The sequence below is a fragment of the Scardinius erythrophthalmus genome, assembly GCF_964197995.2.
Source record: "Scardinius erythrophthalmus genome assembly, chromosome: 20".
Taxonomy (NCBI): domain Eukaryota; kingdom Metazoa; phylum Chordata; class Actinopteri; order Cypriniformes; family Leuciscidae; genus Scardinius; species Scardinius erythrophthalmus.
The window spans coordinates 25,435,457-25,495,333 of NC_138240.1; the positions used below are offsets into that span (position 1 = coordinate 25,435,457).

At 36.9% G+C, this 59,877-nt stretch overlaps 2 protein-coding genes across 4 annotated transcripts; both read left to right on the top strand.

Moving 5' to 3' along the window:
• Positions 1 to 2,163: 2,163 nt before the first annotated feature.
• Positions 2,164 to 14,429, top strand: ren (renin; the record flags this gene model as incomplete). Its single annotated transcript, XM_081348513.1, has 9 exons — positions 2,164 to 2,231; positions 5,085 to 5,235; positions 5,318 to 5,441; positions 5,572 to 5,690; positions 6,018 to 6,214; positions 7,206 to 7,328; positions 7,754 to 7,898; positions 8,704 to 8,802; positions 14,193 to 14,429. The coding sequence occupies 9 exons, from the start codon at positions 2,164 to 2,166 to the stop codon at positions 14,352 to 14,354; spliced, it is 1,188 nt and encodes a 395-aa protein (XP_081204639.1). The 3' UTR covers positions 14,355 to 14,429.
• A 9,707-nt stretch (positions 14,430 to 24,136) lies between these two features.
• On the top strand, positions 24,137 to 39,576 carry csf1b (colony stimulating factor 1b (macrophage)). 3 transcript variants are annotated; one of them, XM_081348742.1, is made up of 10 exons: positions 24,137 to 24,238; positions 24,392 to 24,506; positions 25,744 to 25,857; positions 25,977 to 26,039; positions 28,710 to 28,880; positions 33,803 to 33,989; positions 34,276 to 34,412; positions 37,252 to 37,298; positions 37,422 to 37,462; positions 38,426 to 38,856. In XM_081348742.1, the coding sequence occupies exons 2-10, from the start codon at positions 24,459 to 24,461 to the stop codon at positions 38,476 to 38,478; spliced, it is 861 nt and encodes a 286-aa protein (XP_081204868.1). In that variant the 5' UTR covers positions 24,137 to 24,238; positions 24,392 to 24,458; the 3' UTR covers positions 38,479 to 38,856. The 3 variants fall into 3 exon arrangements, with proteins under 3 accessions (XP_081204868.1, XP_081204869.1, XP_081204867.1); XM_081348743.1 differs by lacking the exon at positions 25,977 to 26,039; XM_081348741.1 differs by having other exon boundaries at positions 24,202 to 24,506; positions 38,426 to 39,576.
• The last annotated feature ends 20,301 nt before the right edge of the window (positions 39,577 to 59,877 follow it).

A 59,877-nucleotide genomic window follows, 5' to 3' on the forward strand; every position in this document is an offset into this window, starting at 1 on the left:
TCCAGATAGCACTCCTGCTGTGTTCTTTATCAACCAAAGCCGGTCGCGGGGACGCCGCACTCGCCATCTTTCCATTCACTTCACTTTTGCTATTTAACCAGAATGAGACGAGTGCGCGCGTGGTGTTTGTCAACACGCCTTTGGAGAGAAGTGAAAGTGACAGCTCGGCTAGTATCGGTGTATCGATACTTCTGGAAATTAGTATTGGTACCATTCAGATATTTCAGTATCGATATTTATCGAAATATTGATATTTTTGACAACACTACTAGAAAATAGATACTAGTAGGTTTTAAGGATTAAATGTTAAAACGGCTTGCCATAAACTTGTTGTAGCTATTCTGAGCAAAGGCAATAAGAAAACACAATAACATTTGCAGTTTTCCCCAAAGGATGAATCATCCCTTTTGTTGATCAGTAGCTACTTCAACCTAGTCACAAAATAGGTTTTGATGAAAAATAAATATAAAAGAATTGATAATATCAGTGGTTGTTGCCCTCTGTGTGTCTCTTTTCCAGTACACCAATTCGACATCTAGTGGTTGAAGATGGTAAGTGCAACCAGATATTCACTCACTACATAGCCAGCATGAGCCAAGTGTGTGTCTCTGCAGGTTGGAGTAATGGAAAGTTAGGGGAAAGTCACTTAATTTATTTTCTGATATAAATATAGATGTAGTTTCAGTTGTGTCAATTGCTGTATGGCAGCTGCTATGCAAGTTTTAGCTCTGACTCTGACTGAGGCCAAATAATGTAGCCTAAGTGGAATTCTGCCAGGGGTAACTAACATTGTTTTATGTCTAACTTATGTTTTAGCCACTGCGGGGATTCATAAGGCATCTGTTGGGCAGCTGCTAGCCTAAATAAGATGCCAATTTTCATGGTTGGTGCTCCTCCCCAACTATACTGAATGTCATACTGCGAGCAGGCTAGCTTATCTTCTTTAGCGAGGACTAAACCTGCTAGTCCTTCTAAAGCGACTAACTAACCAACAAAAACAGCTCCACATCAATGAAACACCTTAAAATATTGAGCCTATAGGAAAGATAAACAGCAGAATTGAGGAAGATGTTAAAGATGACGTCTATGTGTGGAGCTTCCCATGAGGAAATTTCAGGGAAAGAGACTGGGCTTTGCCCATTACTGTGGGAAACCCAGTTCTAGGCTTCCACACTGCCCCTAAGTTTAAAGGTCAAGGGTCATCCAGTAGCTGCCCTTACAAACAAGCCAAGGACGTCAGTACCATGCATGGCAGAGATGTGGTCATTGATGTAAATGTAAGACCACACAAATAGGAATAAAAATAAAATAGTACTTTTATTGACAGTAAAGACATTCACATTGTTACAACATATTTCTATTTCAAATAACTGCTGTTCTTTTGAACTTTCTATTCATCAGAGAATTTTGAAAAAGGTTTTTCCCAAACATTTTAAGCAACTGAATTTCTGAAGGATCATGTGACACTGAAAGACTGAGGTAATGATGCATGAAATACAATTAAAATATTAAAATAAAATATTACACAATTGTAATGATATTACACAATATTAATGTGTGTGTTTATATATATATATATATATATATATATATATATATATTAACATTATGAATATACAGTGTGTCGTATATATTACATATGTGTCACGTAAGGTTGCAGGAATGCAGACTATATTAAAGATTATATTATATGTTTAAGATTATATTATATATGACAAATATTTGATAGATGTGTGGTTCTATATAAATATGAGAATTTATAATGATCTCATATTCTTTAACGATATGCACAATTTGTTTGTGAACATAGTTTTCCCATACATCCAGAATGTTTAGGCCCACACAAGGATGATTTAATTAATTGAAGTGGTCTTAAATCACTGTGTGAGATGTTTTCCCCTGGACCGAGAGGTCACTCTGTTCAGGGAGCATTTATCAGAAGGGAGGGGGTGAGAGGTGAGAGAAAGCTAGAGGTTTGTGTCAAGGTCAGAGCAGAGTGCAGGAGAAAAACATATAAAAACACTGGAAGAAGGAAAGTCTCTCAAATAAAGCACTGCTAAAGAGGAGAGAGGTTTTTTAAAGGAGTCTGGGCATTAGACGTGTGGGGCATAGTTACACGGTTCGGTTATTAGCTAGTTAAAGTGATTGGATCCATCTGTAAGAATGAACGTGCACTTCTTGACTCTACTAGTTCTGTCACTCTCAGCAACCAACGCACAGGCCTTATGGAGGTAAGTGAACACACTCCTCCTCAGTGGAGAAGCACTTCCTTCGTGACAATATTTGCAGTTCCTTTTCTGTAACATACAAGCTTCTGTAAACCAAAATGGATACTTAATAATGCTTTACTAAAACAAAACAGAAGAAAACCATAAAGCCACATTGCAAAAAAAATGGCCCAAGGGATATCTGTTAAATATATATTTGAAATATATATTTTGAAATTGACAACAAGTAGATAATGTTAATATATTCAGATTTATTCAGACACTTTATTAGGTACACCTTGCTAGTATTGGGTCTGGTCCCGCTTTTGCCTTCAGAACTGCCTGAATTGAGAGAACCTTGTTATAAAAATGTTTTTCTAGTGTTATAATTAATTTATGAAAACATTATATCTGAATGTTCTTTAAACATTCAAACCTTAGTTAAATGTTTTAAAAATGTTTTTATTGGTTATAAGCACTTTAAGGGAACATTCCATTTGATAATTTTGCAAAAATTATGGGAATGTTAGTTTTTAAATGTTCTGAAACAAGTTGTAACATTTAAAAAATGTTAGACGAACATGCATCTAAAACATTTCAGAATTAATGTTGTATAAATAAGTGTTTGTGCTAACGTTTTGAGAACATTAGCAATTAAAGACCAGATAACCTTTAACAATCATTCTATTAGGACTTAACTTTGAGAGAACCTTGCCAGAACATTAGCCAAACTTCTGAGAATGTTCCCTGTTAGCTGGGATGGTGCTATAGGGGATCGTCGGAAAAATTCAAAGAAAAAGAAAAACCCTGTCAACTTAATTCAAAGTAAATTTTTGTCCATTGTAATATTTAAATACTTTGCTTTGGCTTTAATACAAGCCACTCAGACACTTTATTAGGTACACCTTGCTAGTATCGGGGCTGGTCCCGCATTTGCCTTCAGAACTGCTTGAATTCTTCATGCCATAGATTCAACAAGGGACAGAAGGTTCCTCAGAGATTTTAGTCCATATTGACATGATAACATCACACAGTTGCTGCAGATTTGTCGGCTGCACATTCATGATGCAAATCTCCTATTCCAGCACATCCCAATGGTGCTCTGTTGGATTGAGATCTGGTGACTGGAGGCCGTTTGAGTTTAGTGAACTCATTGTTATGTTCAAGAAACCAGTTTGAGATGATTTGAGCATTGTTACATGGTGCATTATCCTGCTGGAAGTAGGCATCAGAAGATGGTACACTGTGGTCATAAAGGCATGGACATGGTCAGCAACAATTCTCAGGTTGTCTGTGGCCTTTAAATGATGCTCAATTGGAACTAAAAGGCCCAAAGTGTGCTGAGAAAATATTCCCCACAACATTACTCCATCAGCATCCTTAACTGCTGAAACAAGGCAGATGGATCCACGCTTTCATGTTGTTTACATCAAATTCTGACCCTAAAATCTGAATATTGCAACAGAAATCAGACCAGGCAACGTTTTTCTAATATTCTTGTCCAATTTTAGTGAGCCCGAGCTAATTGCAGCCTGGTGTGTTCTTCCGCTGCTATAGCACATCTGCGTGTTGTGCGTTCAGAGATTCTATCTGCAGACCTCGTTTCTAACAAGTGGTTATCCTCACTGGATATTTTATCTTTTTCGGACCATTCTCTGTAAACCCTAGAGATGATTGTGCATGAAAATCCCATCAGCTGCAACAACCATGCCACATTCAAAGTCACTTAAATCACCTTTCTTCCCCGTTCTGATGCTCAGTTTGACGGCTTGACCATGTCTACATGCCTAAATGTATTGAGTTGCTGCTATCTAACTGGCTGTTTAGAAATGTGCTTTAACAAGTAGTTAAACATGCCTAATAAAGTGGCTGGTGACGTTATACAAATGGGAAAAATATATGAGGAAATGTAAAATTTATCAAAAATATACTTATTTAAATATATATTTTAAAAGCTGTATTCATTTTGAAATATTATGAAATATGTGACCCTGGACCACAAAACCAGTCACATGGGTCAATTTTTTTTTTTTAATTGAGATTTATACATCATCTGAAAGCTGAATGAATAGGCTGAGATACAACTATTTGAAAATCTGGAATCTGAGGATGCAAAAAAATTTAAACATTGAGAAAATCGCCTTTAAAGTTGTCCATTTATGTTCGCTATTGTGCTGCATTCACTCACAAAAATAAATTGTTTATATATTTAAGGTAGGAAATTTACTAAATATCTTCATGGAACATGATCTTTACTTAATATCCTAATGATTTTTTGCATAAAAGAAAAATCGTAAATTTTGACCCATACAATGTATTATATATAAATGTAATATATATATAAATGGTTTATATATTTAAGGTAGGAAATTTACAAAATATCTTCATGGAACATGATCTTTACTTAATATCCCAATGATTTTTTGCATAAAAGAAAAATCGTAAATTTTGACCCATACAATGTATTATATATAAATGTAATATATATAAATGGTTTATATATTTAAGGTAGGAAATTTACAAAATATCTTCATGGAACATAATCTTTACTTAATATCCCAATGATTTTTTGCATAAAAGAAAAATCGTTAATTTTGACCCATACAATGTATTGTTGGCTATTGCCACAAATATACCCGTGCTACTTGTGACTGGTTTTGTGATCCAGGGTCAAATATGAATTATATATGAAAATATCTGTCTTTGCCTTATGGGGAGTATCTTTTTTACTTAAATTTAAATTATATAAATGCCTGTTTCATCTTAAAATCTGATAAAATGCACTACTATATGTCCTGTTGTTGCTGTTATATCAGTTGTAAGAAAATATTAATAATAATAAATGTAACACAAGACACTTCTCTCTTCACTACTTAGGGTAAAACTGAAGAAAATGCCATCCATACGAGAAACCATCAAGGAGATGGGTGTCACAACAGCTCAAGTGTTTTCTGAGATTATGCCGAAATATGATGAACCATCACCCACTAACGGCACAGCTCCAACACCTCTGATCAACTACTTAGATGTAATGCAGAGTTAAAAATGGAAATGATCCACAATTTTGAGCATGTTCATATTTATAATTGCATTTGTCTCTTGTATTTCAGACTCAATACTTTGGTGAGATTAGTATTGGTTCACCGGCTCAGATGTTCAATGTTGTGTTTGACACGGGTTCTGCCAACCTCTGGGTTCCCTCACATAGTTGTTCTCCGTTATACACAGCCTGCTGTGAGTGATTTGCTAAAAGCAATCATATACATCGAAAATCTTAAACGTCATTGTATTATCTACATGTACCTGTACAATGAAAAGCAAAAGACCTGCATTTTTTGTCTTCCTTTCTCCATATGTCTCTTAGTCACACACAACAGGTACGATGCTTCAAAATCCCTCACGCATATTTACAACGGCACAGGATTCTCCATCCAGTACGCTTCTGGAAACGTCCGGGGATTTCTGAGCGAGGACGTGGTTGTAGTGAGTAACAAAAAGCCATTCATTATGAATTGGGAATGTTAAAAAATGAGTTTAAAGGGAATATCTTGATGAAAATAGCAAAGGTTCGTGAGATAAGATGAAATATGTTTAGCCATCCAGGTTACCAGAAAGTCAGGCACAGCAAAAGATCAATGGTTAACCAAGTCCAGATGCTTGTGCCAAAATTTTATCTGCCATCAAGGCAAAATACTGAGTGACTTTAAAACAAATTGACTGTGATAATACAATCAGTATGGAAAACCAAAACTGTAATTTGCTCACAGTTCTTGATGGAGCTGTTTGACCCTTGACCTCTAACGTCTTTAGGTGGGTGGTATCCCAGTGGTGCAGGTTTTTGCAGAGGCCACAGCTCTTCCTGCGATCCCCTTCATCTTTGCCAAGTTTGACGGAGTGTTAGGGATGGGCTATCCAGATGCAGCCATTGATGGAATTACACCTGTGTTTGATCGCATCATGTCTCAACATGTTCTAAAAAAGGATGTTTTCTCTGTGTACTACAGCAGGTGAGCATCATCACTTTGCAAAGGGGGACAAATACATTTCATGATTAAATGCCTTGTCATTTTTATTGCCACAAGGACCAAGTACATGAAAAATAAGAATCGCCTAATTGTAATATATATTAAATAATAGATCCATTATTGTGTTAAATGTGGAAAACAGAAAAAAAGAAATATTGGGAACACTTTAGAATATGGTTCTTTAGTTAACATTAGTTAATGTATTAACTAACATTAACAATGAGCAATGCATTTGTTACTGTATTAGTTAATCTTTGTTAATATTAGTTAATACAAATTCACAGATTTTTCATCAATGTTAGTTCACAGTGCATTAACTAATGTTAACAAATCTAACCTTTGATTTTAATAATGTATTAGTAAATGTTGAAATTAACATTAACTAATGCTGTAGAAGTATTGTTCATTCTTAGTTCATGTTAACTAAGGTAGTAAACTAATGTTAACTATTGAACCTTATTGTAAAGTGTTCACAAAATATTTGATTTGATTCATCAGAATGCATTACACAAAAAACATGATTAAAAAAAATCTGAATCGGTATTTAGATATATTTACAGACCGTTTATTGCAGCTCAGAGTTGGCATGAATGCATTTACACTGCAACAATCGCATAAATAATGCCATGATATTATGGGTTTTAAATGGGTATTAAAGTGGTGGTTCCCTCAAAAATGTTAATTCTGTCATCATTTACTCTCCTTCATGTTACTTCAAATCTGTATGACTTTCTTTGTTCTGTGTAACATTATAGGCGATAATTTGAGAAATGTCTCTGTATTTTTTTATACAATGGGAAGTCAATGGTAACCAAAACAGTTTGGTTACCAGCATTTTTCAGAATATTCAAAAGAAAGAAAGTCATACTGTCACTGTACATTGTAGAGTGTAATCATTTTAGTGTATCTAAATAATAGGCTATAGTTGCAAGCCTGTCTGTTACTAGTGCATATCTGTGTATGTATCTATAAGGGACCCAACACACATCCCTGGTGGAGAGCTGGTGCTGGGGGGCACAGACCCGAATTACCACACTGGATCATTCCATTATATGAAAACCAAAGAGGAAGGCAAGTGGGAGGTCATCATGAAGGGGTAAGAATATTATCATCATCAATTTTAAAGAACAATGATGATTTCTTGCTATGTAGCTCTTTCTGCCATTCTACATCTGCTTTACATCACAGTTTTCACAAATACTCCTGGTTGTAATAGATATCCTATATCAGATTTCCGGTAGCCATCCGTTTTTAATTTTGAACAGAACCTCAAACCATTTCCAGAGAGGTAATCGATCCTTGCCCTGTGTCCTTTAAAGGAATAGCCGACCCAAAAATTCAATCATACACCCAACCGTTTGTCGTTTTTCATCCTTGGAACTTGTATAACTTGTGCATTATATTTAAAGCCAATAATAACACATAATAATAGATTTAAGCCTTCCAAAGGTGAGTAAACTACCTAATTGCACAGGTAAATTTGAGGGTAAAATGATTTTTTGGTTAATTCCCACTCTGCAGAGTGTCTGTGGGGGCAGATATGCTGTTTTGCATGGACGGCTGTTCTGCTGTGATTGATACAGGCTCCTCCTACATCACAGGCCCCGCCTCCTCCATTTCCATTCTGATGAAAACAATCGGGGCCGTTGAACTGGCAGAAGGAGGGGTACGTTCTTTCAACCTTTCGGACATTCCTTAAAAAGCTGTCTTTATTTAAAAGCGTACATATAATCTGTTAATAATAAGAAAATGGGTTTGAGAGATTAAGCCACTAAAAGAGGGAATTATTTTGTCTGAACCAAAAATATGAATCCACTGCTTAGCAATAGAAACTACGAAAGCTGACGAAGCCAAAATTTAAGCCTTGAAAAAAATATTAGGAAATCTCAGCAGTAGTGGCAAACCTTCAAACTTCTCTACAACTATAAAAAAAAAGAAAAATGTGTTCTAGTTTTACACAAACAAAGAGCACATTATGCATGATGGACCTTATAAAACATTCAGCAGTGGCAATTGGTTATAAAACTCTGGATCTAACAAAAAAATCTAGTGCAGATATATGAAACATGGCATCCCATATACATCTATACAAAAGCTCTTATGAAACAGTACTTTTATGGCCAATGCAGGATGAGTTGAGCATTAAAACCTGTTTCTTATTGTTCCATTTCCTTTTCCTGTTGCACAACTCCATGGGAACAGCTGCTTTGGTCTATCATGTTGGCTGTGCCTCATAGATTATATCTAAAGAGCAAATGGAATGATTGAAAGTGGCAGGTGTGGCTAATGATATTTAGTGCGTGATTCTTTCCTTTCAAGTGTTAAGTTTAGTGTCATATCAGTTTTGCACAATGGTGCAGCATGTTGTCTTTGTGTGGTTTTAAAGTCTTTCTTTAAAGTCTTCTCTCTCTCTCTCTCTCTCTCTCTCTCTCTCTCTCTCTCTCTCTCTCTCTCTCTCTCTCTCTTTACAGTATACCGTGAGCTGTAATCTGGTCAAGTTGCTGCCCACTGTGGCTTTTCATCTTGGTGGTCAGGAATATTCTCTCACAGATGAGGATTACATTCTCTGGGTGAGGACTTTATAAAATATGTATTTATTTCACATTTGGTGGTGCTAATCTTAGAATAACAGTCACATCAGTAGCCTGACAAAGCTTATTTATTTTATCACTCCTGGAGGGTGTCTTTAAATTCACTTGACCTGATGTTACTTTCTCTCAGTAACCTCCTGATATTGTTCCGTTTTGCTATGTAATATTAGTCATGGCTATATGGGTAAGTGTACCCATTAAGCCCATGTACCCTTTAAGCCCACTTTCAACTCTGAAGTCAAATAATAAAAAGAGAAAATAATATTTTATTTTGCTCATTATTTTAACCAATCCAGTGATTTGTTACTTCCCTGGCATTTTTTATTGCATACCAATCACATTTGGCAATGTTGAGTTAGCCCCACCCATGTGCATACTTTCTCAGGGGACCTCACACAAGTGGCCCTAGCCCGACAGTGGAAACGCGGCTATTATGTCACCCCAAAACTTTTGTGTTTCAAGACCCTTCAGAAATCAACACATTTCTGCAATTTTCAGCCATTTCTTTGGTAACTACATTGATATTATGTCAAATAAGAGATAAATGTATTGTTTTTTGTGTATGAACAAATAGTACTTTATAATTTTATATAATTTTCCTTTAAATGGAAAGATGAGTTTTATTAGCTTGCGTTCAAAGCTAATCTCTAGGTCAAACCATTAGCCTTACAGAAAGAATTAAGCATGTGAACGGCAAACAATAAATGTTTTGTGATTAATTTTACATTAATGTACAAATAAATACAGCATAAATTGTTTTGTAGAGCTTTTTTTTAAAGATGGGCTTAAATGGTACAGTGCCACAAAACACATGCAAACGATAGCCAACACAAGCTAACCTTGAATAAAAAAAACGTAACATTTCTCAATTCTCAATTCATAATTCGGAAGCCAAGCTGAGTTAAGGCTTGAGATTCTGAGCATGGAGAGGTCCTAGAGGGACCCTACATCCCCCACAGTCCTGAGCCTCTGGGACCGTCCGGCTCCGATATACCGCCACTTCCTGTCCAGCTTTGACCTGGCAAAACTCGGGACCCAAGCCGATTTGGGGCTTCGGACTTCGGGCATGGAGGGGTCACCCAGTGGGCCCCTATGCCGGGAGTATTGAGCCCTAACTCGGCTTTCTTACCGAGATATGGTCACTTCCTATGGAACTTTGATCGGGCATAACTCCAGAGTCAAGCTGACCTAAGGCTACATACTCGCGGTGTGGGGGACCCACTAGGAGACTCCTCGAAACCCCAGAGTCTAGAGCTCCAACCCGGCTTCCTTCCCGAGATACACCCGGTTAAACTTCCACCTTTGACCAGGCATAACTCGGGAGCCAAGCCGACTTAAGGTTCCAGGCTCCCGGTGTGTGGGGCCCACTAGGAGGCCCCCAGAAGCTCAGAGTATGGAGCCCCAACTCGGCTTGGCTCCCGAGATACACCCAGTCAAACTTCCAGCTTGACTCCAGCTACAACAGACCACCGGCCACTAACACGACCCATCCAACCCAGGGTTCTAATCAAACATTAGTAAAAGGAATTTTTTTATTACTTCCCTGTCACTGAATAAATATATTGATGTTTTACTTCTTTAAAATCAATTCATTTTTATATTTTGTGAATCAATGATGATTTGGGCTTATTTGGAACACATGCGGGCTTAAATGGTGCCAAAGTACTAATTAAGCCCATGCTAGACTTAACTTACCCTTATTCCTTTTGCGGGAAGTCTTAAGCCAGGTTTTACATTTTTGTACCAGATTTTGGCCACGATTTGGTCACGAAATGTTAAGAATCCTAAAAGACTCCTCTGAATCTAGGCCAAAATCTGAAGTCCTTGAAAAACTACAGTACAGGCCAAAAGTTTGGAAACATTACTATTTTTAATGTTTTTGAAAGAAGTTTCTTCTGCTCATCAAGCCTGCATCTATTTAATTTAAAATGCAGAAAAAAATAATAATATTGTGATATATTATTACAATTGAAAATAATTGGTTTTCAATATATTATACTTTAAATTATCATTTATTTCTGTGATGCAAAGCTGAATTTTCAGGATCATTACTCCAGTCTTCAGTGTCACATGTGACATCCAGTCAATCACATGATCCTTTAGAAATCATTCTAATATTCTGATTTATTATGAGTGTTGGAAACAGTTCTGCTGCCTAATATATTTGATGAATAAAAGGTTAAAAGAACTGCATTTATTCAAAATAAAAAATAAAACATTTCTTCTATCACTATCACTTTTTATCAATTTAACACATCCTTGCTGAATAAAAGTATTGATTTATTTCAAAAAAAGAAAGAAAAAAAATGACTTACCCCAAATTACTGACCAGTAGTGTATATTGTTGTTACAAAAGATTTCTATTTTTAAAACATCTGCTTCTTTTTTTTTTTTTTTTTTTTTTTTTTTTTTACTTTTTATTCGTCAAAGTATCCTAAAAAAGTATCACAGGTTATATTAAGCAGCAGAACTGTTTCCAACTTTGATAATGAATCATCATATTAGAATGATTTCTAAAGGATCATGTGATAGACTGGAGTAATGATCCTGAAAATTCATCACAGAAATAAATGATAATTTAAAGTATAATAAATTGAAAACCAATTATTTTAAATTGTAATAATATATCACAATATTACATTTTTTTCTGTATTTTTGATCAAATAAATGCAGGCTTGATGAGCAGAAGAAACTTCTTTCAAAAACATTAAAAATAGTAATGTTTCCAAGCTTTTGGCCTGTAGTGTACGTATAGTTTGACATGTTGACATGTTTGACATGTTCGAAGATGTCAGAAGATTTTACGTACAGTGTGGCTTCTCCTATAATATGACAACCATCAAATCAAACACCAATAGTAGCGCAGAACCTGATGAGAACAACAAACCACCACTTGCTCTACACACATCGTCTTCGGTATATTTTATTTTTTTTTAGACAAGCAATGATCAAAATTAACATTAGAGATTGTTTTTGTTTGCTAGCCACCATTTCAGTCCCGCATGTGATGCAGCTCATAGTCACCGAACTTCCCTCTAAGGCAAGTAATTTCACTCGGCAGCCATCTTTATAACGCCTCTCGGGCAGCTATTTCAGTCATGCAAAATCATCAAATATCAAATTCATCAAACTTCATGGGAGTGGGCAGCGCTAAAGAGCTATTTTGGCATGTGTTGCTTGTTTGGCTCTCTGATTGGTGGAATTTTGTGTACAGCATAATGAGTAATGTAGTTTTTCACCAGAATTTTCTCAGTTAAACATGATTATTTCAAAAATAAGTTAATGCAATGCTGGCTGATGGCTTCAGCAGAAGAAAATATCATTGATTAACAACCTCGTAGCTCACAGTAGGGCTGTCTTTAAAGGTTTATAAGTTATCAATTTCCCTATGGAGAAAATTAATGGAGCTTTTACTTCCGGAACCCGACAGTTGTGCTCTATAGCAACCGGAGCTTCTAAAGGCACCTGCAGTGATGACAGTAAATTACTTTACTAATCGACGATTGGCTCTTTAATTTGGAAGGCGGGATTTATTCCGTCATATTGCATGTTGCACTTTCTCCCATTCATAGTACTATGAGTGCGCCATCTATATAAACTACACCACGGTGAATTCAACATGAATTCAACACCACCACCACTAAACTTTTTTGATCTTTATTTAAAGTCTACAAGTTGGAAAGTTTGAGATAGAATAGTTTGCAAAGAGTATAAACACAACGAGGCTATAAAAGCGTTGAGTAACCATAACATTCCTAAGTAAGAAATTACAGTACTTTATGCCTCACTAGGAATAACAGTCATGGCTAGTTTTCTGCAATGGGGCAGTCGCAATGAAATATGTGGATGACAAATGTGGGCGCAGCCTTCAAAATAAAACAGTGTAAAAGTACACATGTAATTATAGGCTAGAGATTAAAGGGTTAATTCACCAAAAATGTTAAATTCTGTCATCATTTACTCACCCTCAAAATTTCTTTCTTTCAGCGCAATATGGGTAACCAAACATTTGATAGGCCCCAATGACTTCCATAGTAGGAAAAAAAAAGATTTGAGTATTCTTTTGACACACGGTTAAATAACTCATCAGGTCCTTTGTTTGCCCTCATGTACTTAAAGGAGTAGTTCGCTTTAAAATGAAAATAACCCCATGATTAACCCAGCTCCAGGAGGATAAACGAAGGCCTTCTGAGGATAATCTGTGCGGTTTTGTCGTAAAAATATACATATTTAAAACTTTATAAATGAAAATAACTGGCTTCCGGCAACGGTTGACGCGCGTTCACGGGAGATGGATGCCGACGTAGGATTTTCAAGTTTTAAATATGTATATTTTTACGACAAAACCGCACGGATTACCCTCAGAAGGCCTTCGTTTATCCCCCTGGAGCCGGATGGATTACTTTTGTGAAGGATGCATGCACATGTTCGGGACTTGAAGGAGGTGGACCCCATGGCTTCACATTATAACCACTGAAAGCCAAAAACCAAAAATGAAATGAACATACGGATTTCGACTTAAGTGTAAAGCGCAACTTTTGCCGAGTTCACACTGCACGAGTAGTCAGGTCACTCTTCTTTTCACACTGCACGAGTCAGCACGAATATCTGGGGCAACATTCAGTTGCTGCTGTGTGCACACTGCACGATGGATCGGCGACAGGGGGTTTCACACTGCATGACTTTGCAAGAGAAAGAATCGCTGACAACCTATGTCTTGTCCACAAACTACGTTTCACAACAAAACGCACGCAAGAAGTGATAAGGAAATAATGCAAGATCACAAGACTAAAAGCGCGAGATGAAAGAGAAGACAGAAATCCATACATGTTTAGAACAACTTGAGGGTGAGTAAATAATGACAGAATTTTCATTTTTGGGTAAACTATCCCTTTAAGTAGTGCATCTCTTTACCACATTACTGTGTAAATGTGGTGTTGACTTGTGCAATGACATTTTTTTAAACTCCCTAACCTCACATGATTGACACCCAAGTAGAGGCCAAGTTACTGTTGTGGTATTTTTCACAATTTCTCTAAGATAATGTTTTACTGGGGGCACAGCAGAAAACGAGTCAAGAGATGCCCTACATTTACTTGAGCTTTGACTGACGTGTTGTTTTCATTGGAAATACAATTGCTGACTCTACTACGCTGTCAATCTGGCATTTCATTTAGCACTGAAGTCTGGGATCTATTCCACTAAGTGCAATGACTTTTTTCATTAAATTCAAAATGCCTCATGTTGTATTTGCATGTGGTTTTCCAGATGGCTTCGATAGTGCAGCATCTGTTTCGAGATTCATCAATCTATGTTACAGCTATATGAACTCGCATTAGCTTTTCTAATGTCTCTTTTTCTTCTTACAGCAGTCAGAGTTCGGGGAGGACATCTGCACTGTGACGTTCAAAGCGTTGGATGTGCCGCCCCCTACTGGTCCCATTTGGATACTGGGTGCAAACTTCATAGCTCGATACTATACAGAGTTTGATCGGGGAAACAATCGCATTGGCTTTGCTCGAGCGGTCTGACAAACTTGGGTTTTCTACTATCCTAAAATCGTATTGCTATCACATGTACACAACACATAGGGTATTTGATCTGTCACATGAATAGCAGGTAGCTAAGTCATAGATTCCCTTGGGAAAAAGTAGTAGAATTTAGCATACTTTTAAAATAAGTACTTATTATGGAAATAATATAATTTAAAAGAATATCCTTAAGTACGAACTGAATGCAATGTTTTGCGGACTTACACTTGCTAGTTCATTTACAATTAAATTCAAATTAATTTAATTGGTTGAACTTAAATGTATTTTGTTGACGCACAAGTAGGATTTAACTAGATATTTATATGTAATTTCATAATTGTCTTTGAAAAATGATTAAAGTGTACTGCTGAATATACTGACAAGCATTTATGGTAAACTAAAATTTCTATTGACATTAGTATGTCATGTATTTAATTATATTTGTAATTACATTTTTTATAATGAAGTTGCATTTATGACATTTAAAATATATCAACTTTAAATGTAATGTCAAATAACAGACTAGTTAAAATCTGAATTAAGTATTTTACATATGCTTTAGTATGTTAATCAACACACCTTGTGATTAATAAAACATAATGATTTAAATTGTACTTCAAGGTAAAACTTTTACATTGACATTATTACAAAGTGCACTTTTTAAGTGTACTTAAAGTGTTTTACGAAATATAGTCATGAAAGTGTACTTTAAGTACACTTAAGTGGCCTTTTATTTTGTTTTTGTTTTACTTTTAAGGTTTGAAGTACACTACAAGTGCACATTCAATACAATTAAGCACACTTCTTTTTCCACAAGGGTTCACAAGGTCAGAGGCCAGGGTTGATATTGCTAAAACTCATTCTAAAGTCTGACTTCAATAGGAATTTATCATCCCACAATCCACAAGTGAGTTAAGATAGGAGGCTGTTCTTCGATCAGCAAATGTGTTGTCCTTTATCAGAAGTGTTTTGCAACACCAGAACGGATGGGTTTGTTATGTTTTTTTTTTTTTTTTACTCAGACAGAGGGAAAAAAAAATAGGCAATGCTGAATTCTCTTAAGCAACACTTTGTGGGTTTCATTGACCATGGCATATGGTTTTAGTTTTAGCTGAATGTGTATTAATAGCTTAACTCAAAAAGACACACCCTTTGGACTTCTGCACCAAATAAAAGTTATTAAAAAACAATTATAGTTATATAAAATATATTTATAGTTGCATAAAACAAATAATCTGTGTATGATATGTTAACAAAATATCCAAGCAATCCACTTGCATTCAGATTTTCCATTACTACAATCACCTTGTACAAGATAATATATTGTTATTGATTTAATGTAATTATCAAAAGATGCAGTATGAACTGGTTTCACATGTTAATATTAGTGTTCTACAATGTGTGAATAATGTGAACACTCAATAAACCAAAAACAACTGGAGTGTTTTTAGTTGGCAACACTTCTTTCACCTCTCAGAACTTCACAATCCAAAACACACATATGAGGCGCATATGAGGCAAACCAAAGGTCAGGATGGATGGAAATAAATGCGTAATATCTCTTAAAATGTTTAGGCCTATCCCTTTTGACCATCCTTATTCTTTGTCCCGTTATGCACTCTGGAAGCTGTTACAAAACCGCATGAACAGACCAATGAACAGCCATGCAACATCTTCCTTACTCTGGGGGCGTACATCCAAATAAACACCGACTGAAGACATTCCCTGGTTCTTATTTTTTTATGTTTTTGTCTCTCTGTCCCAGTCTGTGCGTGTGTAGAAACTTGCTTGTCTTGCAGCGTTTCTATTGAGAAAGGTTGTGAAATGGAATGCGAGATGTGATCTCCTGCTGTTACAGTCACGCTGAAGACGCCTTCCTCAGCAGGAGCTACAGATTTTATCACTATCTTTTTCTCTTTTTCTCTTTCTCTCTCCCTCCATTCCTGCCACACATTCTTTAGCTGGTTTGAAGTGTTTATCATCACTGCTGTTTAGTTTTGAAAGAGCTTTAACAGATGTTCACATCACACTGTATATTTTATTGGATTAAATTTTACATTTAAAAATTGGTTTCAAAATGCTGGGAATATTGCTTTCATTGGTTATCAATTTCAGTTTTCTCCTCAATGTCACTTTTCATCCTGCTAGTCTTTCATAATATCACTTTACCTAACAAAAGACAGTTATGACATTAAAAGTGACATCGTTTTGGCATCCTGTTAGTCTTTCATAATATCACTTTTCCTTACAAAAGCAGTTACTCGATGACATTATCCTCCAGGTAGTGGCATTTTTGGTGGGAAAACAACAGCACAGTTTAATGAATTCTGGGATGTTTTGTGGTATTAGACTATTTTTACTTTAAAAGTGTGATGAAATAACTCTCTCTTTCATTGAGCTATACAACCATGTAAAAGTTGGGGGTAAGTAGGATAGAAAAAAAATCAATTCTTTTAATCCTCGAATTTATCTGAAATAACATTTAACGAACAGTTGTTAAGTTAGTTTGTTTTCATGGACTTTCAGTTGGTTTTCATGTGTTCTTTGTCTTTGTTTCCTGGCAGTCATCAGTTGTCATGGACATTCATCAGATTATCTTACCTGTTGGTTATCTCCTCATCATCACTGTGTTTTAAGTTCCTCCTTTTCCTCTGTTTGTTATCCGGTTATGTGTTGCTCCTGCCTGTTTGCCTGTCTGCCTGGCTATTTGAATTATTATTATTAAAACATTGTGTTGGAAATATATTCGTCTTCATATGCCTTCCTGCAACCACCTGTGACAGTTATAAAAAGGTTTCTGTCTTAAATAAATGCTTGATCTTTATTTTCATCAAAGAATCCTGATTTCTAAAAAATTATCCTGAAAATCTAAAAAGAATCCTAATAAAAAAAATAAAAAAAAATTAAGCATCACAACTGTTTTCAACAATGATCATAATAACAAATGTTTTTGATCAGCAAATCATCATATAATGATTTCTGAAGGATCATGTGACACTGAAGACTGGAGTAATATTGAAAATGCAGCTTTGCCATCACAGGAATAAATTACTTTTTAAAATATAGTAAAATAGAAAACAGCTATTTTAAATTGTAACAAAATTTCACAATACTACTGTTTTACTATATTTTGATCAAATAAATGCAGCCTTTGTGAGCGTAACATTAAAAAATGAGCTTTTACTCAAAGTTTAGTTTAGTTTAGTTTAGTTTATTTCTATAGCACATTTAAAAACAACGTGAGTTGGCCAAAGTGCTTTCCATTAACCCTCAAGAGGTCAATGGAATTAACCACACAGAGGTCTCAGGTGTGATCCAAATTTTTTTTTTAAACAATATTCCATAAATAGCAAAAAATACAAAACAACATTAAACACCACACCAAACCAAAATACAGTTAAAATGCAAGACAACAGTAAAACAAGATAAACTCAACTGCTAGCTCAACCATAAGCCTGGGCAAGTAAATGCGCCCTTGCTTTAAAAACACCCAATGTACAACATCTAATATCAGAAGGCAGGTTATTCCAGAGACGGGGTGTAGCAACTGTGAACAGAACAGTGTGCTCCCTTTAAGTCAGTCACTACAAGTTAGTAATGGTTGACGAAATGGAGGTTTCGCTAGAGAGCGAAACCCCGGTCGTTCCGCATCGCTGACCCATCGTGGGTACGCCTGTAGTTCCAATGACCCCGCTGGTTCAGGACTCCACATATGCCCTCTTGGGACCCTGCATCCCTTCGAGCCATTGCACTCAGTCGAGCTAAAGTATCTCTCTCTGAAGATGCCGCTCCTGGTTGCTTTGACCTCCATCAAGAGGGTAGGGGACCTGCAGGCATTTTCGGTTGACGAAGCGTGCCTGGAATTCAGGCCGGCTAACTGTCATGTGATCTTGAGACCCCGGCCTGGATATGTGCCCAAGGTTCCCACCACTCCCTTCAGGGATCAGGTGGTGAACCCGCAAGCGCTGCCCCCAGCCTTGGCACTGCTCTGTCCAGTACGCGCCCTCCGTACTTACGTAGACAGAACGCGGTGTTTCAGGACCTCAGACCAGCTCTTTGTCTGTTACGGTGGGAAGCTGAAGGGAAAGGCTCTCTCCAAGCAGAGGTTGTCTCACTGGATAGAGCCAGTGTCCTCTTGTGTATTCACTTACAGTAGCCAGTAAGTAGGACCTGCTCAGTGTTATCGCTTGTTGCGCCATTCCACTCCACGGATAGCCTGGGTTTCCCCATGTTGCCTTGAGCGCAGCGCGATTTTATTCACGCTGCTAGGCAGCCTGGATACCATGGACCAGATTTTCCCCTCAAAAAGGGAACCAATCACAGAACGGGGTGGGAGCAGCAAGATGATGACGACGTCTATGCGACACACCGAAGCAGTTTATATCTATGGATCCAACATGGCATCAGACACGAAGTCACCTTTCGATGCAGCATTAGATAGTGTTCTAAGTAGTTTAGAACGCAAGTTTATTTCGTCTTCTTCCTCGTCGAATTTCTGTCGCTCTACATACGTCATCTGGTATAATTGAAACGATTGGCTATGAGCTACGTACAGGCGCATTTGATAGACATTCGTAGCGCCCAAAAAACGGCTCTGGGCATTCGTAAACCACGCCTCAAATACGAGAAAATTAACATGTGGTTCCCAGACCACGTCTCAATGAGACAAGGTCTGACGTTAGCCAGGCTACTCCACGGACTGGATACGTGCGCTATTTTACTCAGATGAGTTCTCCATAGACCCTGAGTTCCTCCTGCACTGTTGATACCATCACCAGAGTGCATGCCCGGTTGGTCAGCACTGGTGATTGGTTAGGTGCCTCCATGTGCATGGTTCCCCAGTTGGGCAACCCCCACATGTGTATTTCCACGGCCAGTCTCCTCAGAGCACGTGTCTTTCCCTCAGCAAGACCCCTCTTGGTTGAAGACACCTCAAGGTTGAAACATTCCACCCTGTGGGCTGGACAACTCCATATGCATCTCGTACATGGGTCACATGTGTATTTTAAGTTCTACCTGCGGGTAGGTGCTGTTACATATTCCATCTGGGATATGCTACCCAGTGTACCTTGGTATTCTTGCATTAGCCTGGCCCTTCATTCGTGCTAGCCTCACGACAAGGAGCTGGGGCTTGCGCAGGACACTGGAAAACAGTGGCAGATTAGATTAGGACCCCCATTTCGTCAGTCTCTGATGTAACTCGTAGCGACTGACTGAAAGGGAACGTCTCGGTTATGTATGTAACCCTCAGTTCCCTGAAATTACGTCCACATGCCACTTCCGCTGTACTGCTGAAACGGCCGGGGCGCACAGTCTCGGCTCCTCAGCAGGTAACATAATGCGAGATTGCACTCTCGGCTCCTTTTTATACCCACGTATATCCTTTTATACTACCATCCGCAGACCGATGGTATTTTCATACCATTAGCTCGTTTTCTAATACTCGAAGAGGATGGGGCTCTCTAGGAAAACCCCCATTTCGTCAGTCACTGACATAACGTCTCCGTTCCCTCCTTCAGGGAACGAGGGTTACATACAACTGAGACGTTCTATTTACAGGTCAAAAATTTGATTGACATAGCCTTCTGTTTGTTTCACAGCTCATTTTGACATATTTTAATAACTACAGATATGGCAGTAAAATACAGCAAAGTAATACACATGACATCTGAAAAAAAAGGACAAAAGTGGCTTGTACTTTACAAGCACAACATCATTTCCCCCAGACAGTAAGATTGAAACTTAACTAGGTGAAAACCTTGCTGTGAGGTGAGATACAGGACGAAACCAAAGCATAAATTATTTGCTTTGATAAGCATTTTTCAAGAAACACAAAAGCAGACACTAAAGAGCAATAAAGATAAGAGTCATCTGAAGACAACTCTGATGAAATTTGCCCTAGTGTCACCGAACAGGCAGACACTAAGAATTCATCCACAACATCCTTCCATTGTTCCAGTATTAGTCCTTCCAAAAAAATAAAACCAAAGGTCTCATCTGAGCTATCATAACCTGCATGTATTGACTACACAGCTAAATTTAAAAGAAGCTCACTGATATCTTCCAAATTAGATGGTAGATATGCTGTTTAGTCCATGCATGTGACATCCCCAAAGGCATATTCCATTTTCAAAGGCACATTCCGGGAAAATATCAAGGATAAGTTTATCCAAATCATTTTGAAATGTAATAATACATAACATTTACATTCCCTTCCCCTTGAGGCAGCTCCATTCATGAAAGGGTTAGATAGTAGATCTAACCTCACAGTCAGTCTACTGGCTTTCGTTCAAGGTCAGATATCTCATCATCAGTTTGTTGGTCATATCCTCAGTTTAAGTATTATTGAATAAAGACAGTAACTCTTCAATAGTTGTGAAGTAGTAAGCTGTACACACTACCTGTTATATACTTGTGTATTTCTTCATTTAAAACATTCTTGAAAATGAGCCAAAAGTTCAGTCAAAAATGTGCCTTTTGTTAGCAAACTGATAACTTCAGTGCCCAAGATCAGTTGTCCTTAGATCAAGCACACATGCAAGACATATGATCAGCTCGTCTCATGCTCAGAAGTGCTTAACACAGCATTATGTGTCCTTCTCATTTGCAAAACTGGAATTAAATACTGCTATAAAAAAATGTTTCAACTATTATATATAATATATAATACTATATAATTGAATATATTTAAATAATATATATTTATAAATTTAGAAATAATATATAAATAATATGTATTTATTTAATATATATTTTACTATATATTTAATATATAATACTTTTCATTTGAAATAAATTCACCATTATTTTGAATTACTAACTATTCAAAAGTTTGGAATCAGCTATTTAAAAAAAAAAAAATGTATTCAGGAAGGATGCATTAAATTGATCAAAAGTGGCCGTCAAGACATGTGACACTGAAGACTGGAGTAATGGCAGCTGAAAACTCAGCTTTGCCACTACAAGCATAAATTACATTTTAAAATATATTAATATAGAAAAAAATTACAGTTACACTATTACAGTTAGTTTATTCTGATAATATTTCATTTTTTTCTGTTTTTAATGTATTTTTGATCTAATAAATGCAGCCTTGGTGAGTAAGACTTCTTTCAAAAACATTAGAGTTTAGTTTTGTTTAATAAAGACTTTATTGTGATGAGCAAGGCCAGGGCCGAGTGCTGTGGGATCGAAGCAAGGCCGGTCACACCGACCTCGAGTCCCACGGAGGAGCTCGGGAAGGATAAAAGGATGAGTGATGACAGTGAAGGACAAGAGAGGACAATGCCTACTTTATGTTGTTTATGTTTTGTTTTCATTTATGAGGCAATCATCCGTGAGGGTATTAAATTATCATACTAAACAACTAGTCCCCCTGTCTCCTTATGGTCCTCAAGGAAAGTTCAAAGAATTTTTGGATCTGGTTCTCGCAAAGAGTGGCTCCTTGTCCATAGTGGGTGAGGTGGAGGAGAAATTTACCAGCCACTCGACCATCCTGCACACCCCCGACCCAAGACCCAACCATCCTCATACTGCGCACTCCACAGAATACGAGACAGAGCTCACCGCAGACCCAGATCCTGAGCCCAAGCATATGCCAGGTGCAATATTTGTCCCAAAGTTATTTGCTGAGTGAACAGGTATGAAAGATGGCTCCAACTTCCAGAGTGTCAATGGAGATCAATGACATAGAGTGGAGCCCCGCCCTTACGCCCACCACTGAGGAAGGGTTGCTTGATCTAGTCCTTAAAGGAATAGATGATGACATTGACTATCCAAGTTCTAAATGCCTCCAGTCTACACTGGTCCCATACAGACCCTTGTCTCCTTTGTCACCACTGGTTCCATCTAGCTCCCAAGCTCCGTTGTTGCCGTTGGATTCGCCCAGCTCCTAAGCTCCTTCATCACTGCTGGCTCTGCACAGCTCCCAAGTTCTTTCATTGCCACTGGTCCCGCCCAGCCTCCTACTTCCTCCTCTTCGGCAGATTCCATCCAGGTTCTCAGCCCGCCTCCACTGGCTCCTTTCAGCTCCTCTGCACCTCCTTTGGTGGCTCCACCCAGCTATTCGGATCCACCTTTGGTCTGTCTCAAACTTCGCCTTGGTGTAAGGATCCCCTAGGTCCACCTCCGGCCTCAGAGCCCTAGACTCCACGTCCTAGACGCGGCCTGTTGACCCATTGTTTCCTCTTTGGCTTCACTGTTCCTTGGCTCTACCATAGTTTGTGATTCCTCAGGCTCCATCGGGCTCCCTCATCTCTCTGTCTCCACCTTGGTTTGTCATCACCCTTCCATCAGACTTCTGGGCCTCCAGCTATGCCTTGTCCCTCCAACCCTTGAGCTCCATTTACTCCCTCCAGCTTCACCGTTGTCCTCACTCCCACCAGCTCGGTCTGCCAAGCCCTGGATGCATTTAACTAGCATTTAGCTAGCTCCTTTCAGCTCCTCTGCACCTCCTTTGGTGGCTCCACCCAGCTATTCGAATCCACCTTTGGTCTGTCTCAAACTTTGCCTTGGTGTAAGGATCCCCAGGACCACCCCAGGCCTCAGAGCCCTAGACTTCACGTCCTAGACTCTACCTCGGCCTGTTGACACATTGTTTCCTCTTTGGATTCACTGTTCCTTGGCTCTACCATAGTTTGTGATTCCTCAGGCTCCGTCAGGCTCCCTCATCTCTCTGTCTCCACCTTGGTTTGTCATCGCCCTTCCATCAGACTTCTGGGCCTCCAGCTACGCCTTGTCCCTCCACCCCTTGAGCTCCATTGGGCTCCCTCCAGCTTCACCGTTGTCCTCGCTCCCACCAGCTCGGTCTGCCAAGCCCTGGATCCTTTTGGCTAGCATTTAGCTAGCTTAGCTTTGTTTCTATGGTTACTTATTGATTATTTGATTATGTTCTCCTGTTCATCATCTAGTGTCCTCTGTATGTATCAAGCATATATACTCCCTGTGGTTCAGTTAGTCTTTGTTGACTCTCGTGTGGTTTTGCTCCATCGTTCTGTTCCACTGTTGTCTTCGCTTCCATCATCTCGGACTGCTAAGCCCTGGATCAATTTTGCTAGTTAGTTCCTATGGTTACTATATATATATATATATATATATATATATATATATATATATATATATATATATATATATATATATATATGTTTCAGTTACTCTTTGTTGGTTCTCATTTGCATTATGTGTGGTTTGTGTTGTTCTTTTTGTTCTCCAAGATCTCCTGAATGTTTAGTTTTGTTTAATAAAGTATTTATATTTTGGAAAACTCCTTTTGTCTTCATCGTGTGTGTTGGCAATGACAGCATGACAGAACATAAATTCTTAAACCATATTTGCAGTCAACAGTTGTTCTTTCATGTCTCATGGAGCCCTGGAAATACCAGAATTTGTGATTGACACCTTGTTCTTTAATCTTGTCCAAGCCTGTGGTGAACATCATCTTTCCCCCTCTCTTGAGAGCAGTGACTTTTGCTCTGACAGTTAACATGTTAAGATGTCTCTCAGCACGCTTCAGAAGGTTCAAATCTATCCCAGAAACACGGAGAACATCTGAGCATCAGCATACCAAAAGAAGAAAAAAAAATGGTGTGAAAACAGACCACAAACAGGTAGATGGGTGAGTCATAGCAGGGTTTGTGGGAAGGATAGAGAAAGATCCTGAGGCTGAAATCAAATAATTAATTGTGTCACATTTAAAACACAGACATGCCAAGTATTTAAATTTGAAAAGACACGTGAGCAGGAAACCTTGCTTTCATAAAGCCATTATGAAACATGAGAACGCAAGAAAAAAAAGAGGACGAGAGAGGTATGGGCATGAAAAGGCGGAGAAGAAGTTAATGAAAAAGACAAGGAGGGGGTGAAGGGAAGGGAAAGAGAGAGTTGCTGTGAGAAAATTCACTAGACACAAGTTGTTTAATCTTTGTACCCTGCTTAACAAGAATGTGCATTAAATTCAATGTCTGAGTCAGAGTGCTTTAATTTATATGGTGGATCGATTCCTTTATGAGCTTTTCTGTCATTCTGCTTCAACTCTTCAGCAAAAAAATCACCTGGATCTGCTCAAATGCATCTAATTGAGGATTGTAATCTTCTCCTGCTGGATTCATGAGCCAGATGAACAACCCTACACCACTTCACTTCTACACAACTAAGGTAGGCTTGAAGGTCTTCAGTGGACCTCATGTGGTCTTTCTAAAAGCTGGAAACACCTCTCTTACTGATTTGATTTTGAATATGCGAAAGACAAGCAGCAATGTTATCATTTTCTGGAGTGCATTAGACCTTGTTAAGACGATTCAGGGGGGATGAAGTGGTAGTATTTATGCACTTCTTTACTCCAGGATGTCTAACATATTCTTAAAGATGCTTCTTTTGTAGAAATGTTCACATTCATTCATTTACGTCACACATCCACTGATATGGTACATCTGCTTGTGCTGCATTGTCAATAGAGATTCAGTTTACCTTCAATGCAACACACAAAAACAAAAAAATTGAACAATTGAGTTATTTTTACAGCCGTCTGCATTGTGAGTGAATTTGTGTGTGTGTAGATTTTTACTGTCAAAATCAATCAATAGCTCAAGATAAGTTCCTTTTTTGTTGTCTATTAATTGGCAGAAACGTGACTGGACTGTGGTTAAATCAATCTCTGCAGATGAATCTTGATAAGGATTGAACACAAGTTATTGTTTAGTGTATGATGGCTGTTAAAATTATGATATTCACTGCCTCAAATAAAAATAACTTTCAAAAGAAACTTTTAAAAAAATGGAGCAGATGCAGAAATGTCAAAAGCATCAGGATCCAGTGCCAACAGAGAGAAGGACAGAAAGAAAGAAAGAAAGAAAGAAAGAAAGAAAGAAAGAAAGAAAGAAAGAAAGAAAGAAAGAAAGAAAGAAAGAAAGAAAGAAAGAAAGAAAGAAAGAAAGAAAGAAAGAAAGAAAGAAAGAAAGAAAAACATTTTTAGTAAGGGAAGACAGCGGCCAGTCACATGGCAAAAAAGACACATTTTTAATTTTGATTTTCCACCAATGAGCTCAACTTGCAAGAAAAAGCTTTCATATGTACATGAAATATGTTTTGTTTTATTTTAAAATATTTTAAAATGTAATTTATTACTGTGATACAACGCTGAATTTTCAGCATCATTACCCCAGTCTTCAGTGTCACATGATTCTTCAGAAATCATTATAATATGCTGATTTGCTGCTTTGATATTGGTTTCAATGTTGAAAACAGTTGTGTAGATTTTTTTAGGATTCTTTGATACATTGAAAGTTCAAAAGAAAAGCATTTATTTGAGACTAGAAATAGAATCTTTTGTAACATTATAAATGTCTTTACAGTCACTTTTGATCACTTTAGTTTTCTTTGCTTGTCACTATAGGGGAAGAATGTGTGTGTTCTCATGCTACTGTGTGTTCCCCTCTCCATGATGGACATCCCTGGTCCTTGCAAACATGCCATAACCATGGACCACCTGCTTCAACTAAAACAACTGGTGAGGAATCACATCTCAATAAAGCTTCAAGGGGTCATCCTTTGATATTTTTTAAATGTGGCAGCTCAAAGCCTAGCAATGTCTCCAGACTTTTCGTCTCATGTCTTTTTACTCTTCAGATCAGTAACCAGTTGCGGACTGGCTGTTCAATCACATATTCATTCATTGAGAGAAGACACCTGGTGAGAGCGTCTTTAAAACACTGTCTTGCTCTACTTTTAAAACAATGTTTAAAAACAGGTTTGTGCTCTTTCCATAATACAAGATTCTATTCCAAAATCTTCTGTTTCGAATCTGCCCTTGGAAATGCAGAAAAGTTGGAGGTGTGTTTTAGATTAGATGCTCACTCCAAGATGTCATCACTCATAGATGAGATTTCCATTGTGGCATCCATGACATGGTTGAATTCAGCATGCATTTTGATTTAGATCTTTGATGTATCTGTTGGTTGTATGTAACAGTATTTTTATTCTGTAGACAGTCCAAACTTCTGAACTTTAGTTTAGTTTCTTAAATCTGAAGCATATTCAATAGGACCATATTACAGTAATCAGTGTTGAGGGTAGCGCGTAAAGTTAAAGTTCAATGTTCAAATGTTGTAGACCTACTTTATATTAAGTGTCTTTGTAACATTTAAATGAATCATTTGATACAAAGCTCTTATTGTGTTATCTCATACAGATTTTTACTTCTACTATTTACTTATTTGTACTTCTATTTAAAAAGTACCTGCATTTAAAGGAGAACTCCGGTCAATTTTAACATTGAGCTCATTTTTTTGTACATTTGGAGTGCTGTCAATACAGAGAACAACGACAAAAATCGGTGTTGCCTACACCGAGTTATTCTATTTTTAAAATTTGCACCCTGTTGACTTCAATGGGGCAAGTACTAAACCTGCTTTTAGCCTCTTAACATCCTTGATGTGTCATTACAAGTGCACAGAAAATGTGAGTGATTCCTTCAGAGTGAACACGAGTGAATCTGACTGCAGTAGATGTGAAAGAAATGTATAAAAATGATGTTATTTAAGCCAGCGCAAATACCTGTGTTTACATCCTGTTTTCGGTTGAAGTCCAAAGTAGTCGATTGCCGAGTTCACGCGCATAGGTTTAATTACCTATGATCACGCGCGTGAACTCGACAATCGACTACTTTGGGCTTCCACCAAAAACAGGATGTGAACACAGGTATTTGCGCTGGCTTAAATAACATCATTTTTATACATATCGCAGGTTTAATTGTACCGAACAATTTTGTTGTTGTTGATGTAAGTACAAAAGCTGCACCCCAGTTCAGAGGCCGCATCCTTCCATTTGTCAAACTAATATTAACAAATGGAAACTTATTGTAAAGTTTTACCCATATTCAGACGCAGATTGTCTGTGAAGACAGATGGGGCAGGGTCCCACTAAAATATTTATCCAAACATAGACCTCTATACACACTAAATGAATAATAAATTGTAAATGTGGTCAGCATTCTGCAACAAATATTTTTCGGATTTTCTAGACTATTATGAAGGGGTCATGAAATGCATTGTTTTATTGTTTTTTAATGTTTCCTGGGGTGTACTTATAATATTCCTGGGGTGCACATAGAAAATTAAGTACATTTAGAAATAAAAGGCATTTTTCCTACCCTGTGTTTAGCCCTCTGATTTTGAAGGGGCTTTTGAATCTTTGCATATGAGATAAGTATTACATGTGGAAATCTCTCAAAAACTTTTTGCGCATTTTTACTATTACAGCTCTCAAGATTAACTAATTGAGAAAGGTGTTGATTATAGCATTATATTTAGATCTATAGCATTTAGATCTTGGCATGAAATGTTGCAGTGATCCTTATTATAGCTGATCACAGACATCTTGAGAGCATGAATGGAATGTCATCTCATCATTGCAACTCATCATTGCAACTCAATTTCGGCACTCTATCGAATGCTTTCTTCATAACTAACTGTGCAAACCATGGTGCAAAAATTATTTAAATAAGAGATTCATTGATTATAAAAGGAGTTTTGGTGCGAATCCAGAACTCAGTCACTGATAAACTCGTGCTGATTGATTCATAGCTCAAGCGATTGTAAAGGGAGCATTCTTTCATCGCTTTCTATGTATAATTTAATCACAGTTTAAATAACAGATCTTTTCATCCTACTAAGAGAGACAATGTGAAGTTGACCTTTTAGTCACTGGTTTGATTTACTGATACATAGACAAAGAACATCTGACTGTACATGAATCATTACATATCAGAAATCACTAGACATAGATCAGGCATCAGAATTAACATGGTTACTTACATGTTGTGGCAATACCGTCGAGTTCATATTGTAAAAGTCTGTTTGCGAAGCCTGCTCCAAAATTGAGACTGATTTACCAAAGAATCCACAGTAAAATGGACTGAACAAATAAATAATGCTCAACTGAGACATTCACAATGTTGAAAATAAATGACCACATTACTAGCATTAGGATCCTTAGGAAGGTAATGTTGGTTTTAGTTCCAGTGATCCTGCATCACTCTTCTCTCCTCGTCATCTCACTAACACGCCAGTGGGCGAGGCCAAAGGTGCAGTGATGAAGTAGGTGTTGATCTTCTTCTGCAGAGCGTGCTCATGTGAATAGCCTTTATTCAGTAGTTCTGTTGTGTCATGTGTCATGGCCAGGAACCGCTACTGATAACAGAAAATTATCCACAATGTACATGTTGATTTCTCCAGCAAAACCAAAGCCAGCTGCCTTATCTCTTTTGAAAGCAAAGTTAAGTACACATGCTAATGTGCCAGATTTTATTCTCCAGTTGTCGCCAAACCTGTTTCTTACTCACTCTCCTGCTTTGTTTTTTAGAGCGTTGTGTGTTATGTGAAGGCCACTTTGCCAAGGGTGCTTGAACTGTTCAACGTCCACTTCAAATACGTGCGGGGCTCAGGAAGTGCTCAAGCAGTGGTCTCCATACAGAACCTCATTCTCAACATCTACTCCCAACACTGCATACCTTTACTGAATGAAGAACTGGAGGTGTTTGCACTCACACTCACATATCTTGATATCAGGGTCACAACATCTTAACAAGGTTCTCTAGGCTACTTAATTGAGTTAATAATTGTCAAGAAACAATAATAATAATTTAAAAAAACTCTTAAAAATAAAGGTTCTTTATTGGCATTGATTGTTCCATTAAGAACCTTTAACATGGAATCCTTCCACTGCACAAAAGGTTTATGATAGTGGTAAAAGGTTCTTTGGATTATTAAAATGTTCTGCAAAAAAAAAAAAAAAAAACTTTTAGAAACTTTATTTTTATGATGTAGTTAACATATTACACATCTCTCTGGAATACTCCATTCTGATTGGTTCATCGCTGCATTCAGAGGTCTGATATTTTCTACTACTCGCCATACATCAGTCACCCATCTGGTAACTGAAACCGGCGCTACTTTAAACTGGCGTCTCTCACTTCATACAAATGCAATGATTGGCGTGTAAATTACTCTTTTTTATATATTACTGCGCTACTTAGTTGCAGTGTTCGTCTTGCTCAAATATCAGCATGCTTGCAAATTTGATATGAAATAGTTATTGAACTATTGTCTAAAAATAAATTAACTTACAATTTAGGTTCAGATGAAAATAGTCCCAAGCAAAGCCTCATTACTTTTTGAAGGAATTAGATGAGTCAATGATTCAATGACCCATTTGTTCCTAAATGAATCAACCGTTTTGAAAGAATCGGTTGAGTGATTGATTCAATGACTCACTTATTAAGACAGTGACTTGCCACCAACATGGTTACATGTACAGTATATAAGTATCATTTAATATTTCTTATTAAAAATGGTATATTTAAAACAATCTCATAACATTATGTATGCAATTGTAATTGCAGTGTAGATACATTCATGCCACCTCTGATTTGCATTAAAGGGTTAGTTCACCAAAAAATTAAAATTCTGTCATTTCCGTCACCCTCATGTCATTCCAAACCTGTAAGACCTTCGTACATCTTCGGAATACAAATTAAGATATTTTTGATCAAATCCGAGAGCTTTCTGATCCCTCCATAGACAGCATGTGACTCCAGTGGTTCAAATGTAATGTTATGAAGCGACGAGAATGCTTTTTGTGCGAAAAAACAAACAAACAAAAATAACGACTTTATTCAACAATTTCTTCTCTTCTGTGTCAGATCTGTCTCCTACTCAATTCGCGTAGTAAACGCAGTACAGCACTTCCATTTTCTACGCCAGAATGCCGCCTCACTATTAGCCGATGCTGGTCACGTGAGCACCACAACACACACGTGTGATCCTGACCCATGAGCCGGCCAATAGTGAGGCGGCGTTGTGACGTAGAACCCGGAAGCACTGCACTGTGTACAGTACACTATGTCAACAGCGTAGGAGAATGACGTGGAAGAGATTGTTGAATAAAGTCGTTATTTTGGGGTGGTTTTGCGCACAAAAAGTATTCTCGTTGCTTTATAACATTGCATTTGAACCATTGGAGTCACATGGAGTATTTTATGATGTCTTTACTACCTTTCTGGGCCTTGAAAGTTGCAATGACGTTACTGTCTATGGAGGGATCAGAAAGCTCTCGGATTTCATAAAAAATATCTTAATTTGTGTTCCAAAGGTGAACTAAGGTCTTACAGGTTTGGAACAGCATGAGGGTTAGTAATTAATGACAGAATTTTCATTTTTGGGTGAACTAATCACTCTCTATTTTCCTTTACCTAACAAATGTTATAAAATAAGGCTATTGTTCATTGCATTACCAATTGTTAACGTATATAATCTTTGTGTAAAGTGTTATCCACTTTTTACAGCATTTAAAAAGTATGGTTTCTGTGCAACTTTTTAACGCATGGAATCCAACATTAAAAATCTATTGGTAGACTATAGAAATTAACATTTACCAAGCAAGATTAATTAATGATAAAAAGAAAAATTGGGGTTACACTTTATTTTAAGGTATCCGGGGTTAGGATTGATGTTTGGTTTAGGGTTAGTTGCATGTAATTATGCATAATTCATAGTTATTACTACAGTAACTACATGTAACGTGTAACAAGGACACTGGTGGTTCATTTTGCCCATTGCATTAACTAATTTTTCACCATCTTAATGTAAGGTGTTAGATTGCAAGACAGAGAATCTTGAAGGCCTACATTTCAATGGCAGGTTTGCTTGACTTTGGTCTGAACAAATTGGAATTACATAAATCGCAGAAGCATTTCAAGAGTGTTTGTATGTACGTATATGTGAGTTTAGTCTTTTGTGAAACCACAAACAGATTTTAAATACTCAGGGGTCACATTTCAGAAGTAGCAGTCTGGAGTTGGTTGTGTTTTCTATATAATGTTACGATATGAAAGGCTAAAACTGATCCACTCTTTCATGAAATGTATTCAGAGACATCACTCAAGGACAAATTGTGGTCCATATCTTTGATCAAATCTACACTCCTCATATGTTCTTGTCGTGAGAGCCACAGATCTCCAGTAAAACCCTTAGAAGTCCTATAGTAATGTAAAGATGTCTGAGGATATATTTGTTTCTTCTTATAGCTTAGAAAGCTAGTTGAGCATTGTTAATTGGTTTACTTACAACCCTGTCACATTTGTAGTCATTTTCATTTATTTAAAAATATATTTCTTCAAATCCAGCTTGAGAATTTTTCCATCTGGCAGCTGGTGTCGTATATCATAAGTGCGTGAGAAATGTGGTTTCAAGTACAAAAAGGAAAAAGAAGTCATGCTGTCACTTTGTTATAGTTGTAATGTGAAAAAGGCATCGTTACAGCCTCTGTACCTGCTTTCAACCGAAATTTTTCTTTTATTCCCAATAAGAAGCTTTTAGTGATTTATTGACAATGTCATTACTAACTGAAAGAGCCAGTGTGGCATGAGGCAAAAACTTTTTCAGCAGCACCCTCTTCATCAAAATATAATCTCTCATGGCATGACGCAAAGCATGTGGATTATGGGATCCATTCAAACTACACTTAAGGAAACATTTATCTCTAGCTTTGCTGAAGATAAAACTGAAAAACAATTTGAAAAATTTGTTTTGCCTTGACTAAACTTGCGTGAGCTTCTGAGGTGCATTTCCAACATTTTTTTCATAGGGATTCCCACCTTCAGATCAAAGGAGGAAAAATATTGAGGCCAATTTATAAACCTGCTACGCACTTTGACGAATTGAACTTCAAACGTTTTTTTTTTTTTTTTTTTATGTTTAAATTCAGTTTTGGTGATCATAAGAGACTTCAAAAACATTAAACATAAAAAAATCTTAAAAAACAACAACTTTTGAATGGTTGTGTATAATGCACACACACTATATATATATATATATATATATATATATATATATATTATAGTGTATATATATATTTGTATTTATTACAAATATCAAAAAAATAATAATTATATATATATATATATATATAATTATAATTTTTTTAGATATTTGTAATAAATATATTATTAAACAATTTTTTTTATATTTGTAAACTATTATATATATACATACATACATATATATATATATATATATATATATATATATATATATATATATGTATATATATATATATGTATATATATGTATATATATATATATATATATATATGTATATATATATGTATATATATATATATATATATATATATATATATATATATATATATATATATATATATATATATATATATATATATATATATATATATATATATATATATATATATATATATATACATATAAATATATATAATTCACTAAAAAAATGTATCTGTCAACATTTACCCACCCATGTTGATCTAAAGCTTTTGTGGAAGACAATGCAAGGTCTTTTCCACACACTTTCAACATTCAAGCTTCATCAAGAACACAACCACCATAAACACTATAAAAGTAGTCGACAAGACTCAAGATATATCAAGGATGTCAAGATATTTTTACTGAACAATGACTTTTAATTTAATTTCTGCTCCTCAAACGAGTCATATCCTGAATAGGAAGTACACATTAGCATAGTTTTAAAAAGAGTACTTAGGCTATATTTTAAATAATACAGTATATACTTTTGTGCAAACTGAATGTAATATTTTTAGACACTTAAATGCACGTTAATTGCAATTCAATACAAATGTATTAGTTTCATTAAAATCAGTTAGCTGAACTTCAGAGTGATTTTTTTGAAACACTTAAGTCTTAAGAACATCTTTATTTGTAATCGCATAATTACTCCTATTGACAAATATTTGACTTTGAAATTTTACTTCTAAATGTGCTAAAATCTACTTTAATGTAATTTATATTGAAACTATTGTCAAGTATTTCAATAAGTGCACATTTGTTAGGATAATGTTTTTTTTTAAATATATGAACTTTACAGGTAATATGAAATAACACTTTACATGTGTTTAATTTGGTAGTCAAGATATCAAAATAAGTGTACCCTAAAGCAGGACAAAAAAAAATATTTAAACAATGATTTTAATTTGACATGAAGAGTACTTAAGTGTGTTAAAAAAAACTGTCATGAAAGTGAATACTCTGTGTACACTTAAGTTGCCTTTTTTCATTAATATATAATCTGCAAGGTTTTTTTAAAGTACGTACTTAAGATTTGAAGTACATAGTATACATTCAATTCAAGTAAACACACTTCTTTTTCACAAGGGATGGTCCACATTTATGATACTTTGATGTTACTATTGTGTTCTTTTTTAAGCTTGAGAGCTTTATGTCCAGCTGAAAAAAAGAGAAAGTCGTGGTTTCAGAACAACATGAGGTTGAGTAGAGTAGATGATGACAGAATTGACATTTTTATGTGAGCTATCCCTTTAAGATCCACAATGTTAAATTACATTTGAAGCCGATCTCTCAGTATTTATATTTGTTTTTTTCTTTCACTCTGACTCTCTGCAGGAGGACCCTGTAGCATTCGAGAGGCAGTACAATGAGACTCCAGTCCAGGCACTTCAAAGAGTCGAGGAGGTTCTGTCCCTCTACTTGCATCTCATCACATCCACTAACACTACTGTTAACTGGACCTGCGAGCAAGAGTACAACATCAATGTACCTCCTACTGAGACACCGCTAACCACTAGCACAGGTGATTACACAAAACACATACATTTGTCTACATGAAAAAAAAAACACGTATAGTTCACAAGTGAAGCTGTTGGCAAGACAGATGATTTTCAAACACACACACACAGACACACACACACACACACACACACACACACACACACACACACACACACACACACACACACACACACACACACACACACACACACACACACACACACACACACACACACACACACACACACACACACACACACACACATCCCTCCAGCAATGATTAAGACCACATGTTTGTCCTTTGAAAGAGGTTGCGGTGGGATTATTCGGGCAAACTCCTCAGGGGTCCTCCAGTGATAATTTCTACAGACTGGGCTTCATTGTGGTCTCCATCTGTGGAGGATTTCTTTTCCTTCTCACTGCCTGCTGCCTCCTAGAGAGAAGGGTATGTCATTTCTCCATAAATGCCATTTTTTGGGGGTCCAAAGCTTTTATGCACACAATTTGTTATAATGTTTTAAGTTTCCAAAAAAGTCAGACAGGCAGACAGTTCTGGTGCTTTTGTTGACCTATTTTGAAGACAGGTAGTGACAAACACATTTTCGAGTTATTTCAAAGACTTGGCAAGATTCTAGTGCTTCACGATTAAAGACCTCCAGCCAGCACAATGTGCTTCACCTCAATCTCGTATTGATTTATGATGGTGTGTGTGTGTCTAACGCTGACTATTTACAGCGCCCTTAATTCTTTTCATTTTTATTCATTGCAACAATTAAACAAAGTCTCTTTGGCTAAATGTGTACCAGACTCAGAACAATTGCGCCAGGAGGAATTCAATTGCTCCGGGGGAGCAATTGAGTTCACATATGTTCTACAGTATATAGTATGAATGTCTGTAGGATCATGAATGTAATCCGGATGTACTACATTGGCCATGTTGCCATTATCATGTGACCAGTGTTGGGTTTAATGCATTGCTAAATAATTAATGAATGTAATTGAATTACTTTTCCCTTGAAAAAGTGGTAACACTTTACTTGAAGGGGTGGGCATAAGACTGACATGACACCGTCATAATCATGACATGACACATGTCATGAATATGAAGAAGGTCTTATGCATGTTTATGACAACTGTCATTAAGTGTCATTCACTCAATTATGACATTTTTAATGCAAATATGACATTGTGTGACATGTCTTTGTTATGGCAACTTGACTTTACTAAGACAACAAAACCTGTCATAAACATGACATAGCAGATTAATTATCAAACTTAAGAAACCACTTAGCTTTATGGGTTAACATTTCATTAAACTGTCATGTGGTTGGTTTTGACATTGGCTGTCATGAAGCCATTATAACATTTTAATGACAAATTAAATTTGTACCACTGTAGTTGAGGTCAAGAAAAACATTCATGACACAGTTATAATGGCCTCATGACAGCCAATGTCAAAACCAATCACCTGACAGTTTAATGAAATGTTAACCCATAAAGCGAAGTGGTTTCTTAAGTTTGATAGGTAATCTGCTATGTCATGTTTATGACAATTTAGGTTGTCTTGGTAATGTCAAGTTGTCATGACAAAGACACTGACAGGTTATGATGTATTGGTTTATGTCAAGTTGTCATAACAAAGACATCTCAAACAATGTCATATTTGCATTAAAAATGTCATAATTGAGCGAATGACACTTAATGACAGTTGTCATAAGCATGCATAAGACCTCCTTCATATTTATGACATCTGCCATGTCATGATTATGAAGGTGTCATGTCAGTCTTATGCACACCCCTTCAAGTAAAGTGTTACCAAGTAAGGTGCATCTCTTAATTTTTCTGTAATTTAATTACAGTTACTTCTGATATAATTGTATTAAATACTGTATAAGACCAATTCTATGTAAAACAATAGTGGATTTAACATCGAAATTTAAAGTTTAATGTTAAAATGTATGTTTTTATTGTAACGTTCAAATACTTTGGTCTTTTATGCAATTTTATATTATTTATTTGAAAGAATTAAAAGAGCAGTTTTATGTCTATTCTTTTATTGTTCAACTGGTCAAGTTTGATATGGAATTAAGAATGTAATTAGTAATGCCATACTTTTTAGAGAGAGTGATTAATCTAAATGCACTGTTGTAATCAGTAGATAGTAATGAATTACTTTTTTACAGTAACTTACCCAGCGCTAAATGTGACCTACCAGCGTCAGTTGTGTTGCTTCACTGGCATTAATACGTCCTCTCCCGTGGCCTCATGGGATAGTAAAGTGTCCATCGTATGCGCATCAGTATCTTGCCGGAAGTAGTATCTCATCTGGGTACATTTTGCTCACTCTTTTATGAGTGCTGTGATTTTGGACATACTTCTTTACATACTGTTTTTTGCATACTAAAATTATGTGATTTCAGACACAGCCATAAGTCAGTTATTTAGCATACTTGAAGGCACTCTAGCAATATATGCTAGTTCCCGCTGATGAAAAGTTGCACCACATGATGCTATTATCTCCTTACTGAAGTTCTCTATAGATTATAGAGCTGTTGCGCCTCAAGTCTGACTGTGAATTATGACTTAAAAGATTTGTATCCTTATCTAAACAAACAATCTTTTCCCACTTTGGAATAGGATCCCTTGTGAAAAAGAAGTGCACTTAATTCTATAGAATGCGTTCTTGTAGTGTACTTCAAATCCTAAAAGTGTATAGGCCTATATATCTTTTAAACTCTGTACTGTATAGATAATGTTAAAGAAATAAAAGGCCACTTATGCGTAGAAAGTACACTTTAATGACTATGTTTTGTAACAAGTTTTACTTTAAAGTACATTTTAAATCATTATGTTTTAATAATCGTTTGGCATGTTTGTCATGCACGCCAAGTATACACACACTGATTTGTCTGTTAAACATGGTCCAATTAGCCCCAGCTGGTAGATATTGTAACTACACCATCTGGCAAAAAGGCATTATTCTCCATTGACAGCCATTAAAATGCTACATTGTAATTATTTTTTTTAATTTTATTATATTAGTAGGCTAGATCTTTTGCCAGTGGCCAGTGTTTTGTAGGCTTCTTAATAGCGTGAAATGGATTTGGAATGGATATTAATCCATGTCAGCTGTCTTGCTAAAAATTAAAACTGGAGCCAGAAATAACTTGAAACAAACAGACTGTGAAGGATTTTTCTCATATCTTACTCTGAAAAGAGTATTTGTTGAATGTGTGACATCATTCATGCATGTAATTTCATCTGTAATTCTGTTTCCACAACAGAAGCTGCAACGCCAGCTTCACAGAACAAGAATGTCATCGGACTGGGGGTAACTTTGTGCTTTATCTCACCGTCATACACACTGTATATATTTGAATGCTTTGTATGACCTATGATATAATATGTGAAAACTATGCATATAGCAAAGGAACATCAAAATTTCTCTTTACAGATTACAAGTTGTCGAAAACTTTGAAATCCAAGAGGAAGTATGTAAGTATTTGATTTTTAAGTCCTTGCTTGATTTTGCATCAACATCAAAATTGACAATAAAAATAAATGAATACCTAATATACATCCCCCAATACTTAGAATAGAAATATGATACTTGGTTTGGTATTTGACAAAAGTAATGGACTTTAAGTAATGCTAAAGGAATAGTTCACTTAAAAAAAATTAAATTCTGTCATCATTTACTCACCCTCAAGTTGTTTCAAACCTGTATGAATTTCTTTCTTCTGCTGAACACAAAATATATATTTTGAAGAATGTCGGTAACCAAACAGTTGATGTTCCTTATCGACTTCCATTGTATTTTTTTGTATATTCAACGGGGCCCATCAACTGTCTGGTTACGAACATTCTTCAAAATATCTTCTTTAGTGTTCAGCAGAAGAAAGAAATTCATACAGGTTTTGGAACAACTTGAGGGTTAAGTAAATGTTGACAATGTTTTACTAAAATGTACATAATTTCAGATATTATCTTCAGCACACAATCAGTTGAGATCAGTAGAGGTCAGATGGCCTGGGAAGGACATAAAACATGTTAAATATTGCATGCAAGTGATAAAAAAAAGGTCCAAAAAAGAAAAAGAAAAACCTTGGTTGAACATTTTGACATAAACTGGGGAACTGCAGGACTTTCATGAGTGATTGTTCCTAATTAGCTAGTAATTGTTAGCTTAGCTAATAATTAAATAAGTTATTAAAATGTAAAATAAATATAAATAATTTTTAAATTAAAATTAACACACACACAAACAATTAAAACACACACACACACACACACACACACACACACACACACACACACACACACACACTCATATATACTGTATACTCAACACTTGTCAAACTACTCAGTACTCTCAGCATTCAGATCGTTAACATTCTGAAAAATAACTATAGGTCAGATGTGTTCATATACTTCCTTCTCCTTTGTCATCTTTTGTAGACCAGACAGACCGACGGAAAGCGCTTGGCTCTCACCTCTCCACTGCCTTCTAACTGATTCTCGAACGAAGACAGCAACTCTTAGACTCTGAGAAGACAGCAAACAGTGCATCACCAGACGGTGTTTCCAACAGCAGCGGAAACAGACTTAAGATATACTTCTGATTATTTGTTAACATTACTCATACGTCTTGGGCCTTGTACATATGTAAATTTGCATATTATTACAAACATCTATTTCTGGACTACTGGAAAAGTCAAAGTATTGCATGCTCAGTAATTCTACAGTTACATGCACCTGTAACAACTAGAAAAAAAATCAGTCAATCATAGTTTGTTTCAAAGTTTGTTTCAGTTGTCAGTCTACTATAATACTGTTATTGTTCATATGTGGGCAGTATCTTACAGTAAAGGTTTCATTTGTTAATACAGAACTTTTTTTTTTTTGCATTTCTTTCCATTTCCAGGTTTAAGGGTTGAGCTAAAATTGTGTGCAAACAATTATTAGGCAAAATACTCCAGATAACACTCGCATATCTAACATTTTCCAAAAAGAGGTCAACAGGTTATCTCCCCCAGTGACATACTGATATAAAAATGCTGTTTGAGTTGACAACAGCACATTTTACAAAACAGATTTATTTTAAGAGAGCAGTTTGCTCGTTCATATTTAGATATGCATACTTTTAAAAATAAAAGTTCTTCATTGGCAGGTTCCATTAAGAACCTTTAACATCCATGGAACCTTACCAATTCACAAAAGGTTGTTTACAGTGGAAAAAGGTTCTTTAGATTATTAAAGTGTTCTTCACTAAGGAAAAAAAAATGGTTCTTTTAAGAACTGATCACTGAAAAGTTCTTTGGGGAACCAAAAATGGTTCCTCTATAGCATCGCTGTGAACCTAGCTTTTGCAATCATTATATTATAAGTGTAGCGTATGGGAACTTTAATGTGGTTTAGGACAAAGCCACAGAAAGCCAAAATCAATGCAGGATGGCATAATATACTATAAGGGAACAGAAGAAAACATTTCCAGACATGAATGTTTCCGGTCGACCCACTTGAATGTTTTCATTTGCATTTTATTTCTGTCTGGAGTGTGTGTCACTGTTTGGCTTAGCATTAAACACTCAAAGGCTTCTCTCGGAATCAAAAACAAGGAAATGTGGTAGAGTTTTTCGGACGTCTGATAATGATTACAACAAGCCAGTCATCCAAGGGAAAAAGGAAGAGCTTTTGTTAAGCAGAAAAACAGGATGTAGCTTCTTGTGAATGAGATTTGAAGGTCTACTCTAAAAATGCTGAGTGGGCATATTCACAGTGTAATGCAGTAGTCCAACACGCTTTACACAGAAATATTCAAATAAATTGAAACATACAGGAACATTCAGGAGCTGGAGTAAGTTAACATGCACTGTCAAGTCAAGTCAAGTCATCTTCATTTATATAGCGCTTTTAACAATGTAGATTGTTTCAAAGCAGCTTTACAGAGATAAGCGTATAATTTAAGGTAACAGAGATTGTTTTGGCTTTATAGCGGTTCTTTAATAAAGTTATTTTCCAGCTAAAGTTAGTTTTGATTGATTCGCTTCCGTCGCAATGATCATTTGTTATTAAATTAGGGGCCGCTAAGACGACGCCATTCTCTCTACACAGACTTTAAACGCAAACCTGTGAGAAACGCTGATGGCGTTCACATGCGCATTAAGAATTGGTTCTATAGTTATGTGCGTTTGAATATATGTACGCAGGTTTGGAATTCCCTACAAACCAAGCCTAAACAAAGTACTGGCGTTTCCTTATAATTTTTGATACAGAATTTTATTTTATTTGATCAATTTGGGGTAGATACGCAAATTGAGTTTCCCGACAACACTTTATCTGTAGAGTGGTAAAGGGATCCTCCATAGGGAGAGACTAGTTGGCACTTCAGCACTGCATTGTCATCGGGTCCAGGCGAAGGTCCTTCCTCAGATCTGGATACGGCCTGGATCCGGCAGGCTGCTGGAAAACCTCGGGATAAACAAAGACACTAAAATTAGCGTAGATGCCATTCTTCTTCTAATGTAACACTGCACTTAAAGGGATGGTTCAGAGTAAAATCAACCTACGGTCCTTTGCACCATGACCTCAAGCCAAACACCCTACATACACTACATCTTTATGCATCGCTTTCTGCCAGGACTTTTATGTGCTTTTCCCAAACCCCTGAAATGACGTCGACGTCCGGGTTAGCAGTAGCATGAGCCGCCAGGCAAGTGCTATTTAAACATACTCCTGATGAAACTTTCCAATGCCTCGTTTTATGAGTACAGAACCTATTTGTACTACTGTAGAAGTTTGGTACCATTCTGGGCATTATTATTGGGGTAATTTACGAGATACAAATTTGGAGCCGTTAGCGCCTGCACTAAGCCATCCGGCTGATTTCTCTAAATTAACTCTTAACTTTAAAAATGTTCGACCAAGGGAAAAAAAGGCTTCTGGGGGGTGTTTGGCCCGAGGTCATGGTGCAAAGGACCCTAGGTTGATTTTACTCCGAACCATCCCTTTAAGTAAAGATGACAGCGAACAATGAACAGAAAGAGCTGAGGGCTTAAATACACACACTAATGGTTAACTGAACAAGAAACAGGAGCACAACTCAGGGTACATTTACACGATCCCTGTTGACACAGGTCCGCAAAAATGACTAAAAACGCTGTATTATTCATGCCAGGCCAGTAGTTGGCGATGCCACTTTTTAAAGAAACACTACGCTCTTAGTGTGATTCTGGAGTCAGACCTTAGTTTCAGTGGTCATGTCAAAGCAATAACTAAATCAGCATACTATCATCTCAAAAATATTGCAATATTTAGATGCTTTGTCTCCAGACAAGACTGAGAAACTTGTGCATGCTTTCATCACCAGCAGGGTGGATTATTGTAATGGACTCCTCACTGGCCTTCCCAAAAAGACCATAAGACAGTTGCAGCACATAGAACGCTGAGCAGAACCAGAAAATATGAACATATCACACCAGTCCTCAGGTCTTTACACTGGCTCCCAGTTACATTTAGGATTGATTTTAAAGTATTATTATTACTGGTATAAATCATTCAATGGCCTAGGACCTCAATACATTGTAGATATGCTCACTGAATATAAACAGATCACTCAGATCATTAGGATCACATCAGCTAGAAATACCAAGGGTTCACTCTAAGCATGGCGAATCTGCTTTTAGCTTTCCAGACGCAGCTGGAACCACCTTTCAGAAGAGATCAGATGCACTCCTACAGTATCACATTCAAATCCAGACTCAAAACACTTCTGTTTAGCTGTGCATTTACTGAATGAGTATTGTGCCATTGTGCGTCTGACTGATTACACTGTATTTTGTTTCTGCATCCTCCTTTTGATTCTAAACTCAAATGGCACTGAAAATTAGATAAGAGACAAACATAAATTACTTAATTGGAGAAACTGAGAGATGAAACCATGCTGATGAGCTTGGTCTGTGGTGGAGTAGTGAGTTTGATGTGTCAATTAAACTTGAGGTTTTGTGGGGTGCGGATTGGATCGACTACATTCCTGGAGCTTCCGAACAAATGGGTTTTTTTGGGGTGTGGACTGATGGGGCAGTGAACCCAAGGAGTCAGTCCAAGAGCTCCTCCTGTCCGATTTTAGGGAAAAATCGGGTCTATTAGAGACGTCAAATAGATATTTTAGGCACGTTGAAAGATCACCACAGACACAGTACAATACACATGGGATAATCTCACAGTATAACAAGCAGCTGTCCAAAACCAGTGTTTGGCCAGTTTATCTCTTTTAATTCTTTTTATAACACTGTACGTCCGTCCGACTGACTGCACTGTATTCTTCCTTTTGATTCTAAACTGAACTCAAACGGCACTGAGAATTGGGTAAGAGAGAAACATAAAGCACTTAATTGGGGAAATTGAAAGATACAAAATAAGATACACTGGTGTTTTGCCAGATGAGAAGTTTATTCTATGTCTCATCTTTTTACTACTTTAATTCATTTTAATCTAATTCATTTTATAACTGTATCATTTATCACTTTTAATTCCTTTTATAACTTTTTTAATTTCCCTTGCTTTTATTGTGTGCTTATTTTCTATGCAAAGCACTTTGAATTGCCAGTGTGTGATATTTTAATTCCTTTCTATGTAAAGCATTTTGAATAACTGTTTTAATTTTCCTTGCTTTTATTTTGTGAGTAATTTTATTCCTTTCTATGTAAAGCACTTTGAATTGCCATAGTGTTTGAAATGTGCTATTAATAAACTTGCCTTGCATTACCTTAGTTACGTCCATCCTATCACCATTTAAACTACCCTGTCAATCATCTTGTCACAGTTCAAATCCTCCACATTCACTTTAATTTAAAAGTACACGCCATGTCGTAATTACCAGATTTCGACTTTAAAAGCGTTAATGTCATAATTACGACATACAAGCTTGTTAAAAGCGTTCATGTCATAATTACAACTTGCAAACTGGTAATTTTCTGAGAGCTCCTACTTGTACCACCTGACACTGTTGCCATAAAAACACAGCAATTCCAGCTCAGAGTAGAACATCATGTATTGTCATCTCGAAATTGCAGAAATTATGACATGATGCATAGAGGTGCATTCACACCATGTTGAAATTACTGTAATTACGACATTTGTTGCAGAATATGCAGATGAAATATAATGTGGATAACACAAATAAATACCTTTTCGTCAGGTTAGATACTGATTATTACAGTTTTTCTCGATTGCTTAAACACTATAACCAGGCTTTTGAACTAAAATTTCAAAACCATAACGCCATTTATCAAAAAGCACACCCATTTCACTAAACTATAAACACTATTCCCTGTTTTGACACATGAGTCAGATTTGTTGAACTTTCACTGCAAAACTCTACACACAAATCACTTCATTTCTCATTGCTAAGACCATGTTGTCATGTATAAAGCACTAGCATTCGAAATTGTTCACTCAAGTCAGCAAAGCTTCAGCTCAGTTAGCACACAATTACCCAAGTGGAAACACTAAGAGTCAAAATTTAACACACATCAATCAGAACTTCAATAGATATATAAAAGGGCCCAGATCAGTTTATTGCGTTTTGGAACAATGGATCCAGAAAGACATGAAGGAAGAGGGATAAGAATGAGGAGGAGGAAGGGCAAGGACAAGAAGACAAGCAGTCTCAGATGAAATTCAAGCCACTCTAGTTGCCCATGTCTTTATCAATGGTTTGACTATGAGGGAGGCTGGGCTACGAGTAAGGCCAAATTTGAGTTGCTTTACCGTCGCCTCGAGAACCTTCAGGGAGGTGTGGTGGCAAACAAAATTCTATCACTGAATAAGAGACAGACATTTCCAATAGTCTGGTTTATTTTCTTGCAAGAAAAGGCCAGCAGTCGTACAGTGTGGCTGCAGAGTGTGACAGTGAAGGGAGGGCATCCTTTCTCCTTTATAGTCTTGACTCCCAGAATGTTATCTTTCTAGGCAAATTGTGGTATTTCAACCATATGTGGAACATTCTTAGATGTGTCCATCATATTGTCTCCTTGAGTGGAGGCCCTTCTGTGACGTCCCAACACTCTCTACCACTCTAATACAATTACATATTAGAATAAGGTTTGTGTGTGCTCTTTTACTGTCATATGATGGTCACACACATCTTACTGTAAGTAAATATAAAAACAAAAAATAGAGGAGAGAGTAAAAAAAAAAGAGTAAAAAAAAAGAGTAAAACAGAAAAAAAAAATATTTTTTTGTGTGTGTGTTTTCTGTGTATGAATAAAAATGTGCCAATGTATCCACTGGTTGTGTCTTTTGTGTTCATCATGTGAAAAGGTTTGTGAGGGGGGGAACCACAAGTAACATAACTTACCAGTTTTGGAAATGTTGTTTTGAATTTATTGCACCAGTGTGTTAGACTATGTTGTAGTGTGTGTGATTTTGAGGGCTTGTGTGTCCTGTCTGAGGGCAAAGTTTGGTTTTTCAGCAAGAGTGAATGGTTTTGAGTGTAGAGCTTCATTTTGACCTGAAAATAGGATGTTTGGAGAATTGGGTGAGACGTTATGGATTTGTGTTTATAGTTTTGAGAATACGAGGCATAGTTTCAAGAAATGTGTTTAAGCAATCGAGAAAAACTGTAATCACTCAAACCCCTTTTTCCTTTTTTTAAACTCCTTAGGATTTGGAAATGTTCATTTCAACATAGGCTACTACGATTTGGGACACAATTACTATTTGGGATGGATTTACTAATTGGGATGTAGAATTAAGTGATCAGAACAGGAAAAGGGAACACAGGTAAACAATGACAAACTAAAAGTCAATGAAAATAAAACTACACTTGACAATTACCAAGCCCCCAATGTTTCGAAAAACATTGAAGCTTCCCCGGGCGTCGCCATTGATTAGCAGACCATCACCTGCTGTTAGCATTCCATTGACTCCCATTCATTTTGGCGTCACTTTGACAGCGAATAACTTTACATCTGAGGCGTTTAAAGACTCCATTTGTCCATTATTTATTTCTGAAGAAACACAAAAACGTATAAAATGCTCCATTACTTGTGTCTTACGTTATGGCCCCGTAGAAGCAGTTTTTGTAAAAATAGGCTAACGATTGCGTCATAACCACGCGACTCGCACAGTTGATAAATTACCGTATGGACAGGAGAAGAAGCTCGCTCGCAATCGGGGGGACGTGGAGGCAAAATGACAAAATAATTAATCAGAATACTTAGCAAAAGTTTCTCCTGCTCCTAGCTCATGGACACCTCCTACTCACACTTTCCGTCTCTGCAAGATTCGGAAGGGAATGATTCAGATTTCTCTTGGCACAGCTACTAGAAGACAGACGGGTTGCTCACTCACATCTACGTGGTCAAGCTCAGTTTGAGTCTGCGCAGTACGCTCAGCCATCAGGAAGTGAGTGCTTCTAATTGACTTCACTTTTCTCCGTTGAATCCAATGGGGTCGCTGTGTCCATTTCTTTTACTGTCTATGACAATTACACAATCACAAAAATATTGCATTCTCTCACAAAAGGTTTGCTCACAAAGAACACAAAATATTTGCAAGAGATTGCGAAAAGCATTGACATACTACCTGTGTCTCATTTCGAAGGCTGCGTCCTGCGGAGGTCGCATTGCATGTTGGCCACATGCATCATTGAGGCTGCTTTATTTCAGTAAACTGACCACTACATTCCAAACTCTTAAACAAATTACAACAATTTACGCTTCACTAGGAACAACGGTCAATTTTGGTTTATGGTCACTTTTCTGAAATAGGCCTAATTATCCTTTATGACTTATGCGGCCGACAAATGCGACCTCCAGAGCATTTGAAAGGAGATACAGCAGCTTTTGTGCTCCCATCTTCTCCCACCCTTCTCATAATTGTTTTTTTTTTTTTTTGATAAAAGTCAAGTCAAGTCAAGTCATCTTCATTTATATAGCGCTTTTAACAATGTAGATTGTCTCAAAGCAGCTTTACAGAGATAAGCGTATAATTTAAGGTAACAGAGATTGTTTCGGCTTTACAGCAGAGTTAAGTTATTTCCATCTAAAGTTAGTTTTAATTGATTTGGTTCCGTCGCAATGATCATTTGTTATTAAATTAGGGGCCGCTAAGACGACACCATTCTCTCTACACAGACTTTAAACGCGAACCTGTGAGAAACGCTGATGGCGTTCACATGCGCATTTAGAATGGGTTCTATAGTTATGTGCGTTAGAATATACGCAGGTTTGGAATTCCCTACAAGCCAAGCCTAAACAAAATACTTGTCTTTCCTTATAAATTTTGATAAGGAATTTTATTTTATTTGTTGCTTTGGGGTAGGACCGCAAGACGAATTTTCCCGACAACGCCTTATCTGTAGAGTGGTAGTGGGATCCTCCATAGGGAGAGACTAGTTGGCACTTCAGCACTGCGTTGTCATCGGTCCAGGTGAAGGTCCTTCGTCAGATCTGGATACGGCCTGGATCCGGCAGGCTGCAGGAAAAACCTTGGGATAAACACAGACACTAAAATTAGCGTAGATGCCATTCTTCTCGTGATGTAACGAGTACATCAGGATTTTTGGGAAGTGTTCCCGGTTCCGGCTGACCTAATCTATGCAGCATAACATTAAATTATAGAAGTCTATAATGTATTATGTGAAAGCTAGGTCAAAGAGATGTGTCTTTAATCTGGCTTTGAACTGACAGAGTGTGTCTGCTTCCCGGACAATGGTAGGAAGACTGTTCCAGAGTTTTGGTGCTAAATAGGAAAAGGATCTACCGCCAGCAGTCGATTTTGATATTCTAGGTATAATCAACTGGCCGGAATTTTGAGATCGTAATAGACGTGACGGACTATAATGCGTTAAGAGCTCGCTCAAGTACTGCGGAGCTAAACCATTCAGTGCTTTGTAAGTAATCAGCAATATTTTAAAATTTATGCGATGTTTAATAGGGAGCCAGTGCAGTTTTGACAGAACCGGGCTAATATGGTCATACTTCCTGGTTCTGGTAAGAACTCGAGCTGCTGCGTTTTGGACCAGCTGTAGTTTGTTTATTAAGCGTGCAGGGCAACCACCCAGTAGAGCATTACAATAATCTAGCCTTGAGGTCATGAACGCATGAACTAATTGTTCCGCATTTGTCAATGAGAGCATATGACGTAATTTAGATATATTTTTAAGATGGAAAAATGCAGTTTTACAGATACTAGACACGTGACTTTCAAATGAAAGATTGGTATCAAAGAGCACACCCAGGTTCCTAACCGACGACGAAGACTTAACAGAGCAGCCATCAAGTGTTAGACAGTATTGTAGATTATTACGTGAGGAAGTTTTTTGTCCAATAATTAGAAACTCTGTTTTTTCAGAATTTAGAAGTAGGAAATTACAAGTCATCCAATTTTTTATATCCGCTATGCATTCCGTTAATTTTGTGAATTGATAAGTTTCGTTAGGTTTTGAAGAAATATAGAGCTGAGTATCGTCAGCATAACAGTGAAAGCTAATTCCATGTTTCCTAATGATATCTCCTAAGGGTAGCATGTACAGAGTGAACAGCAGCGGTCCTAATACTGAGCCTTGTGGTACGCCATACTTAACCTGTGATCGATGAGACATCTCATCATTTACTGCTACAAACTGATAACGGTCAGATAAGTATGATTTAAACCATGCTAGTGCATTTCCTGTAATGCCAACATAATGTTCTAATCTATTTAAAAGAACGTTGTGGTCGATGGTGTCAAATGCAGCGCTAAGATCGAGTAACACTAATAGAGAGATACAACCACGATCGGATGATAAGAGCAAATCATTTGTGACTCTAACGAGAGCTGTTTCGGTACTATGGTACGGTCTAAATCCGGACTGGAAATCCTCGCAGATATCATTTCTTTCAAGAAAGGAACACAGTTGTGAGGATACTGCCTTTTCTAATATCTTTGACAGAAAAGGTAGATTCGAGATCGGCCTGTAATTGACTAATTCTGAAGGATCAAGTTGCGTTTTTTTAACAAGCGGTTTAATCAAAGCCAGCTTAAAGTTTTTTGGTACGTATCCTAGAGACAAAGACGAATTAATGATATTAAGAAGAGGATCTATGACCTCTGGAAGTATTTCTTTCAGTAGTTTAGTCGGTATAGGGTCTAACATACATGTTGTAGATTTAGATGATTTAATGAGTTTAGTAAATTCTTCCTCTCCTATAGCAACGAATGAATCAAATTTTTCCTCAGGGAGACTACAATGCACTGCCTGATGCGATACTGTAGTAGACGGTTGCATAGTTATAATTTTGTCCCTGATATTATCAATCTTATAAGTGAAGAAGTTCATAAAGTCATTACTGCTGTGTTGCTTGGAAACTTCGGTGCTTGAAGCTTTATTTTTCGTTAGTTTAGCCACCGTTTCAAATAAATACCTAGGATTATGTTTATTTTCTTCTAATAGGGTTGAAAAATAAGCAGATCTAGCAGCTTTTAAAGCCTCTCTGTAAGTAATTGAGCTCTCTTTCCATGAAATGCGAAATACCTCTAGTTTTGTTTTCTTCCAGTTGCGCTCCATTTTTCTGGCTGCTCTCTTAAGGGCCCGAGTGTGCTCGTTGTACCACGGCGTTGGACTATTTTCTTTAATCTTCTTTAAGCGCAACGGAGCAACTGTGTCTAAAGTGCTGGAAAAGAGAGAGTTAAACGTTTCTGTTGTAATATCTAGTTCTTCTAAGCTATCTGAGATGCTGAGATGATGAAACTGATTAGGAAGATTATTAATAAAGCAATCTTTAGTAGCAGAAGTGATAGGTCTCACATATTTGAAACACGGAGTCGGCTTTGCAGCCTTGGCTAAATGCAAATTACACGAGACTAGATAATGATCTGAGATGTCATCGCTCTGCTGCAGAATTTCAACGGCATCCACATCTATTCCGTGTGATAATATTAGATCTAGAGTATGATTACGACGATGAGTAGGTCCTGACACGTGTTGTCTAACTCCAATTGAATTTACAATGTCTTTAAATGCCAATCCCAATGCATCTTTTTCATTATCGATGTGTATATTAAAATCACCAACAATTAGTACTTTATCTGCATTCAATATTAATTCTGATAGAAAGTCCGCAAATTCTTTGATAAAGTCTGTATGGTGCCCTGGTGGCCTGTATACAGTAGCCAGCACAAATCTCAAACGTGATTTATCGTTTACACTATATATTTTTACATTAAGCACCAATGCTTCAAAAGAATTATATTTAAAACTTGATTTCTTAGTGGTTTTGAAACTATTACTATAGATTACAGCAACACCACCCCCTTTGCGTTTCAGACGAGGCTCATGTTTATAACAGTAATCTTGCGGGGTTGATTCATTTAAAGTAATGTAATCGTTTGGTTTTAGCCAGGTTTCTGTCAAGCACAGCACATCTAGGTTATTATCTGAAATCATATCGTTAACAACGAGTGCTTTTGAAGTAAGCGATCGAATATTCAGCAACCCAAGCTTTAGCATTTGCTCATCTGTATTATAGCTGTTTTTTATTTGTTGAACATCAATTAAATTTTTAACCTTAGTTGGGTTTAAACGTTTTTTGGATTTCCAAATTCGGGGAACAGACACAGTCTCTATATGATGATATCTAGGTGAAAGAGGCTCTATGTGATGGGATTTATCTGACCTTGGTGACGAGAGGCCGCTAGCAGACAGTCGGTTTAGCCAGTCTGTCTGCTTCCTGACCTGAGCCCCAGATTGTCATGTTTGAGCTCTAAGACTATGAGCCATATTACTAGAGAGAAGAGCAGCACCATCCCAGGAGGGATGAATACCATCTCTTTTCAACAGGTCAGGTTTGCCCCAAAAACTTTTCCAATTGTCTATGAATTCTATATTATTAAGCGGACACCACTTAGACAGCCAACCGTTAAGCGAACACAATCTACTAACTATCTCATCACTCCTGCGAACAGGAAGGGGGCCAGAGCAAATTACAGTCCTTGACATCGTACTTGCAAGTTCACACACCTCTTTAATATTAATTTTGGTGATCTCCGACTGGCGGAGTCGAACATCATTAGTGCCGACATGAATAATGATCTTAGAGAATTTACGATTAGCATTAGCCAGCACTTTTAAATTTGCTTTGATGTCAGGCGCTCTGGCTCCCGGCAAACATGTGACTATGGTGGTTGGTGTCTCTATTTTCACGTTCCGTGTAATAGAATCGCCAATAACTAGGGCACAATCATTCTCAGTGGGTGTTTCACTGAGCGGGGCAAATCGATTTGTTATGGTAATCGGAACGGAAGAGTGGTTTTTAGATCCGCGACTAGAGCGATCCCTCACTGTCACCCATTTGCCCGGCTGCACAGGCTCTACTTCAGCCAGAACCACGCCATGTAAAGTGTGCACTATTCTATGCGCATCCAAAACATCTAAAGCACTAGCACTCTTACTATCCTCAATTAAAGTTTGGATGCGTGTTTCTAATTCTGAAATCTTCTCTGTCAACCTAACTGTCTCCTTACATTTATCACATATAAATCCTATATTGTCGACAGAGAAGCCTATACTAAACATGTGACATGAAGTGCAAGTGACAATAACAGGACAAGACATTACTCACCGTGTTTGTTGAGTGATTCTTACTCACCTGAGCTTTTTATGAACTCAAAGGCGCGGACGCGCGAGAGAAAAATAAATAAATAAAATAGCTGAGCGCACGGGTGGCGCGTTAACAGGCTAGCGAATTACTAGCGTTTTGTGCTAGTAGTACTAATAACAAAAGCTAGCGATGTCAGGTTAATCTGAGATGTTGGGTAAAATGTAGTAGTATAAACAACTAGAAATGGTAGTAAAATGATGGTTCAAAACAAAGAAATATATGGCTAAGACGGAGCTTATCGCACCGAATCAAACAAACACACTCACAGCAGGCAGCGAGGCAGACAGGAGCAATCGATCAGACAGGAGCAATCGATCCCAGACAGAAGGGGAATCCTTGAGACAACGTGACACGTTAAACGTTAAAACGTGACAGTATACACTTGAATAATTCCTGAGAAAAAAAGTAGGCAATCACTGTTTATCAACTGTTTTCAATATTTAAAATAATAAGAAACATTGTGTTTGAAAGGTAGTGTAATTTGAAATTTCTATTTTGAAAATATAATATAAATATAAATATTTTGAAGCTGTATTTAGTGTAGACCTGTGGCATTTGTTTACACATGCAGAATAAAATAAAAATCATTAATTCTTATCTCCACATGAGGATGATTGGCATTAATGCAAAACACTCTTTTGCCACAAATAAATGAACAAATACATCTTTTTACAACTTAAGTTTGCATTGCTGGCTTATATTAGCCAACATGTTACTTGCACAAAAAGACAAGAATGAAAAAAATGAGAATTGTTCCAACCTACCTAGCTCTGCAACGCATTCTCTTTCTTTCCCACACTTTCCTTTTTGTCACTCTTGCCAAGGTCAGCCTTCATCACAGATGTCTGTAAACTTCAAAGTCCGTTTTTTTTGATAACCACTTGTGTTTTCCACATTGATTTTTCCTGGAGGAGAGCATTCCTGTTCTGCTAGTCAGTTGCCTTTTCACAAGGGAAAACAGTGCCTGGCCCTCCATTCATGGAGGATACTCTGTTGTTGACCACTTCTTAAGCTCCTAGTTTCAAACATCCTTCTGGTATGCCTAATATTTGGATTTGTTTCCTAAACTGCTCAAGAACAAGCACAGAATGAATGACATACAGCCAAACTATTCCGTATGCATGCACTTATGCAAATCAGCACAAATGACTAGAAAGAAACTTAAGATGAGTGTCTTTTATGTTATTTCAAAACATTTTTCAGCCAGACAAATATGGTTTTAAATTTTTCAAACACTTACTACTATGCACTTGACCAGCCTAAATCAGACTCACAGCTCCCCCTAGAGGTCATAAATACGATAACTCTATAACATTGTTAAACACAAAGCTGGAACACAGCGGTTTAACACAATGCTGTGAATATCTTTTACTTTGCTAATTAGATTTTATAAAAAGAAAGTGTAAACCTAACACCGACGGATTTTGGGGATTTAGGCATTTCCACATAATTTTTTAACGTTAAATGTGCAAGGCTTCTCATCACCCTGTCACTTGCAAGCTGTAGGCTACAAAAACACTGTTTGATGTTGCTGGTAGCTATTTGTTATCATATTATTTTAACATTTCAATATCGTAATCACAAATACGCTGGTTGTAGAGCAAACTTTTGTTATTCTTCTAGTTATTTACCTAGCCTAATGCGGAGATTCAGAAGTCTTGCATATTCTGTTCAAATAGCTTATAAAGTAAGATGAATAATTTAATACAATATTTTACTAATACCCTTGTGAACTATCTTTTTTAAAAACTGTGCTTGCAGATATATGTTACTGAAATAAAAGGCCACTGAAGCGAGCCTAGCACTATCATGACTGTTTCTTTGGCTACTTTTTTAAAGTATATAATGTCTAATTAAAAGTTTTACCTTAAAATACATTTTAAAGTCCCCCTGTACTCAATAATTTTATCCCTTAAAACTCATCTTTGATCACCAAAGTTAGATACTTAGCTAAACGTTTTTTCCCCTTGAAAAAAAGAATAGCTTAAATGTAATTTGAATGCACCCTTGCCTCTTTTAATATACGCAGTTCTTAAGCAAATTAGCCCCGCCTCCACTCACTCACACCAGGGGCACGTTCAAATTCAAAACGGTGCGCAAAGTTTTGCTACGGTTTCCGGGTTGAACATGTTTCCTGAAAACGGCGGGCACCAGTGTGCAAGCTTGTTTGGTGGGTGTGTCAGAACTGCAGTCCAATCAGCAGCAACATGTAAAGCACATGGTATTAAAGTGAACTTGCACAATGGGTTCAAGGAAAGTAATTTACAAATGTGTTCGATGCAGTATATACGCAACAACTGAGGATATCAGAAGACATGTTACATTAAATTGACCATGAATGCTTGTTGGCAGTACACAATCAATTCTAAGATAATAGAATTATAAAATTGCATTTAAAAATGTACTTAAGTCCTACTTAAGTGGGTCAAAAAGCACTGTAGGTTCAGCTAATTGCATTTAATATAAATTTAAACTAATAAAACATTGATTTTAATGTTTTCGGACACTTAATTGCATGCTATTTGCAATTGAGTATATTCTTTTAAATTTCTGTAATAAGTAGGCCTATTCTTTTTATATGCTAAAGTGTACTTCTTTTTCATAAGGATATTCACAGGCTTTTCTTTATTACAGGTCAATGATTTTCTATGAATATCAACAAACTAAGAATCCACATTCAAGTAACTTAATTAATGTAACTTTTTAAATAAATGCTATTCAAGTTAGTTTAAAAGTTAGCCTACAACAAAAAAATCAAATTGTAGATTGTAAAACTGAATATAACTGTAATGATAATATTAATAAAACAATTTATGATGTATTATTAGCAATAGTAGTAGCAGTAGTAATAATCTAATTTAAAAAATCATTACATGGAAACCATTTAAGATTTAGTAATTTCATCAGATTTGGAAAATGAAGCTGCCTCTATTCTCAACATAAGCTCACAATTTGTTTTTCAGACTGAGATGACACAGATTGACTGAAAGATCATAAGGTGTGTCTGAGGTTGGGTCGATTTATCTTCACATTTGATTTACTATCACAGATGGGGAGCGGGATTCCTCAAAGGCAGATACACTGTGCCAAAAACAACCTGGCTGTTATGTCATGGTCTGTAGGGGTCCTGGACACGTAACTGAAGTCTCACAGAACTCCAGTCTGCTGGTCCACTGAGGGCTGATGTAAAAGCTGAACATTTTGAAGAACATTGTGTCTTCTTTCACTGGATGTTTCTGTAATCTGCATTCAATCCATACTAGGTTCATTATTATTTAGATTTTTTTTTGGACATCTGAACCTTTTCCTTTGTTGTTTTAGATACTCGCATGATGTTTCTGAATGTTTCTGGTTCAAAAAGAACAGTTTGCTTTTGGTTTACCAACATTTTTCGAAATATCTTCTTTTATGTTCCACTGAAGAATTAAGAAAGTCATACGTGTTTGGATTGGAATGTCTTGAGGGTGTGCAAATTATGACAGAGTTTTAATTTTTGGGTGGACAATGCCTTTAAGTTTACAGGAATTAGACACCATTATGCATGGTCTGTCTCAATTCTTGATTCTGATTGTCTTAAAGGTTTAATGCACAGGCATTGCAGCAAATTCACACATATACAATAAAAAAAAAATCGCTACAACTTTCGTTCAGCCAGGACACTTGATATCCCATTAGATATTATGTTGTCTGGGAAAGTTGGAATAATGCCTATGGCTGAGCTGGTTCATCCTGGGATTGGGCAAGAGAGTAGGTTTGGCTTTAACAGCTCAGATTAGTCAGATTTTAACAACCACCTGAGGCAAATTCCCAAGGTTTCAGTGCACCTCAAAATAAATCAAATTAACCAGCTTTAAGATATGCAATATTTCATTAAGCCTCAAAGCTCCATTGGATTCTGGAATTGATTGACTCTCGGGTTGTTGATAGAGGGCTACATTTCTATAATGTTTATATCTGTTGAGATAAGTTGAGATCTAGCAGTTTTATATTAAACTGTTTTCTCTGATTAAGGTTAATATTAAAGTTCAAGATGCAATATAAGATAGTAACTCACTGCACCTTCGAAATAACTAAAGGAGTGTGAGTTCATTCAAGAGTATGCAGAGCTCTCATCTAGATAAAGCGTGGCTACTTTAAAGAAGATAATTATGGAATGATATTCCGGACATTATTCAAAAGGAATTGCAAATTGTATTTGCAATTGCGTTTTCAAATTGTGCACGCATAAAATGTGACATATTCCAAACGCAAATGCAAATCGCGCATTACCGTTTGCATTTTCGTTTAAGCGAACGCACAGTGACAGCCAAATTTAAAATGGAAATGCAAAGTCCGTTTGCAACTGTGTTTCCCATATCTTACGAGTCTTGACCCTGTCATATTTAAATAGCAATTTCAATTACCACGTCTGCTTTTTCACTTTCTCAGCGTCGCGTATGTAGCCAGCCAAAACTCAAATGAAATCGCAATTCCCTTAGTATTTCCATTTCCGATGCCTTACACGGAAACCTGTCAATCAGCGTCAAGGGTGGGATTATGCTATGGGGCGTGTTCGTGTTGGGACGTGACGTCACTCACAGTCGACGGTTAAGAGGTGATGCCCTGAACGACAGACGCCGATTTATTTTAAACAATGGAGGTAGTTGGTGAAATTGTGGAGGACCTTATGATGCTTGCGCAGCAAGTTGATGACAGTACATCCTCTACAGATGTAGGTAATGTAACAAAAGTCACAAAATTCCATGACACCGAGATAAAGATTTGGTTTTGGTTTAGTTTAAAATGAATATTTCTTAAACCCTCATGTTGTCTTTGGGTTCTGTTTGGATCTCATTTGATATTTTCCCCCCATTCAAAAAAAACATATCTCCCTTATCTCAGTGTCATGGAATTTTGTGACTTTTGTTACATTATTTGTCTAAACACACAAAAAAACCTGGGTTTGATTTAATTGGTCTGAAAGTAGCCTATGTATAATTTTGTTTTTGTCCATTTCACAGTTGAGATTAATTTAAAATGATTAAATCCCACATAAATCTAAACAAATAGACTACACCATAAATGTAAAGTGGAACAAACATTCTCTCTCTCTCTCTCACACACACACACACACACACACACACACACCAGCCGCGGCGCTACATTTGAGGTCCGGGCCCATCCATTTCTACTATGGTTTTGTACGTTTCTTCATTCGGATCTATTTGCGATCCATTCAATTCTAAACAACGCAGTTTACATGCTTTGTCCTTGTTACATTATTCATTAAGTGATAATAATAATTATAATAATAATTAGTGACATAATTATCAGTGAACTTGATAAATGTTGCAGATATGTTTTACTATGCATGCAAACAAATGCCTTTCAACTTATGCGTGCAAAATTCAGAATAAAATGAATGTGCAGCAATTTGTACAAATAGAGAGTCTGTATACTAGCCTATACATGTTGTAGCCATTAAATAAGCTCATTTAGTTTCATATTTGTTAAAATATTATAATGTTATTTTTTCATCTATGTTGATTATGAAAAGTGAACCGCACGAGTAAGATAGGATGCGCAATATATCGAGAGATGTGGGTCAGACATGATTTTGACCACTTTTTGTTTTGTAGAAAGCCTTTTTAAGTGAATTTCGTTTTATATAAATTGTATCTTAATTTTAATATTTTTTTTTATCAACCAATAATTTTTTTATTGCCTGGATTTAATAAATTAAAAAGGAAATATAGCAGACAATAAAATCATTGAGGCGCCCACGCGGTCATTGCATTGCTCGTGAACAGGAGCGCATCTCATCCTAACTTAACGAAACTCAACGTATGCCTCACAGACATGAAATATATCTTAAGAAAGCCCAAAATGTATTTGTCTTAAAAAAGCAGCAAAAAAAAATCCGTTGTTTTTTTTTAAACCTATGCTAACTACGCATTAAATTCAGGTATAGTTAGTCGCTGTCCTCGGTGCCGCAGAAAAGCACTGAAACGGAGATGAAGGGGAACCCGTTTTTTGTTTTTGGCTTATTTTAACTGGCCCATCCAGTTTTCTGGAGGCCCACCTACAATCAAAATCCTGCGCCGCTAGTGACACACACACACACACACACACACACACACACACACACACACAGGTTTAACTGCAACAGACAGCATTTTTATTGAATTTCGCAAATTGAGAACACTTATTTGAAGGGGTGAGACCTAGCACCGACACTCATCTCTTGTGGTATGTCCAGTAAAGGACGTCCAGGTTCTTTAGTTGTCCTGTCCTTCACAAAAAGCTACTTCACTGAGGTTGGCGAAGACAACATTACTTATGTTGCTGTTGGTCAAGGCCACGAAAACATTTAACTTATCCAAAATGAAATGGCTTCTGAGTAAGAGGACATCTGTAGAGGATGTAGGCTACTGTCATCAACTTGCTGCGCAAGCATCATAAGGTCCTCCACAATTTCACCAACTACCTCCATGGTTTAAAATAAATCGGCGTCTGTCGTTCAGGGCATCACCTCTTAACCGTCGACTGTGAGTGACGTCACGTCCCAACACGAACACGCCCCATAGCATAATCCCACCCTTGACGCTGATTGACAGGTTTCCGTGTAAGGCATCGGAAATGGAAATACTAAGGGAATTGCGATTTCATTTGAGTTTTGGCTGGCGACATACGCGACGCTGAGAAAGTGAAAAAGCAGACGTGGTAATTGAAATTGCTATTTAAATATGACAGGGTCAAGACTCGTAAGATATGGGAAACACAGTTGCAAACGGACTTTGCATTTCCATTTTAAATTTGGCAGTCACTGTGCGTTCGCTTAAACGAAAATGCAAACGGTAATGCGCGATTTGCATTTGCGTTTGGATTATGTCACATTTTATGCGTGCACAATTTGAAAACGCAATTGCAAATACAATTTGCAATTCCTTTTGAAAAATGTCCGGAAAATCATTCCATAGGATAATAGAGAGAGAGAGAGAGAAAAATAAAATAAAATAAAATATTGTATCAAATATTTTTTCATAGTTTTTAATATTAATGTTTGAAAAAACTATCAAGGTTTGATCTCAATATTTAAAAATGTTGAAAATACTAATAGAATAAAAAAAAAGTTTTTTTTTGTCATATAATTTTACACTTGTGTAGGCCCACTTCGTTTGGATTCCACGTGTACCAGATGTAGGCCGGATCTGGGCCGACACTATGTTGCTGTCTGGGTAGTGCTTTAAAGTTGGTATGATACAGAAGTTGTAATAGTAAGTCTTTACTTTCTTATTGTGACGTTTATAGAAGTGAAACTTGTCCATTGGAAATTGATTGGATCATTGCTGTGATGTCATGTGAGTGACAGGTTGTCCCGCCCTCGAACCAGTGAACACATCATCAGAAAAGAGAAGTCACTTAAAAAGAGTGTCCATTTTGATCTCCTGATGACTTTAAAAGGATAGTTCACCCAGAAATTAAAATAATGTCATATACCCTCATGCCATTCCAAACCCATATGACTTGCTTTTCTACAGAAGATGATTTTTTTTTATATTATGTTGATAACCAAACAGCCTTGTTCACTACTAATTTCAATTGTATGGAAGAGGAAAAAACAAACAAACACACAAAAAATATTCCACAGAAGAAAGTAAGTCACATCAGTAAGTTTGGAACATCATGGGGGTCATTAAAGGTAGGGTAGGCAATTTTATAGCGGCAAGCAATAGCAAGCTAGTTTTGAATGCATTAGATCCCACCCTCCCTTCAGAGCGTCTCCAAAGCCACACCTCCTCCAAAACACATGAACACACAGGTCACGCACAGCAGTCTGCAAAGCGTCATTAGAGACTTATTACCTTATGATTAAAAGCACATAACATTACTATAATAATGAATGTAAACAACTTACAGAGCTCTGACTTGTACCACCTGTACAAGTCTGTTCCATAAAGTGTGCTAAGAAAAGTGGGGATTACAGTCCAAAATTAGCCTGGCAAGCCAGACCTACATCAAGATGTTGGGTCTGGCAACTCACCATAGACACGGCTCAATCCGAGGGGCGGGACAAACGGCTGTCTTTCAAATTCCCTCTGCACGCAATAGGACAGCGCTACAACCAACCAGAGCGTTTTCCCAACAGCGGAGCTAATTTTAGTTGATAGATTCAACTTTTGCCATATCTGGCCGGCAAAACTATGAACACATCTTCCTTTTTTTAAGAATGACTTAAGTGCCGTTCTTTGCTCTTTTCTCAAAGAAAAACTTAACTCCAAGTCCTCCAGAGTCACGGCCAAAGCCGAAAGACTGTTCTCCAGCAGCTCCGCCATTCTTTGTTTTCAAGTAGCAGGGAACCATCGAGTCTGTCGTCATTATGTTAAGCCTGCCCCGCCTACTCTATAAACGATGTGATTGGCCTGACCCAATTTAGGTTTTTGCAGCTCGAAGTCAATGGAGAGTTGCTAGACTACCCTGGCTGCAAAATACATTTTGCTGCCGCTAGGGTGCGTCTAGATTTCTAGGCTAGTGCAAAGCCTGACTTGAATTAACCTAACAAATCAGTTGGGGCTGAAGCGGTTCCATAAAGGACAATTTAGGTTTATGCAGGTTAAATGAGTCAAGATCATTTGATGCGAGTAATTACTGACAGAATTTTCATTTTTGGGTGAACTAACCCTTTAAGCAGCCCTAAAGGTCTTTCATGGATCAAATCGATTCATCATGGCAAACAGCATATACGTTTTGTGCGTTTTAATGCATTTGAAACATGGTGTGTTCCTCAGTGCATAACTTACATTTCACAGGTATCTATAAATGTTAGAAATCTATGCAAAAATGTCCATGTTACTGTTAAACTTCACAGTGAACGAGCGCCGGTGCGCGCCAAACGGAGTGCAATAATTTTGACTAAAATATACATTTTGCTAAAATATTTGTTGTTGACAATTAAATGTACCTTATGTAGAATTTTAAACCTTCAAGTAAGTGTATTTTTATTGTAGCAGTAATTGTGAAGGGACTATGTAACGTGGTAAATCATGTGTATGCTAATATAGGCTAATTACTGAGCTCAGATGAACTTCTGCTTTTAAAATCTTCTTGAGCTGTGTTAAATTTGCTTTATGGAACCAAATCAATAGCTGAAAAAAAGCCTAGCCTAACTTGTTTTATGGAACAGGCCTCTGACTGCTGCATTTTGGTGTTGATAGTGTTGGCAAAAGGAATGCATAAATCCAAGTCTGAGGACAGCTCCGGGTAAAACGTCACTGGTTCCCATCT

Excerpts from the sequence above, each read along its gene's own strand:
- csf1b (XM_081348742.1), top strand. The coding sequence starts at position 24,459 with ATGAGCCAGATGAACAACCCTACACCACTTCACTTCTACACAACTAAG. Across the intron at positions 28,881-33,802 it reads TACTGAATGAAGAACTGGAG|GAGGACCCTGTAGCATTCGA; the intron begins GTGTTTGCACTC and ends GACTCTCTGCAG. Across the intron at positions 37,299-37,421 it reads AGAATGTCATCGGACTGGGG|ATTACAAGTTGTCGAAAACT; the intron begins GTAACTTTGTGC and ends TTCTCTTTACAG.